The sequence below is a fragment of the Zea mays genome, chromosome 2, assembly GCF_902167145.1.
Source record: "Zea mays cultivar B73 chromosome 2, Zm-B73-REFERENCE-NAM-5.0, whole genome shotgun sequence".
Taxonomy (NCBI): domain Eukaryota; kingdom Viridiplantae; phylum Streptophyta; class Magnoliopsida; order Poales; family Poaceae; genus Zea; species Zea mays.
In genome coordinates this window covers 174,295,930-174,368,018 of record NC_050097.1, presented here as the reverse complement: position 1 = coordinate 174,368,018, position 72,089 = coordinate 174,295,930, and the positions used below count along the sequence as shown (strand labels likewise).

The 72,089-nt window shown below is 44.9% G+C and overlaps 1 protein-coding gene across 2 annotated transcripts; it reads left to right on the top strand.

Moving 5' to 3' along the window:
- Positions 1–15,015: 15,015 nt before the first annotated feature.
- On the top strand, positions 15,016–46,451 carry LOC103647311 (alpha-glucosidase 2). 2 transcript variants are annotated; one of them, XM_020548466.3, is made up of 23 exons: positions 15,016–15,386; positions 15,486–15,756; positions 18,749–18,817; positions 19,537–19,689; positions 19,785–19,902; positions 20,390–20,472; positions 26,024–26,119; positions 34,123–34,291; positions 34,373–34,515; positions 34,598–34,684; positions 34,790–34,975; positions 35,539–35,706; positions 41,452–41,572; positions 41,805–41,874; positions 42,135–42,222; positions 42,301–42,421; positions 43,703–43,896; positions 43,972–44,080; positions 44,235–44,390; positions 44,945–45,047; positions 45,137–45,310; positions 45,691–45,836; positions 45,911–46,451. In XM_020548466.3, the coding sequence occupies exons 1-23, from the start codon at positions 15,244–15,246 to the stop codon at positions 46,102–46,104; spliced, it is 3,162 nt and encodes a 1,053-aa protein (XP_020404055.1). In that variant the 5' UTR covers positions 15,016–15,243; the 3' UTR covers positions 46,105–46,451. The 2 variants fall into 2 exon arrangements, with proteins under 2 accessions (XP_020404055.1, XP_008670076.1); XM_008671854.3 differs by having other exon boundaries at positions 15,018–15,386; positions 19,552–19,689.
- Positions 46,452–72,089: the final 25,638 nt, after the last annotated feature.

The window sequence follows — 72,089 nt, the reverse complement described above, 5'->3', positions numbered from 1 at the left end:
AAAGGAAAACATTTGAAACAGGGGGAGAAAATTTCAAAATCTTGAAATTGCTTCTTGCAATCTTATTCATATACCTTTGACTATTTGCAAAAGACTTTGAAAAGATTTTCCAAAAGGATTTGGAAAAAAAACATGTGGTGCAAATATGGTCCAAAATGTTAATAAAAGAAAGCAATTCATTCATATCTAGTAAAATTATCAATTGGTTTAATTCTAAGTAACCTATGCACTTACCTTATGCAAACTAGTTCATTTCTGCACTTTATATATTTGCTTTGGTTTGTGTTGGCATCAATCGCCAAAAAGGGAGAGATTGAAAGGGAAATAGGGTTAACCTTTTCCACAATTAATTTTGGTGGTTGAATGCCCAACACAAATATATGGACTAACCAGTTTGCTCTAGAATATATGTTCTACAGGTGCATAAAGGTTCAACACAAACCAATAAATATTCAAGTTAGGGATCAAATACAAAGGAGCAAAAGAAACCAGAGTGTGCTGAGGAACGACGCACCGGATTGTCCGGTGTGCCAGGACAGTACAACTCAAACCAGCCACTCTTGGGTTTCTCCAGGCGCCCTCCGCTATAATTCACCGGACTGTCCGGTGCACCAGCGGAGCAACGGCTATCCAGCACAACGGTCGACTGCAACGGCACCCTGAGTCCCTGACAACGCTACAGTACGCGAACAATGTGCGTCAGAAGTCAGAGTAGAAGTCAGAGGCGCACCAGACAGTGAACAGGACCTGTCCGGTGTGGCACCGGACTGTCCGGTGCCGCATGAGGACAAAGCCTCCAACGATCAACTGCTCCAGAACCCTAACGGTTGGGTGACGTGGCGGCACACCGGACAGTGTCTGGTGGCGCACCGGACTGTCCGGTGCGCCCATCGACAGCAGTCATCCCCAACAACTTGTTGGTGGTTGTGGGCTATAAATACCCCCAACCACCACAACTCCAAGCATCCAAGATTTCTGAGTATCACATTCATTACAAGAGCTCTAGCATTCACTCCTAGACACAATTGAAAAGATCAAAGCCTCTCCAAGTCCCCAATTCATCTCAAACACTTAGTGACTTGGGAGAGAGAGATTTTGTGTTCTTTTGAGCTCTTGCCTCTTGGATTGCCTTCTTCCTTTCTCATTTCTTTTCTCAAGTGATATGTAATCGAAGCAAGAGACACCTAACTGTGTAGTGGTCCTTGCAGGGTCTAAGTGATCCGGGAGATTAAGGAAAAGGCTCACTCGGTCTAAGTGGTCGTTTGAGAGAGGGAAAGGGTTGAAAGAGACCCGGTATTTATGACCACCTCAACGGGGACTAGGTTCTTTAGAACCGAACCTCGGTAAAACAAATCATCGTGTTTTCATCCGCTTGATTCGCTCTTGATTTGTTTTCCCCTCTCTCCCGGACTCAATTTAAGTTCTAACGCTAACCCCGACTTGTAGTTTGTGTTTTAAGTTGTAAATTTCAGATTACGCCTATTCACCCCCCTTTAGGCGTCTTTCAGCCGGTAGAGGAAAACAAACTTGTTTTTACAGCAGGCAATAAGGTCTAGTTCAGTTGGGGTCTGACTCCAAAAAACCCAACCTGTTGAGCTTCCTAGTACGTTCCAAGCGTACTTATCTTTAAAGAGAATTACTTGCTTTCAGTTTGTCTTTGCGGCGGTGGCAAGGTGCCACCGGGAGTGGGGACAACGAACATGAAGTCTCAGAACGCCTCTCATCGACAACTCACTGGGAACAAGATACAAAGATGGCCCCACCTGCGGGTTCACCGCTGAAAGTTGCCTAGAGGGGGGTGAATAGGCAAAACCTGAAATTTATAACTTTAACAAGACCCTTGATCCCTCGATTAGTGGTTAGAACAAGATGAACAATTATCAGAGTATAAAACTATGCCCTTTGCTTGCAAAAAGTATAGCTTTCAAAGAATGCGGAATTAACACAAAGCAACACAACTAAAATATCTATGAAGAATAAAGCAAGAGAGCTTAGATAAGAAGAGGAATAACACAAGTTCTCTCTTGCAAGGAGTTGCTTCTATATATGAGAATTTAACTTGAAGCAACACAAAGTAATAGCAACAAAGAATAGTGCAAGAGAACTAAGAGAGGGAGAAGACAAACAAATCACAAGCAATAAACACAAGTGACACGAGTGATTTGTTTTACCGAGGTTCGGATCACCAAGAGCCTAATCCCCATTGAGGAGTCCACTAAGGACGGGTCTTTTTGGACCCTTTCCCTCTCTCCAACGGTCACCAAGACCGGCGAGTGTTCCTTCTTTGTCAACAAAAGACCGAAGTCTCTGCAAGGCCAACCACAAAGATAAGGGGATCTTGCTAGCTTTACAATGAATGTGAGTCAAAACTCCACGCTCAAATGATCACAAGAGGTAGCACACACTTTCTCTCAAGGATTCTTATAAGGCACTATCACTAAACGCACACGAGTAACTCTTTCTTGCTTGATCTCTCTTTTGTGGCACTTGTGAGCCTTTGATGTGTATAGAAGTGTTGCTCTAGTAGATAGGAGTGAATACCCAACTCTTGTGTATGATATATATCAATGAATGATGTGAATGGGCTAGTTGGGGTGAGTTTTATAGCCCTCAACCACCCATATAGCCGTTGGGGCGCATCTGCCAGAAACTGCATTGGCGGACGGTCCGCGGCTAGGACCCGGACGGTCCGCGACCCTCCAACGGTCGATTCTGACACCTTCAACGGATACACCTGATAGATCAACGACTATCTACCTCGGTGACACCACACAGACGGTCCGCCCTTGGTCCCGGATGGTCCGTGCCAGCTCTAAAATTCCTTTTACTCAACTTGTCACCTTCGGGCTGAACCAGGTCTTCACAGGCGGATGGTCTGCATTGTATAGCCGGACGGTCCGCGGTTTAGTCGGACTATCCACAATTTACAGTTCCTGGCCGAAGTCAAAGCGGTGTCGTAGACGGTCCGCTGGAAGGGGCCAGACGGTCCGCACTCGGCGGTTTCAGAACTTGAGTTTCTAACTTCCCGTTGATCTTTGAACAATCTTCACCAAGTTGCTTTGGCTAAACTTGAGAGAGATCCTATGACCTAGACAAACATCTCAAGTGGCTTTCCATCTAGTCTAAGTCATGGATCATGAACATTTTGATTATTTTCATTCGTATATCTTCTTTTGCTCAAACTAGCTCCAAAATAATGATATGTTGATTTCGAGCTTTCCAACCTTTCTAGAAGTGTTGAATAGGTTCCTCGGGGTATTTAGAACTTATCCAAAGAGTAGAACTATTGGTAGTTCATCTATTCCATGTTTTACCCCTATTTGGTTGGATCTGAGTTGATTGCGATTTAGAGACTAAACTGCTGAACTTATGAACCTATGAATCAAAGACTAGGCAAACTAGTTAGTCCGAATGGTTGTGATGGTCATCAAACACCAAAATATAAGAAAATGGTTTAAGGCCATTTCCCTTTCAGCTACCTCACCTGAGGTGTGCTCGGCAGTGAAAGGGAAATGTGCCCTTGGGCCATTTCTAAGTATTTTGGTGATTGAGTGTCAACACAAGTGCTTAAATGTGATTCAATGCCCATGGATGAACAAAGTGCAAATCTAGAGCAAAGGTATGTTTCTAAGTCTTAGTACATTGGTTTTGTGTACTAATATACTTGTCTAAGTATCAGAAACAGGAAGAAGAAGAAAAGAGGAGAGTTGGTTGTGTACAGCCAAAAGGCTGTTTCGGTCTGGGGCACCGGACTGTCCGGTGGTGCACCGGACAGTGTCCGGTGCGCCAGGCTGCCTCGGGCGAACTGGCCGCTCTCGGGAGTTGACTGGCGACGTACAGCTAAAATTCACTGGACTGTCCGGTGTGCACCGGACTGTCCGGTGAGCCAACGGTTGGCCGGGCCAACGGTCGGCCGCGCGATCTTCGCGGGACACGTGGCCAAGCCAACGGTCGGAAGGGGGCACCGGACTGTCCGGTGTGCACCGGACATGTCCGGTGCGCCAACGGCTCCCAGATCTCCAACGGTCGACTGCGCTGTTTAAGGAAGGAAATCGGGCACCGGACAGTGTCCAGTGTGCACCGGACTGTCCGGTGCGCCCGACGACAGAAGGCAAGGATGGCCTTCTGGATTTGTTCTCAACGGCTCCTAGCTGCCTTGGGGCTATAAAAGGGACCCCTAGGCGCATGGAGGAGTACACCAAGCATTCCTGCAACATCCCTAAGCACCAAGACATCGATTCCACGCATTTGGTTCATTGTGATAGCATCTAGAGCTCTTGTTGAGTTGTGAACTCATTGAGTTGTGTTGTGAGCTCTTGTTGCGACTTGTGTGCGTGCTGTTGCTCTGATTTTGAGTCTTGTGTGCGTTGCTAGTTCTCCCTTTCTCCGTATTTCTTTGTGAATCTTAAGTGTAAGGGCGAGAGGCTCCAAGTTGTGGAGATTCCTCGCAAACAGGATATTGAAAGGCAAAGCAAAACACCGTGGTATTCAAGTTGGTCTTTGGACCACTTGAGAGGGGTTGATTGCAACCCTCGTCCATTGGGATGCCACAACGTGGAGTAGGCAAGCGTTGGTCTTGGCCGAACCACGGGATAAACCACTGTGTCATCTCTGTGTTTGATCTCTTGTGGTATTGTGTTTTGTTGTGACTCCTCTCTAGCCACTTGGCAATTATTGCGCTAACACTTAACAAGTTTTTGTGGCTATAAGTTTAAGTTTTCACAGGATCACCTATTCACCCCCCCCCCCCCTCTAGGTGCTCTCAATTGGTATCAGAGCCGTTCTCTTCAAGAAAGGGACTAACCGCCCGAAGAGATGGATCCTAAGGGGAAGGGAATCGTGATCAACGACAAGGAAAAGGAGTCCTTCGTCAACGAGCCAAAAGATGACAAATCCAACGACTCTGGCTCGGGCCACAGACGTAAAGATGGGAAGAAGAAGAAGACAAGACGTATCAAGGAGATCGTCTACTACGACAGCGACGAGTCTACTTCTTCTCACAAGGACGACGACTACGACAAACAAAAGACGGTTAACTCAAACTTTTCTTTTGATTATTCGCGCATTCCGCACAGCTCAAATGCTCATTTGCTCCCCATTCCACTTGGCAAGCCTCCTCACTTTGATGGAGAGGACTACGGATTTTGGAGTCACAAAATGCGTACACACCTATTTTCTCTCCATCCAAGCATTTGGGAGATTGTGGAAAGTGGAATGAAATTTGATAGCTCGGATAGTCCTTCGTTTATTAATGAACAGATCCATAAAAATGCACAAGCTACTACTGTGTTGCTAGCCTCTTTGTGCAGGGACAAGTATCACAAGGTGAGCGGCTTGGACAATGCCAAGCAGATTTGGGACACCCTCAAGATCTCTCATGAGGGGAATGATGTCACATTACTCACCAAGATGGAGTTGGTGGAGGGCGAGCTCGGACGATTCGCGATGATAAGGGGTGAGGAGCCGACGCAAACATACAACCGGCTCAAGATCCTTATCAACAAAATAAGGAGCTACGGAAGCACGCGATGGACGGATCATGACGTCGTCCGCCTAATGCTAAGGTCATTTACCGTTCTTGATCCTCATCTCGTGAACAATATTCGTGAGAATCCCAGGTACACGAAGATGACGCCCGAGGAGGTACTCGGAAAATTCGTTAGCGGGCGAATGATGATCAAGGAGGCAAGATACGTGGACGACGCCTTGAATGGTCCGATCAACGAGCCGCAACCCCTTGCTCTCAAGGCAACGAGGAGCAAGGAGGCGCTACCGAGCAAGGTGGCGCAAGTTGAGGCGGCCGGGCTCAATAATGAGGAGATGGCCCTCATCATTAAGCGCTTCAAGACGGCGCTTAAAGGTCGCAAGGGACATCCAAGCAAGACCAAGACAAAGGAGAAGCGCTCGTGCTTCAAATGTGGTAAGATTGGTCATTTCATTGCTAACTGTCCCGATAATGAAAGTGACCAGGAAAAGGGGAACAAAAGGGAGAAGAAGAAGCATTACAAGAAGGCCAAGGGCGAGGCACATATAGGAAAGGAGTGGGATTCGGATTGCTCCTCCACTGACTCCGACAATGAAGGACTCGCCGCCACCGCCTTCAACAAGTCATCTCTCTTCCCCAACGAGCGTCACACATGCCTTATGGCAAGGGAGAAGAAGGTGAGTACTCGAGACTCCACTTATGCTTCCTCTAGTGATAATGAGTCTAGTGATGATGATGACATAGACTATTCATGCTTATTCAAAGGCTTAGATAGATCTAAGATAGATAAAATCAATGAATTGATTGATGCCTTGAATGAAAAGGATAGGCTTTTAGAAAAGCAAGAGGATTTGTTGTATGATGAACATGATAAGTTTGTAGAGGCACAAAAATCCTATGCTTTAGAAGTTAAAAGAAATGAAGTGCTTTCTAGTGAATTATCTTCTTGTCATAAAACCATTTCTACTTTAGAAGGTGTCAACAATGATTTAAATGCTAAACTAAAAGTAGCAAATAAATCTAATTCTTGTGTAGAACATGTTGTAATTTGTACTAGGTGTAAAGATTTTGACATTGATGCTTGTAGTGAACACCTAGTCTCAATTTCTAATTTGAATGATGAAGTGGCTAGTCTTAATGCCCAACTTAAGACTAGCAAAAGCGAATTTGATAAATTAAAATTTGCAAGGGATGCCTATACGATTGGTAGACATCCCTCAATTAAGGATGGACTTGGCTACAAAAGGGAAGCCAAGAACTTGACAAGCCATAAGGCTTCCATCTCCGCCAAGGAGAAAGGGAAGGCCCCTATGGCTACTAGTGCTAAAAAGAATCATGCCTTTTTGTATCATGATAGGAGACAAACTAGAAATGCTTATAGGAGTTATAATGCTTACGATGATTTTTCTCATGCTATGTTTGCTTCTAGTTCTTCATATGTGCATGTTGGTAGAAGGAATGTTGTTCATAATATGCCTAGGAGAAATGTTGTTAATATTCCTAGGAAAGTTAATGAGCCTTCTACAATATATCATGCTTTGAATGCTTCCTTTGCAATTTGTAGAAAGGATAGAAAGGTGATTGCTAGGAAGTTAGGGGCAAAATGCAAGGGTGATAAAACTTGCATTTGGGTCCCTAAGACAATTGTGACTAACCTTGTAGGACCCCAACAAGAGTTGGGTACCTAAGTCCCAAGCCTAAATTTGCCTTGCAGGTTTATGCATCCGGGGGTTCAAGCTGGATTATCGACAGCGGATGCACAAACCATATGACGAGGGAGAAGAAGATGTTCACCTCCTACGTCAAGAATAAGGATTCCCAAGATTCAATTATATTCGGTGACGGGAATCAAGGCAAGGTAAAAGGGCTAGGTAAAATTGCAATCTCCAATGAGCATTCTATCTCTAATGTGTTTCTAGTTGAGAGTCTTGGATATAACTTGCTATCTGTTAGTCAATTATGTCATATGGGGTATAACTGTCTATTTACAAATATAGATGTGTCTGTCTTTAGAAGATGTGATGGTTCACTAGCTTTTAAGGGTGTATTAGACGGCAAGCTTTACCTAGTTGATTTTGCAAAAGAAGAGGCCGGTCTAGATGCATGCTTAATGGCTAAGACTTGCATGGGCTGGCTGTGGCATCGCCGCTTAGCACATGTGGGGATGAAGAACCTCCACAAGCTTCTAAAGGGAGAACATGTGATAGGTCTAACCAATGTTCAATTCGAAAAAGATAGACCTTGTGCAGCTTGTCAAGCAGGTAAACAAGTGGGAGGAGCACATCACAGCAAGAATGTGATGACCACTTCAAGACCCCTGGAGCTGCTGCATATGGACCTCTTCGGACCCGTCGCCTATCTGAGCATAGGAGGAAGTAAGTATGGTTTAGTTATGGTTGATGACTTTTCCCGCTTCACTTGGGTGTTCTTTTTGCAGGATAAGTCTGAAACCCAAGGGACCCTCAAGCGCTTCCTCAGGAGAGCTCAAAATGAGTTTGAGCTCAAGGTGAAGAAGATAAGGAGCGACAACGGGTCCGAGTTCAAGAACCTTCAAGTGGAGGAGTTTCTTGAGGAGGAAGGGATCAAGCACGAGTTCTCCGCTCCCTACACACCACAGCAAAATGGTGTGGTAGAGAGGAAGAACATGACGCTAATCGATATGGCTAGAACAATGCTTGGAGAATTCAAGACCCCCGAGTGTTTCTGGTCGGAAGCCGTGAACACGGCTTGCCACGCCATCAACAGGGTCTACCTTCATCGCCTCCTCAAGAAGACTTCGTATGAGCTACTAACCGGTAACAAACCCAATGTATCGTACTTTCGTGTATTTGGGAGTAAATGCTACATCTTAGTGAAGAAGGGTAGGAACTCTAAATTTGCTCCCAAAGCTGTAGAAGGGTTTTTATTAGGTTATGACTCAAATACAAAGGCGTATAGAGTCTTCAACAAATCATCGGGTTTGGTTGAAGTCTCTAGCGACGTTGTATTTGATGAGACTAATGGCTCTCCAAGAGAGCAAATTGTTGATTGTGATGATGTAGATGAAGAAGATGTTCCGACGGCCGCTATACGAACCATGGCGATTGGTGAAGTGCGACCACAGGAACAATTGGAGCAAGATCAACCTTCTTCCTCAACAATGGTGCATCCCCCAACTCAAGGCGATGAACAGGTCCATCAAAAGGAGGCGTATGATCAAGGGGGAGCACAAGATAATCATGTGTTGGAGGAAGAGGCGCAACCGGCACCTCCAACCCAAGTTCGAGCGATGATTCAAAGGGATCATCATGTCGACCAAATTCTGGGTGACATTAGCAAGGGAGTAACTACTCGATCTCGATTAGTTAATTTTTGTGAGCATTACTCCTTTGTCTCTTCTATTGAGCCTTTCAGGGTAGAGGAGGCCTTGCTAGATCCGGACTGGGTGTTGGCCATGCAGGAGGAGCTCAACAACTTCAAGCGCAATGAAGTTTGGACACTGGTGCCTCGTCCCAGGCAAAATGTTGTGGGAACCAAGTGGGTGTTCCGCAACAAACAGGACGAGCACGGGATGGTGACGAGGAACAAGGCTCGACTTGTGGCAAAAGGTTATGCCCAAGTCGCAGGTTTGGACTTTGAGGAGACATTTGCTCCTGTGGCTAGGCTAGAATCAATTCGTATTCTGCTAGCATATGCCGCTCACCATTCTTTCAGGTTGTTCCAAATGGATGTGAAGAGCGCTTTCCTTAACGGGCCAATCAAGGAGGAGGTGTACGTGGAGCAACCCCCTGGCTTCGAGGATGAACGGTACCCCGACCACGTGTGTAAGCTCTCTAAGGCGCTCTATGGACCTAAGCAAGCCCCAAGAGCATGGTATGAATGCCTTAGAGACTTTTTACTTGCTAATGCTTTCAAGGTTGGGAAAGCCGATCCAACTCTTTTCACTAAGACATGTGATGGTGATTTGTTTGTGTGCCAAATTTATGTCGATGACATAATATTTGGTTCTACTAACCAAAAGTCTTGTGAAGAGTTTAGCAGGGTAATGACGCAGAAATTCGAGATGTCGATGATGGGCGAGTTGAACTACTTCCTTGGGTTCCAAGTGAAGCAACTCAAGGACGGCACCTTCATCTCTCAAACGAAGTACACGCAAGATCTGCTGAAGCGGTTTGGGATGAAGGACGCCAAGCCCGCAAAGACTCCGATGGGAACCGACGGACACACCGACCTCAACAAAGGAGGTAAGTCCGTTGATCAAAAAGCATACCGGTCAATGATAGGGTCATTACTTTACTTATGTGCTAGTAGACCGGATATTATGCTCAGCGTATGCATGTGTGCTAGATTTCAATCCGATCCTAGGGAGTGTCACTTAGTGGCGGTGAAGCGAATTCTTAGATATTTGGTTGCTACGCCTTGCTTCGGGCTCTGGTATCCAAAGGGGTCTACCTTTGACTTAGTTGGATACTCAGACTCCGACTATGCTGGATGTAAGGTCGATAGGAAGAGTACATCGGGGACGTGCCAATTCTTAGGAAGGTCCCTGGTGTCATGGAACTCTAAGAAACAAACCTCCGTTGCCCTATCCACCGCTGAGGCCGAGTACGTTGCCGCAGGACAGTGTTGCGCGCAACTACTTTGGATGAGGCAAACCCTCAGGGACTTTGGCTACAATCTGAGCAAAGTACCACTCCTATGTGATAATGAGAGTGCTATCCGCTTGGCGGAAAATCCTGTTGAACACAGCCGCACAAAGCACATTGACATCCGGCATCACTTTTTGAGAGACCACCAGCAAAAGGGAGATATCGAAGTGTTTCATGTTAGCACCGAGAACCAGCTAGCCGATATCTTTACCAAGCCTCTAGATGAGAAGACCTTTTGCAGGCTGCGAAGTGAGCTAAATGTCTTAGATTCGCGGAACTTGGATTGAATTGTAGCATACTTGTATTTATGCTTTTGATCATGTTCGTTTATGCATTTTGTTGCTTATTATGGTGCTCAAGTTGTACAAACACTCCCTGGACCTCACAAGTCCGTTGCAAAGTGATGCACATGTTTAGGGGGAGATGTGTTACAACTTGACCCTTTGAGACTAACCATGTGCTTGAGTTGATGATTTAGTCTCGAAGGAGGATTGAAAGGGAAAAGGTGGACTTGGACCATGAAAGACTTCCACTGCACTCCGATGAGAGGGTAACTTATTCCAAGTTCATCTTTAAACTCTTATTGCCTATTTGCTCTTAATTGAAGATTTTGGTGAGGCAATGGGGTTAAAGGGCCAAGATTGATCCCGTTTTGGTGCTTGATGCCAAAGGGGGAGAAAATAAAGGCCAAAGCAATAAATGGATCAGCTACCACTTGAGAAACTTTGAAAAAAAAAACAGTAGAATAGAGCTTTTGGTTTGTCAAAACTCTTGCATTGTCTCTTTTGTCAAAAGTTGGCCTCTTGTGGGGAGAAGTGTTGTTGATTATGGGAAAAAGGGGGAGTTTTTGGAATCTTGAATCAATTTTCCTTGGAAAACCTCTCTTTATGTCTCTACAAGTGGATTTGACTTAGAGATAGGATTTTGAGTTTGATTTGCAAAAACAAACCAAGTGGTGGCAAAGGATGATCCATATATGCCAAATTGAATCAAAATTAATTTGAGTTTTTAATTGAAGTGATATTGCACTTGTTCTAGTTGCTTTATGTTGTGTTGGCATAAATCACCAAAAAGGGGGAGATTGAAAGGGAAATGTGCCCTTGGGCCATTTCTAAGTATTTTGGTGATTGAGTGTCAACACAAGTGCTTAAATGTGATTCAATGCCCATGGATGAACAAAGTGCAAATCTAGAGCAAAGGTATGTTTCTAAGTCTTAGTACATTGGTTTTGTGTACTAATATACTTGTCTAAGTATCAGAAACAGGAAGAAGAAGAAAAGAGGAGAGTTGGCTGTGTACAGCCAAAAGGCTGTTTCGGTCTGGGGCACCGGACTGTCCGGTGGTGTACCGGACAGTGTCCGGTGATGCACCGGACAGTGTCCGGTGCGCCAGGCTGCCTCGGGCGAACTGGCCGCTCTCGGGAGTTGACTGGCGACGTACGGCTAAAATTCACCGGACTGTCCGGTGTGCACCGGACTGTCCGGTGAGCCAACGGTTGGCCGGGCCAACGGTCGGCCGCGTGATCTGCGCGGGACACGTGGCCAAGCCAACGGTCGGAAGGGGGCACCGGACTGTCCGGTGTGCACCGGACATGTCCGGTGCGCCAACGGCTCCCAGATCTCCAACGGTCGACTGCGCTGTTTAAGGAAGGAAATCGGGCACCGGACAGTGTCCAGTGTGCACCGGACTGTCCGGTGCGCCCGACGACAGAAGGCAAGGATGGCCTTCTGGATTTGTTCTCAACGGCTCCTAGCTGCCTTGGGGCTATAAAAGGGACCCCTAGGCGCATGGAGGAGTACACCAAGCATTCCTGCAACATCCCTAAGCACCAAGACATCGATTCCACGCATTTGGTTCATTGTGATAGCATCTAGAGCTCTTGTTGAGTTGTGAACTCATTGAGTTGTGTTGCGAGCTCTTGTTGCGACTTGTGTGCGTGCTGTTGCTCTGATTTTGAGTCTTGTGTGCGTTGCTAGTTCTCCCTTTCTCCGTATTTCTTTGTGAATCTTAAGTGTAAGGGCGAGAGGCTCCAAGTTGTGGAGATTCCTCGCAAACGGAATATTGAAAGGCAAAGCAAAACACCGTGGTATTCAAGTTGGTCTTTGGACCACTTGAGAGGGGTTGATTGCAACCCTCGTCCATTGGGACGCCACAACGTGGAGTAGGCAAGCGTTGGTCTTGGCCGAACCACGGGATAAACCACTGTGTCATCTCTGTGTTTGATCTCTTGTGGTATTGTGTTTTGTTGTGACTCCTCTCTAGCCACTTGGCAATTATTGCGCTAACACTTAACAAGTTTTTGTGGCTATAAGTTTAAGTTTTCACAGGATCACCTATTCACCCCCCCCCTCTAGGTGCTCTCAGGCAGCCACTATCGGTACTTCGAGACTGGGGTACCCACTCCTACTTGATCAAGGTGGGACCCCTGTGGCTATCCCTAGTCATATAGTCGCAAGTGGTCTGCCCTGGCTCAAAGTATAGGCCCGCCCGACGAGGCCGCTGGCCTTAGGAGGGGGCCAGCTTCCACGTATGTCTCTCCGGATCTCCAATAGTATGGCTTCGGAGCCGCCACGTGCCCCAAGCATGGGGACTCCCTACAGTTATGTCCTGGGGCCAAACCCTCTCTAGATGATCCCAAACACCTACGTATGCTACTTGGACCTCCGACTTTAAGAGGTCTGGTGCTACCATGTGTACAACCCTATGCCAAAGGGACCCAAACTCCTCTGAGTACTTTCCGAACCCCCAGCTAGGGGTGGTACGGATCTACCACGTCTACATACACTCCTGGCTGATTGCTCCCTGCTTGGGTGGAGACGTAGTGCTACCACGTGTCTTATGGCGCGTGACGTAAGTCATCGAGAAAAACCTGATGTAAGCCTCTAGTAGAAGGGGCCACCTGCGTTCAAGGCAGGCAGAGCGCGCGACTGTTCACACCAGTGATAAGTGGCGGGCACCCCGCATTGAATGCAGGTGGCGTGCGTAGCCCGCAACTCTGCAAGGCCTGTGTCGCGTCAGAAGCCCGCACATTACCAAGGCAAGACCATTTACTCAATGCGCGCCGCTTAGGCACCCCTCATTATGACTTTTAATGTTCCTCACGTGTTACCGAGGCGTGAACGGATAGGTGGAGGGGATGGGACGACATCATCCGTATTCTCCCTATGTTCACCTACACTGTGACCTATGTCGTAGCCTTTGCCCACACGCCAACAAGACCGAACAGAGGACAAGACCGGACATGGAAGGCATCGATCCACTAGCATTACCCTGTGATCTCTTCGTATCCCTAAGCCCACTTGTCGGGCTCAGGCACCATGTAAGCCCCTCCCTTAGGCTATAAAAGGGAGGGTGCACTCGGTAGAAAGCAGACCGGCCTGAAGCTGTTCAGGGCGAGACGACTACGGGGATTCAGACACAAACCTTCTCAAGTCACCAATAGAGCGACTCATAGTAGAGTAGGGTATTACGCTCCAGCGGCCCAAACCACTCGCAAACTTTGTGTGTTCTTGTATTCATCCATCTCTACAGGCTAACCTCAAGCCCCCTCCTCATCTTAGGATTAGGGCGAGTGTTATCTGTCACCCGGCTGGAGATTTCTCTCCAACAAATGTGCTTGGGAGCACATCTAGAAATTTTGTATCTTAAACCTAGGAATGTCATAATATTTTTGGGTCTAAAAACTTTAGTTTGGACAATTTTTTGCTGGCGCACCGGAAAACCATGGATTGATCAAAACCATGTAATCAAAATACTATGTCTCTAAATAGTTGTTGAATTAGACTGATGTAAAATATATTATAGTTGTTTCGCGACAGTCCATAATTGTGTTCTGAAACATGACCAAACTAAGGGGTGCTTGGTTCCACAAAACTAAAGTTTAGTCTCTACACATCAAATGTTTGAATGGTAATTATGGGCACATATAAAGACTAAAATACGAGATAAATTTATTAAACTTAATTAAAACTATATTTAATGCTCATAATTGATATTAAAACATTTGATGTGACAATAAGAGTTCGTTGGCACAGTTTTGCTTGTATAAAAACAGCTCTAACTCTAGAAACAACTTATTTTAAAGCCAAAGCCATTTCTCTGTATTAAAGTGTCAATGCCAGAGGCTGAACCAGTGAAACTACTATCTGTAACTTTTCTCTATAGTGTTGAGCACCAAATTGAGAGGGCGGACGGTCCGCGCCTGTGGGCCGGACGGTCCGCGCAAGCGCAGAACAGATTAGGGTTCCGAGTTTTGTGCTACGGTTGTTAGCTAGATTCACGGAATTCGCTCGGAAATTAGTTTGTAAAGGGTCCAGCCCCCTCCTCTATAAATAGAGAGGTATACGACCGATTTGTAATCATCAATCGAATCAATAATACTTCTATTTCACATTTATTTCCTGTACAATTAGGAGTACTTCTAGTCTAGTTCTAGTTTAGCCTCTCAATCCCCAAATTCTCCGCTTCTCTTCGACTCTATACTGATTAGAGAAGTCTAGGTCGGCCTGCCCGAGCCTAGACAACTCCTAGGATCTCTCCTCTCCGACGGGGTCCCTCCCGGGAGCGAGATCCAGGCGCCGCCGGCGATCTTCTGCCGCCCCTGCGCACGCGCGGACCGTCCGGCCATAGGGTGCGGACCGTCCGACCGTCAGGCAGGAACCCTAGCCTCGCGTTAGGTTGCGAACCGTCCGGCCCTGGCTGCGGACCGTCCGCGCCTGTACAGAAAGCACCGCCGCTGGTTCGTATTGAGTAATTGGCGCTCCAAAAGGGTGTCAACTTATAGTAAAAATGACTCTACCTTTTATATGCTTTTTACGGTAAACCGTTTAAAAAAATGTTTGATAGAGCTTGAGCTGTAGCTTTTTTTTTCCAGATAAAAGCGAGAGCCAAATTCCAGCCAAATCGGTGTAGAACCAAATACCCCCTAATCAACCATGGCCCTTCGCATTAAGAGCTAATTTGGTGATTAGGGATCCCTAGGGGATCCATGGGGAAGTAATTCCCTCGCAATTCAATTTTGAATAGCAAGAGGATTTCTTCCCCTCGGGATCCCCGGTCACCAAATCAGCCCTAAACAATCCCGAATCCACGCCCGCACGGCCGGCCGCGCTGTCCTTTGTACAAGAGGAGATGGGATGGTCGCCACGGCCCCCGCCCATCACCCGCAGCACCGCATCACTCCGCCTCGTCCCCCACTTCTCGCACTTCCGCTTCAGCTTCCACCGTGCCCAAGAGTCACGAGGCGGCGGCGGGTCACGCCGACGTACTCTCAGGTGTTCCTCCGCCCCCGATCCACTGGAGACCCGAGACGATGGGCCGAACGGTCGGGCTCACTGCCTCACTCATTGCTTGCTTGATGCCTCCAACTGCAGGTGCTGCGGTGGGACTGCCCCTGCTGCTGCCGCGGGGGCGGCGGAGGGGAGGATGGCCGCGGCGACGGCGGCGGACATGGTGTGGGTGAGGGTGCTTGAGGATGGCGTGTTCCGGTTCGACGCGTCGGAGGCGGCGCGCGCCGCCGCGGGGCCCAGCCTCTCGTTCGCGGACCCGCGGCGGCGGGAGGCGCCGCATGACGGGGCCGACATGCCCGCCGTTGTCCCGGTATGCGAGGTCGCGGCGGGGGGATCCCAGAAGGTCGTGATAAAGGTACGCCACGCCGACGCGCGCCGTGGGTTTGGGACACTGGGTGGTGGGGATGACGAGTGTTTAGTGCTCGTCTCGTTTTTTTGTTCTTATTTCTTAAGATTAGATCGCTTGTCTCATCTGCCGTATCGTCGTGTTGCTGGGTGTTGCCGTGTTGGTCGTTTGGATGGTTCCCTGTTGGCTGACGGGGAGAGCGCGCGAAATGTTGATCTATTGGTCCCAGTATCTGTTTGGCGTTGTTTGATGACGTAACATTGTTGGGATGATCCTCAATACATGGTATGGTGGGTAAAAATCTAATTCTAGCGGTGAGCTCTGAGGAGCTCATGACTACAGGAAAGCTAAAAGTTTTTGGTTGTAATAACTGTAAGATCATAATAGCGAGGCAACCTAGCAGGAGGGACGCCACTCTGGCGTCTCGAACAAGCCAATTCGATAGTGAGCCATTGCCGACGAGAAGGCGGTACACCGAGCCGCGGGGCCTTTGCCCGTGGCGCTAGACACAAGCGTTGTGGCTATAGTCATGCCCACTCGAGCGCGTGCATGGCGCCCTACTCGAGCAGCACGCACGACAGGAATAACAACTAAAGTGATAGCTGTTGTGTCTTTGTCTTCTATGGGGACAGAGCCTTGTCATCACCGAACATTGATATGAGGGTAGGGAAGATGTTGAAGGGGGGCAACATTAGATGGGGATGGACAACATGGATGTTGGGCGATAAGCAGCACTAAAGAGTCGATGAGGAAGAGGTGCGATGGTTTAGGGATGGCTAAGCCGTGTTGTCGACTACCGGAGTTGGACGTAGGGTGGTGGCAACCCTAGCCATCACTGTGAGGTGCCGTCGGGTGGGGGGGGGGCTTCGAGTAGAAAAGAAAATAATTCAATCCTATAAACGATTGCAGGTGGGTAATATTTTGGAAAAATTGGACGGTAGGAATCTAAAAGATCTAGGGTGGAGGAGATTCTGGATTGAACTAGAGCAGTTCATAAATTTTTAAGAATCTATTCATTTCATGTACCCCTTAGGTTGAGATTTCAGATTTTTAATAGTGAATGTAGCTTAGAAAGCTAAACCAAAGGAACCTGTATTGTTAGATAATTGCACATTTTAAGATTAAATTAATTCTCAATACAACTTCTACATTAACAATAGTTAAACTACACGTAGCATATGAAAGCATGTCCATATATCAGATGAAATCTATCTTAAATGCATCTAACAGAAACACAAGCGAGGAACTCATCATTACTTACAACCAGTGTTATTAAGGCGTCATCTAGGCGCCCGGGCAAAACTGGCCGCCTTGCTCGCCATACCCGCCTAGGCGTCGCCTAGGCGCTAAGGCGGTTGGCTGGTGCACTTGCTCGCCTAGGCGCCTTAAGAACACTGCTTACAACGACGATCGCGCCGGCCTAGTCAAAGATAAGTTCGCTATATCGTCTAAGTCAGTAAATGCCGTAGTGTAGATCAACTCGGCGAGCAATCAGGTGATCATTGCACAAAAACCTAATTCGCCCCAACCCATGTATGTTCTTTAGCAGAGCGAGGATTCAAAGACACTGCTCTACCTGCCGCCGCCATTACGTCGGTGTCAGGGACGGAGGAGCCTGATGGTCGCGCAACACTGGGAACTGCCTTGTCTAAAACCCTAACCCATAGTAGATTGGTTGTTTCTCATGCCTTTCAGGGAGAACACCTTCTATCATGTAGGGTATTAAGCTCAGGATAACCTCGGACAAAAAGAAGGAAACTGACCTAGTTATTTCTGATCAATTCAATTACAAATTGTCGCGTAAGACACTCAGATTATTGTATCAATAGATAAAAAATAGAAACGGATTGGCGTCAGTCGCCACATCGCAAGTCATAAGTCATGCGAATAATCACTTGAAAAAACACAAAACATGTGCGCATGTGGCTATAGCTTCCCCCTTTATGTTTTTAAGGAATGACAAGAGAAAGCTATTTAAGTTGACTTCATCATCCTTCCACTTCCCATATAGGACTAAAAACTCATCATTTTCACTCCCACCATACATGAGTGGACCTCTGAGGCTTATTCTGTTTTTTTTCTCGAACGCGCAAGAGCGCTGCACATCTTTATAGAAAAGAGAGTAGAAGAAACAACAGCCTTACAAGAAGGCGCCTTACAAGAAGGCCATGCAGAGCAAAAACAAAAATTTAAAATCAAGAAGAAGAATAAAAACTAATTCGACCCAGTGACCCACAAGGCTTCAGCTTATTGTAAAGTAAATGGGCCAAGCCCAATAAATTTCAACATGTATCTGATGCAGGACTTTCTCCTTCCTTTCCTTCTGAGGTTTCACGCTTAACAGATGCACACATTGGGGTAGAGTCCATGATAAGATACTGTACATGCTGCAGATCCACATAAACAGGGATTAATGTTTTATTACCATCATCCCTGAAAGAATATGATCACTTTTTGAGTTTTGTCGCGAGTCAAAACTCAAAAACTAACTTGAACTATTTGCATGTTTGGTCCTTTGGGCAATTAATCATATAAAAAGTAGGCCGTTGTCTTGTCATGCTCACCACAGCGATGCAACCATTTCAATTTGAAGAATTCAACTCCACTCAGCCCATTTGTTACCCTTTTCCATTTTCTAGACTGGAGTTGATACTGTTTTCATTTTAATAATTCACATACTGAATCTGGATCTCTTTGGTGGTTTATTTAACTTCGACCATTCTACAAACATGATTTCTGTGATGACTTTTTGAAACATTGCAGCATGCTGGTACAGTTTTTTTTTGGCTAAAGGGGATGCCTGAACTCCAGGACACCGTTGGATTTTTGTTCCAGTTTTTGCCTTCATCATTTTTTAATTATCCCTGATAATGCTAAACTATGAATTGTGTTTTGTTTTATTCTTGATGTATACATTTCCTGTAATATTATCTACTTGGAACTATAACATGTCACCAAAACAGAATTGTGGAGGCTCACTTGTTTTCTTTTAATCAAGCAGCTTCCTCCTGGGACATCTTTCTATGGTACTGGAGAAGCGAGTGGCCCACTTGAACGGACTGGGAAACGAGTATGACATCTGCTTTAAGAAACTATATATTATATATTTGAGTCGATTTCTCAAGACAGCAACCATTAACATCATAACAAAGGTCCAATTCTTGACCATTTCAAAAAAAAATGCAACAACTTTGGTCTTGTGAAACAGTCACCTGAGGTCATAGTGCCTTGTTACAACTTTACAAATCAGGGCAGAACAAGAAAACCCTTCAAGGGTGTGCTATCTAGTGAGCAGGTGCTAAACTAAATTGAAATGAGTAAAAATACTAGGGTTTTATACCAGATATTATATGATTCACCCTAAGACTAACAGGCTATAGGACTGGTGCTCCAGCACCCCGAGCACTGGCCCTGTCTCTGCCCTTGTTACAAATAGCTGTAGTTTTTTTTTTTCTCGAAAACGCAGGAGAACTGTGCTTCATTATATTAAGAAGAAAGAGATTAAGGTCCAAGTGGACCAATACAGAATTACAGACTTTAAGAGGCCTCCTTATGGTGGCCAAAAACAAGAGTACAAAAAAGGATCCATTGACTAAAGTCACTAAACTAAGGTAACGACCAAAAAAGAAAAGGAAACCTAGAACCCTGGAATAGGGACTGTAAGGAGAGACAAGCTTTTAGCTCCAGCCCTCTCCCACATCTCCCTTGGCTCGGCGCTTGTAGTTATGCTAAATTAGTTCTGCATGTTCTGCTTATGTAACAGACTTTAAAGAATTTCACGATTTATAGATGTATTTTTATCAGGTTTTCACATGGAATACAGATGCATGGGGTTTTGGGCCAGGAACCACTTCGTTGTACCAGTCACACCCTTGGGTTTTGGCTGTCCTCCCTGATGGAAAAGCATTGGGTGTCCTTGCTGATACCACTCGGCGTTGTGAGGTATGCAGGAGTAAATCATTGTAAAGTTTTTTTTTTGTTGTTCACATTAATATGTTAACTAATCTATATACTTAACTGTGTTTTTACTATGACAGATTGATTTGCGACAAGAATCAACTATAAAGTTCTCTGCCTTATCTGCCTACCCTGTCATCACTTTTGGGCCATTTAATACTCCAGCTGATGTCATGACATCTTTGTCGCATGCAATTGGTATTTCTACCATGATTTAATAAATATTTCTTCTGGCACTTATGAACAATGTTTCTATGTTAATGCTTTATTGAGTCAAAGTTTAATTTCTTTCATAAAGAATCAAGCTGTATATCTCTGGTCTAATACGAATGCGAGCAATATAGGAAGTACTTTATTCAATTTGATACATTTTGTAAAACTTGATAAAATCAAGGTGTTGATTAGTAGAATGTTGTTTGGTTGATCTATCTAATACAATTGGCACTGGTTTAGTGGTTTATCCATTTATACGTGCCCGTCACAGTAGAATTGAGGTTTATATCTATTTTCACTTATATTATCATTCCTTCTCCAGTTTATCTTTTACCGAACTAGGCATTAGCTACGTAAGATAGCATCATTGCCTCTATCGAATTAGTTATAGTAGAACACAAACATGCAACTTGTATGTTCTATTATTTTACTTGCTGTCTTGTTGAATAAGGTGAGATTTTTTCCATTATAGGTACTGTGTCCATGCCGCCAAAATGGTCACTTGGCTATCATCAATGTCGTTGGAGCTATGATTCTTCTGAGAAAGTACTCAAGGTATTTTCATGGCAGAGTACATTATCTTTAATTCTTTATTTATGTGTATTTCCTTTTTGGAAGGAGAAGGATGGACCTGGTGCATTGGTGAGAGCTGTTTCACTGAGTCACTAGGTCATAGGTTTGAAGTAGCCTCTCCGCATTTGCGGGGAAAGGCTCACCTCAGTTTATTCGTTCCATATATCCCATTTATGTGTGAGCCTTTGGCACTATGTCTGCCCCTTTTTTTCTTTTCTGAAGGAAATATTAATGTAATGTTTTAGTGCTAGCTACTTCTGGTCTTTAACTATGATGGATAAAGTGTGTGGGTGGCTCTTTTAGTGTTGGTCATAGAAAGAAGTTAACCATGACGCTTCCTTTCCCGCCCCTTGGCCTCTTCCCTCCTCCTGACGCCACTTCCCCTCCCTCCACTAGCCCCACGCCGGTGGTTACTCCAAGCTCGACGGCCACTCCCCTCCCCTCCTCGGCGTCAACAGGTTTCCCCCTTGCTTCTCTGTGTGGTGGACGTTCGAAGGCTCAACGTTGGTGCGAGGACGGTGAGGCTGGTTCTTCCCCTGTGGTTGCCTTGGTCCTAGGTGGGGATCGACAATCGTATAAGGAGGCTCTGGTGTCTTCTTGGTCCCTTGCTTCCCATGGTGTCTTCTTGGTCCCTTGATGGCGACTGGGTGAAGGTTGAAGGTCGCTGTGCTCGTCGTTTGGCCCGCCGCCCTTCCAATCCCACTCTCAGGCCTGCTTTTGTTGATTTGTGTGGGAGACGCTTCAATTGCTTCTCACTTGATCATCAGGTTGTAGAGTGTCGTAGTCGTGTGCGGTGCTTCCTCTGCGACTGCCTAGGCACCGTGTCTACATGTGCTCGCACCGACGGATGGTCTTGCCCATCCCGAAGTGCACTTTGGTGTGGCAGTCGGTCTCCAAGAAAATCTCAGTGGTGGCTGGTTCGAAGCGTGCCATGGAGGGCGACTCGGTGGTCGGTGGTTTTATCGCTGGTGAAGGTGCGAAGAGGTACACTCGCCGTGGGCAGCAGAGGCGGAGGGCTAAGGCTGGTGGTGGGCTAGATGATCATATACGACTGTCGGTGGATCGCCGCCGCTGTCGCCGGTGGTTTCTTCTTCTCCTGCGTTGGACTCTATTGGCCAGTGAGATTCATTGGGCGCTCTGGGAGGGTTGATCGGGCAGAGGTCGAGCTCTGTCGTGCGCTGATCATCAGAGTCGTCAGCCAGGAGGGCCATGGCTGCGCCATGGAGGCCTAGGATACACTCGCCTCGAGGTTTGGCCTTGAGAAGGATGCGCTCCACCTACGTCGTGCTGCGACAAATTCCTTCCTCGTCTTCTCCCCCTTCGAGGACTTGTCTGATTGCGTTTTCAATGGAGGATAGTCGCTTCACGCCCCTCCCCTCTGTATGCATGTCAAGTGAGGTTTGGCCTTGAGGAGGATGGGCTCCACCTACGTCGTGCTGCGCCAAATTCCTTCCTTGTCTTCTCCCCCTCCGAGGACTTGTCTGATCGCGTTTTCAATGGAGGACAGTCGCTTCACGTCCCTCCCCTCTGAATGCATGTCAAGTGGGGGTCTCGTCAAGCATTTGCTTCTGGTAGCGGTGTTCTGCCTCTACTCCTCGGCGTCGAGCTCTGGGGAGCTCATGCTCATCTCTGGGGAATTGAAACGGCGGAGGGCCGGAGGCTTTGCTTGGTGTGCATTGTCTGATTCAAGGTCTGCTACCAGATTTTGTCAATGGAGATGATGTGTCTGTTATCAAGTTGAGGGCTTGGTGCCGCTCGCCAGATCTTCTACCTGCGGTGTTGGATCTCCATGCCGAGGAGCCGACGATCATTGGCGATGACAGGAATTAGCTTCCTTGCACGTTGGTGTACCCTGTGTTAGTGAGGGTTCTTCGTTCGGGTGGCGTTCCGGGGGAGGGTCTACCTCCGCCATCTTCACCCGATTTCTCTGATGACGGCCGGGATCAGGATCGATGTGGGCGGCGGCCGCGACTTCTGGACCACCAGGCCTTGTATTCTTAGGCCTCGGTGCATTCACAGCTGGGCCCGCGCATTCAATCGGCACCGACGCGCGGTGGACCAATGGATGCCTATTCTCTCTCGTCTGTCTCGGAGATTGAGCTAGCGGCGCCTATGTTCCCTAGGCGCGTCTCTTTGGTTTTGTTAGCTATTGGACCAGTTGATGCCCCTGCTCTCCCGCATGTCTCGATTGAGGAGTTGGCGGCGCATGGGCTTCCAACCTTTTTGAATTCTGGCCCGAAGGTGAATTCCCTTGTGTTGACCTCCCCTGTGTGACCGTCCGTTGCCTACTATTATGTCTCTTGCTCGGGTGGAATCAGATGAACCGATTGGGGTGTCTCCTGCTCGTGTGGACTCAAGTGAACCAGTTGGGGTAGGTCAGGTGGTTGACTTGGATGCTACAATTCTGTCTGGCAACTTGTTTCTAGGAATTGCAATGTCAGGGATTCATCCTGTCCGATGGATGCTGTTACCCAGTTTGAGGTTTCTGAAGAATATGCCAGGGTATAGAGTCGATGATCATTCACTCTTTTGGGTCAGCCAGATGGAGATCTAAGCCACCATGTTTCAAATTTTACTCTAGGAGAAGGAAGATCTAGGCTCTGCCGACCGAAGATGACACCCTGGTATAGTCGTCTCTGGTTGAGTTTAGTGAGCTTTCTTCACCTTTGCAAGAGTTTAAAGGTAATGTGACAAAACCAATTGATGGCTTACTGCCGTCTCCTCGGAGTATCAAGAGAAGGAAGAGGACCCTCCCAAGTATTTTTTGGCCCAGGCGAAGCAAGAGGGTGGCCAAGTTCCCTCCAGAACTGGGATCCAATTCGACTGCTCAAGTCTGCAGGCATCTGGGTTTCTGTGATGAAAATGAAGTTGTCTTTCTCAAAGATGCCAGTAATTATGCAAAGCTATTTGATACTGGGCTCTCCAGTGACCACATTGCTGCTTTGGTGGCTCTATTTGGCTGGGTGTTGCCTCAAGTCTGGCAAGTTTAGGTGCTATAATGTGGAACAGTGCTGGTAGCCTTCATTTTTTGTTCTATTATGGAGTCTAGCTATTTTCTGATTTGGAATGTGAAGGGCCTTATTGACCGTGTTAAAAGAGACGGTTAAATCCCTGGTTGTCGATATTAGGCCTTCAATCGTTTGCCTTCAGGAAACCAAATTGTGTTTCATCTCGGATTTCGATATTCTTTCTATACTTGGGTCCTGGTTCAGTAATTTTGTTTATAGCGACGGTTCCACTTCGAGAGTTTTTGGCCTAAATTCCCTAGATTTCTGGAAGTGGTGGCTGCAACTTGGAACCAGCCAGTTCAACACTCTTGGGGGCATAAAGAAGTGGGCAATGTTAGGGTACAGTTGGGTCTTGCTCGAGAGGTGTTGCATAGGCTGGAGATGGCACAGGGCAACAGAATTTTATCCAGAGAGGAAGTTTGGCTAATGAGAAAGCTGAAACAACACTCAACACTGCCTTGTCCTTGCTTTTCTAGAAAGGATAATTGCTCGTTTAAGATCATGGATCCAATATCTAAGAGAGGGTGATGCCAACACTAAGTTCTTCCACATGCAGGCCTGTTATCGAAAGAAAAAGAATTATATTTCCAAACTAGAGGAGGAAGGAAGGGTGATTACCAATCATGATGACATGCAACATGTCTTAGATGGGTTCTTTTCTAATCTCTTGGGTGCTGATTTTCAGAGGCAATATACTATTGATTTGATGAACTGTCATAGGGATGCAATGGATCTTAAAGGATAAGCTAGAGGTTTCATTGATATGGGTGTCATAAATGAGATGGACTTAGATATTGATTAGGTTTTATGGGCTTATTGCAAGGTAGTATGCCATATTTATCTGTTATTCTGTGGACATATATAGTTGCTTGGTACTTGCTAGACCTATATTTTATTTGATAGTTTTTGTCTTTTTGATATATTATATGATATATGTTGCATATCTATTGCTGGACAAATGGATGCCTAGGCGGTCGCCTAGGCCTCTAGGCACCTGGCTGGCGACTCGCCTCACCGTGGCGCTGTGATAACCATGGTGTTGATGCAATGTTTATTTTAGTATCTTCATTTACTCTAGTTCCAAATAGAAACATCAAATCATGTGACTATATGAAGTAATAATTGATGAGCAGCGCACACTGCAAGAGAATTTGTGGGATCTGTATAATACCTTCCTATATGCTGCACCTTTAATTTTTGTCTGTACTTCAACGCTTCATGTTTTTGTTTTCCTTATTCATATGTTAGCACCACTGTTGCTAAATTATGTATCATCTGGAATCTTTGTTTCAAAGTTTTGAAACTCTGTACCACTTCTACCTATATTCTCCTACGAATGTAAAACTACATATATGCGATTTTATACAAATTACACAAGTAAATTTTTCATGGTATATGTGCTTATTATTTGTAATGTAATATTTTTTCATGCTATATATACTTATTGTTTTTTGAAGTAATATATAAACTATGGTCAAAGTTTTGCATTCAGGGCTTGGAAAAGTAAAAAGGTTTCAACATACATGTAGTGACAAAGGAAATACATGAAAGCATGTTTTGAGCTGCAACCTGAAATTGATGATAACCACATTTTCAGCATTGCACCAGATGGCAAATACTCGGCAAAATCTGTATATGATGGTCTTTTCTAGGATCAGTTTCTTTTGGACATTATAAAAGACTTGAGAACATGGGCCATGCCAAAGTGTTGTTTCTTCATCTGGCTTGTTGCTCAAAAGCATGCTGGACAGCTGATAGATTAGCAAAAATAGGTATGAATCACCCAGAGAAATGTCCCTTATGTGAGCAAGAGGCAGAAACATTGGACCATCTTGTGTCCTGTACCTTTTCAAGAGAATTCTTGTATCGTCTATTGAGAAAATTTGGGTTGCACTCTCTTGCCCCACAGCCAGCTGTTTTCTCCTTCCTGAGATGGTGGGAAGAGGTATCAGGGGCAGTCAATGGGTTTACTAAAAATGCCTCGACCCCCTTATCATTTTGGGTGCTTGGACAATATGGAATTATTGAAATAAATGTATTTGATGGGTGGAATCCAAGTTTAACCTTAATCCTAAGATCTACAGATGAGGAGAGAAGATGGTGGGAAATAGCTGGTGCAAAAGGCCTCTTTTATTTGGCTGCCACTTTAGCTGAATCTTAGGATGGTTGGTTGTTTTCAATTTTTTATGATGGATTTTGTTTATGCTTGCTACTGGCCTCCGTAAGGAGGTTTTTTTGTAACTAGTCTTCTATAGACCATTTTTCTATCTGCTTAGTATATAATGGGGCGCAATTCTCCTGTGTGTTCGAGAAAAAATGAAGTTTTTTTCTCAAGTTGGAAAACATGGAAAATAAACCATGTTATTGGAAAGAATTATGTTATCTTTCGTGGGACATCTGAAATTAATCAAACCATTTATCATGTGCTTTACATATTGGTCACATGGTTCATTTTGAGACATACAAATACTTCGATAATATTTTATATTGAATTAGTGTTGCTTGGTTTTTTTTTGCTTCCACAGGTTGTTAGGACATTTAGGGAGAAAGACATTCCTTGTGATGTTGTCTGGATGGATATTGACTATATGGATGGTTTTAGGTGCTTCACGTTTGATAGTGTAAGTACTAGATCTGTTGTGTTTGCTACATGGGAGCACTTTAACCACTGATTTGTGTTTCTCTTCTCATTTTTAGAACTTTATATTTGTATTTCTTCAGAATGTTTAGAGCAGCTCCAATAGTTATGTATAATTCCACTACCTAAATCCTAGATTTAGCAAGTCCTCAAATGATATAGGAAGCAAAAAAAAACTCATCTTCTCCAACAGTTCTCTATATATTACTTTCTAAATATGTTAAAACTTGCCATATCACTAGTTTTTGCAGGACAAGTCAATTTTTCCTTTTATTTTCATCTCCCTTCCGCAACTCGATCTCAATATTGTGACCTCGCCAGCCTTTCGATTTGTTGCTACAATTATTTATTCGTTTGTTCCTGACTTGTGCATGTGTAGTTGTTGCATTATCAATTGTTTAATCTCTAGCTTACTAGCTGTTGCAATTGTGCATCTTCGACGGCCGGCACATTGGCTTTGTTAATCTATACTACTACAGCATGAGAAAAGACGTTGAAATAAAAAAATTGCACTAGTTTTTATGTTTTGGGAGTTGGTAAATGGTTGCCAAATGTATGGAGGAAATGAGATTAGATGAGAAGTGACTAAATTTAGGAAGTTCATTTAGAGAGCCGTTGAATAGGAGTTTTTAAGTTAACTACCTAAATTAATGATTTAGGTAGTCTTTTAGAGAACTACTGGAGTTGCTCTTACTAAAGCCTTCACCTTTTTTCCTAGCATCATGCACTTCTTTAGCTAACCTTTATGGTATTCTTTTTGTTAGTGCGTTGTGTATATTGTAATGGGCCTTGGCCCACATTCCAGGATATATAATATATGCCCTACCCAATTAGTGTTAGGGTTTCAGTTGGAATGGGAAACCTTGACCCTAAGTAGGGTTGGGATTGGTATATATATCAATATATGTTGGACCTGGCCCATTACATAAGGGTGTGGCAGTAATTACAAGGGGCTAACCCCAAAACCCTAGACGGGTACTCTAACAGTTTCCAATCTAATATGGTATCAACTATCAAGCCTCTCTCTTCTTCTCTCCCTCCCACCTTCTCCCCCCCTAGATCTAGCTGTCAGGAACCCCACCCCAGCCGTCGGCCATGGTCGAGCCCCCTTCCTCCCCAAGATTGGCGCAGACGTGCTGCCTGCCCTCCTCCTCACCGCCAGCCATGGGCCTGCTCCCTTCCCCATGGACGCTCCGCCCGACCTACTCCCCCACGATGTCGGTCGAGGGGACACTCCCCTCCACGCACCCACATCGCTCGCTACTGGCCGCGGGCCTCCTTCTCCATGATGCTGGCCGCGGGCATGCTCCCCTCCACGCACCGTCCCCCTGCGCTACCACCTAGTCCACGCCGACCCTTTGCGACGCCTCTTGTGCAGCACTGACCCCTTGCGTCACCCCTGGCCCTCGCCGGGCCCTTTCCTGCTTTTGTGTAGGCAACATTGACTCTCCTCTCATCGCCTCGTGCGCCGCGTCAGGCCCCTCCAGCTCCGCGCAAGGAGTCTCCTCTGCTCACGTGCCCCCAGCACTGCGGCCGCGCTCGATCTGCTCCCTCCCAGCGTGGACGCCTTCCCCTCCCCGCGGCACACTTCCCCCACCACGTGGCTGCGCTCGTCGTTCTCCCTCCCGACACCACCCTCAGCCCGCGTCGGCCCCCTGCCTCATCTCGACGGTTGTGATGTTCTTCCCCATGCTTGTGCCGGCCTTCTGCTCCGCCTCGCCGGCCTCAGCGCCCACCGTGCCCTCGGGCTTCTTTTCTATCGCTGGTGGCCTCTCACAGCCTGCTGCTGGCCTCCCATGCTCCTTCACCATGGCCAGAGTGTTGCTCGCCGCCTCCATGGGTGCCACTACTCCTACCCCTGCCACCATGGACAACATCCCCGTTCTTTGCCATGTCGTGGTCCACGTGCCTCCCTACTGTGTGCGTGTCTCCCTTCATGACGGTCAGCTCCTCCGGGGCACATTTGTGGCCTTTGATCAGGTCATGAACCCTGTTCTTCGTGATTGCATCGAACTCCACCACCCTCCGGCCTCCATCCACCCTCAGGAGAGCCGCCATGCTACTGGGCCATTTGTGTTCCGCAATGCCAATATTGTATCCATGACGATTGAAGCCTTGTCTTCTCCCCCACTGATGATCGCCGTCACCCTGCTCAACACTGCTGGCCCTAGGACCCCTGCCAGTGGCTCTGTGGGTGCCTCCGATGGCTCTCTCCTTGCCCATGTCATCGCTGCCCACTCCTACTCCCACTAATTGGGTTATCGACTCGACGCCTCATACCATAACACTCCTAACCCTAGTATTGTCTCTTTACACCATCCCCATAGCCCCACCTTCCCTTCATCATTGTCGGTAATGGGTCGACTCTACCTGTCACCTCAGTAGGTGACACGGTTCTTCACGGTCCTTTGTACCTCAACAACATCCTTGTTATCCCCAACATCATCCAGAACTTCTCTTGGTTTGTCGCTTCACCACTGACAACCATTGTTCTATGGTGTTTGATCTCTAGGGGCTCACCATACGAGATATTACCACTCGAGCTATGGTCGCTCGATGCGACGGCTCTGGCCTCCTATATCCCATTCGCTTCCCCGCCCCACCTTTCTCTGCCCATGTTGCCACACCCTACGTCCTCGTCTCCACTGCCTCTGCCTCCACTTGGCACTGTCGTCTTGGCCACCCTAGCCACGACGTCCTCTCCAGCTCGGTCACCTTGGCCATCCCTTGCCCCCACGGCAACGCCACCTCGCTTTGCCATGCCTGTCAGCTTGGGCGTCACACTCGCTTGCCCTTCTCTTCTTCCATATCCTGAGCTACTCACCCCTTCGACCTCATCCACTGTGACCTTGGGCATCCTCTATCCAAGCATCTCCGGTTACCGGTACTATTTGGTCGCCCTGGGTGACTTCTCTCACTACTTGTGGGCCTTTCCTCTCCGCCATAAGTCTGACACCTTCACCAGTCTTTTTCACTTTTTGTTTGGGTGTCGACTTAGTTTGGTCATACCATCCGGGCTGTTTAGTGCGATAATAGATATTAATGAAATGATAATATAAATAAATAAATATTTTTCTTGAATAGTAAATTTTCATTAAGTGATTGACGCATTCATGTCGAAGCACATGTTTTGCTTGATTTGGTGTTTATATACAATTATTGGATTCATTTTGTGAGAAAGACCTCATTTAATAATAATAATAATAAGTTGTTTTTGGAATATACATTTTGATAATTTAATATTTTTTTTTTGTTTTAGGTATTTGTGAAAGTTTCATTTATTGGTTTTTGTTTTTGGAGTCCAACCTATTTAAATAATAGAATTTACCTCAAAATAATTTATTTTATGAAAAGATATTTTATTTATATTACTATTGTTTTTGGATTTATCATTATATATATATATATCCATTTACTTAATAAAAAAAAGAAAAAAAGAACATGCATGAGCCCTCGTCCTCCGTGTGTCCATTTTAGCCGAGCTGCAACTCATCCTACCTATCTCTCTCCTCTCTATCTCTATGGCAGGTAGGCCCTACTTTCTTTTTTTCCCTATGTGTTGTGGACCCATTTATCAGCCACTCTCCTTTCTTTCCCAGCCGATTGGCTCAGCTCAGCCCCTCCCCACTTATTCTCATCTCCCTCTTTTCATTGACATATGGGCCCCATCGCCAGCACTCTTCAACTTGGTCGTTCAGGCATTGTTCGGCTCTACTGAGCACGGACACACAGCCGCCTGGAATCGCCGCCGCCGTGCCCGATTCCGCGTTCGCCTGCTCATCTTCGATGCAGGCCACGAACGCCCGCTTCTTCCCCATTGCGATGACGTGTCCTCTCCCCTTCCTCTTCTTTAGTGAGTTGGCAGTTTCCTCTCTTCCCCAGCGCCATTAATGGCTACCGAGCTCTTACTCTCCCCTGTCGATCCGTCTCCCCGCCGTCTCCATTAATAGCGTATTCAAGCTTCCGTTTCTGTCAATTACATGCTGTAATAGCCTTAATTTCCTCCCCCGCCTATAAATGGAGCCCATGACGGAGCCTCCTCCTGCTCTCCCCTTCGCTGCCGTCGTGCCAAAAATTTCGCCACGCCGAATCTCCACTCGCCCTACTGCTCAAGGCCCCCACAGTTCTCTGCTAGTGCTGTTCGTCGTGCACCTCAGTGCTCGCCGCCGATTCCCTGTCTGCATCGAACTCGTCCCCTGCCGAGCCCCTGCTGCTGCGCCATCCTGTACGCCCACGCTCGCGTCGTGCTGCCACGCTCGACTGCGTTATTCGCCGTCGATCTGGTTGCTCGCCGATGTCCCACTAGAGCTCGCACCCTCGTCGTGTCGTGCCTCGCCGAGCCTCTACGCCCTCAGTCGTCCTCTGCTCGCGTCGTCAATCGTCACAGCGAAGCTGTCCAGTTTCCGACGCCCATATTGATTTTCTGAAGCCGCAATCCAGTTCCCTAGCGGCGAGGATTCTGCCCCTGCTCCTCTTCTCTACAAACGACAGTAAGGTAGAAGATCAATTTTAATATGCCTCCTAAAAGCTATGGTTAATAATGTATTAATTCTTGCGAAATTGATTTATTTATAAAAAAATATATTTGATATGCAAATAAAATAAATAATATTTTGTTAGCTTTGTATTAGTGCGCTAACCTATTTAAATTTATATATGTAACAATTTACATGTTTTGTGAATTAATTATGTTTGACATAATCTCTAGTTTTTAATTAAGAAAATAAAAATAATTAAAGCCTTTATGTTTTATAATAAAAAAAGAGATAGTTGTTTATAATGATTTATGTACACAAAAATATAAATTTACCGACTACTCCTCATAGTCTACCTTTAATTATGTTTTGGTCCTTGTTATAGTTTCTATTATAAAATGTATATTTTGGAACCCAAATAAAATAGAAATGGTTTTGTTAGTTTCATAATTATGTGACAAGCATTTTTAGTTAATGTTTGGCGCGGTTCACATATTTTTGTAGTTTAATTTGTACGGTTGTTATACAAGAAATATTAAAATGACCTTTTCAATAGATATCATGTTTTCTATGTTCATTTATGATAGCCTTCTTAAATAGAAATTTAAAAGAAACTATAGACCGTATGTTTCATAATAAAGTAAAAGATAAGTAATTATATTTATCCATAAAGTATAATTTAGTTTTGTATTCAAGTTTATGCATGTACATATATAAATTGCTTATTCATAGAAAGAATAGAGTTTTCTAAAAGATACTAAAATAATAGAATTGGAGTTCATTTCTTTAAAATGATGACCTACTGGTTTGAATGTAGTTTTCTCAACAAATATAGATTTAGTGTTTTCTTAATAGAATGATAATCATTTATTATCCCTTCACATAAAACTCGTTTAGTCTCATATTTAAGTATCCATAATTATATACTTTACAATAGTAATATGTCATATAACTTTTCTAATAATGATATAATGGCTTAATTAAGTGCTCACACCATCATAACTAAAATGATAGTTTATACATAATTTCCTTTCTAATGAATTAGATCATTTGTTCCTACAATAGAATTAAAGATAATTAATAGGTTAATTATCCTTTATCATAATGTATTAATCAAACCTATAGTCAATTTATTCTTAATTAGATTTATGGCGTGATTAATCCGTTCATCACATTGAATCCATATTATTTATATATATCATTTAGTGGTCCCTAAAGGATAAAATAAAGAAAATTAGTGTTCATGTCCTTTGTATAATTAAAATGTTAGTTTAGATATCTGTTTTGTATATAGCTTTCTTAACAAAGAATATAGGACATGTACTTACTAATAAAAATAAAATATAATTGTTTGTTCAATTTCTCCTACATAAAAGTTCATTTAAGTCTTATATCATAACTTTCCATAAATAGGTGTTTAATAATAATGACCTTTTCACATAAAATCTATTTAGACTTATATCTTAATTTATCATAAGTGATAGGTTTAACAATGAATTATATGTTCCATAATGCTTTATAAATTAATAATGTATTTCATACCGCATTAATCTTAGATATATAACATATGTCTTCTCTAAAAAGTTAAAAAGGTTTAATATTGTTATAACATGTTTTAACATCTTATAAACCCTTAATCTTAGACATATCACATATGACGTTTTATAAAAGATTAAATGGGTGAACTTAATATTTGTAGATTTCAGTTAAGATATTTTTAAGCTCATGTCTTGTTTTATAAAGTATAGATCACACATTTTTGAAAAGAATACCTTTTTATTATAACCCGTGCGAGTAATGTTTTTGAAAAGCGAACGCTCTTTTCGTTAGGCATTCTTTTTGCTTTACGTATGGTGAATGTTGTATGTTATTGAGTGGTGTTTGTTCTTCTTGTTTGTTTGTGTGATATTCAGTGATTGATCTAGTAGTTAAGAATCAAGATCTATTCCTATCCGTGGAAGAACCTCAAGTTTTCAATAAGCAAGGCAAGTGGACTTCTCCCTCTGCATACTCTGTTTGATCCCAAACAATACATTTAATAAGGTTTATTCTTTTGGATATATATGCATAATTTGACGGGTTACCTATTTAGATAACCTTTCCAACCTTATTCCTTGATCAAACCTGGAAATTATACTTTACCTTCGTAGCTATGCTATTGCTACAACTTAACTTTATGCAGTCACTCATGTATGATACTAATGTTCCAAATGGTAAGTTTACTCTATTGTTGTTAACCCGATGGTTAAACAAGATTATTGCATATTAATTGGAACATGGAGTGACCACCCGGGAAAACAGTGCTACCATGAGAACTATCATGGCTCTGGTCTTGGCTAAATAACTAGGGAAGTCTTATGTTGGGTGCTGGTCGTGGTCGACAGGAACGGGGGCATCTGGCAAGCTCTTATAGTTCCGGCTCAGGCAGATTGGATACGGGCATAGTTCCCAAAGCTTTACCCTGTAGTCTAGACTATAAGTTGGTTACGGTAGGTGTGCCTTATGCAGTTTGACCATTTCCAGCATTTGCGTAATGAGGACTCTAGGGAGAAGCCTCGTAGTGAGACCCTGGCCATTCACCTCGGAAGTGAATACGGGTCTAGCTAACCCGGGCTAGAAGGGAATCGCGACTCATGGGTAAAGATGTGCCACCTCTGCAGAGTGTAAAACTGATATATCAGCCGTGCTCACGGTTATGAGCAGCCTGGACTCCTCACATGATAATTGAACTTGAAGATGAAAATAAATCGAGATCCGACGATCTGCTAATGGTTTGCTTAAGTGGTTTCACTTAAGTGTTTTTGATATACTCTTATACCTTTGTTTAATGGGAATACTTGGGATTCACACTTATTAGTAAGACAGGTGTTGTTAATAAAATGTTGACCAACTAAAATGCTTACTGCTCAGCCTTAGCCTCACCTTGTTAAACTTGCATTAGTTTTTCCCCCACTTGCTGAGCCCCGACCATAAGTGAGCTCACCCTTGCTTAAATTTTGATCAGAAGTTTGAAGATGAAGATATCATGCTGAACTCCATGGATGCTAGTCTAGTGATACCCCCGGTCATCTTCCTGTGGATGGATGTCCATGTCTCGCTGTACTTTGATGAATAAAGGTTAAGACATTATGTCTGTTCGAAGTGTAATATGTTAATAAAATCGTTATTTACGCTTTTATGCATTGTTCTTTTGATATATTACACTTGTGACGTCAACATATGTGTGGAAATAGATCCTGGCACACATATGCTATGCACCCGGCTCTGCCCCTTGGAAACGGGTGTGACACTCTCCCACGACGTGCAACTGCGGATGTCGTTCCCTCACACCTTCCTTCAGAATGGCCGAGCCGAGCGCATGATTCACACCACCACCAAGGCACCAACATGCTGCGTTGCCTCCTTTTCTAGGCTTCGGTTTCCAATCTAACACTTTTGAATGCAAATAATTTACTATGATAATTGATTTTATTGAATTCTGTCTGAGCACTTTGATATCAATGTGCTACAGATCCGATTCCCTGATCCAATATCAATGGTAGATGATCTCCATTCCATTGGTTGCAAAGCAATCTGGATGCTTGACCCAGGGATCAAGAAGGAGGAGGGTTACTTTGTTTATGATAGTGGCTCAAAAAGCGATGTTTGGATTCAAAAGGCAGATGGCAGTCCATTCGTTGGTATGTATCACTGACTTAAATAAGATTCATCTTCATTTTCTTAAACGTTAGGAGAATATGCCTCACATAGTCTACATTCAGGGGAGGTGTGGCCTGGTGATTGTGTTTTCCCTGACTATACATCTGAAAAAACACGAGCTTGGTGGGCTAGTTTGGTAAAGGACTTCATCTCTATTGGTGTTGATGGAATATGGAATGATATGAATGAACCTGCTGTTTTCAAAGTACGTGATCTATCATGACACATAATTAATATGGATTGTTCAAATTTCCTTCGTAACTGAATGTGCTGGTCTAAACTTGTAGACTACCACGAAGACAATGCCTGAAAGCAATATTCATAGGGGAGATGCTGATATTGGTGGTGTTCAAAATCATTCATACTATCACAATGTATGTTTTTGTTCCCTTGCCATCAAAGTGGCTAATGACAGTGGCATTAGGGCACATATTTTTTGTACTTCTGTATTCATATATTTTAATGTCTATAATATTCAGGTCTACGGAATGCTAATGGCAAGATCTACTTATAAAGGAATGGAAATGGGCAATGCAGCTAAACGACCATTTGTTCTTACACGAGCTGGTTTTATTGGAAGTCAGCGTTATGCTGCAACATGGACTGGTGATAATCTTTCAAATTGGGAGCATCTGCACATGAGTCTACCAATGGTTCTTCAGTTGGTAATTGAAACATTTGTTCTAATATCCAAAGTTGTTCCTTGAAACTTCGAGGGTGTCTAGTTTTTCCTACTGAAAATATGTTCCATGTGGCCCCTAAAAGAAGATTGTTCTAGCTGTTGGGTTGATGGTGCAAATGCTTATTCATGACATTTTTTGTGACTAGTTATTTTAACATTTAATTTATTATTTGATATTCGGTTTCACTGTACGTGCTGTCCTGTCATCCTGTGATGTGAAGGCAACTAAGTTTGTCAGGACACAAAAATGCTAGGGGTAAGGACCAAGATCTTCTGTATTAGTTAAATTTGGTTTCTCAATTAGTTGTGCTAATTTGGTTCCTCATTTAGTTGTGCTAATTTGGTTCCTCAATTAGTTGTGCTCTGTCACATTTCTATCGTTCTTCCAGAAAGTTTTAAGGAGGTTGTTCTTGAGATATTCATGTTTATAAACTCAAATTGTTAGTGGCCAAATTTTATTCTCAGAGTGGTTCATCTGACAAGATGTGAGATTTAAGCATGCACTTTCACGTGTCTAATGATCTAACAATATGGTTATCTGATCAGGGTCTCAGTGGTCAACCATTGTCAGGTCCTGATATTGGTGGTTTTGCTGGAAATGCTACTCCAAAACTTTTTGGAAGATGGATGGGTGTGGGTGCATTGTTTCCATTTTCACGTGGCCATACAGAAACTGGAAGCATTGACCACGAACCATGGTCCTTTGGTAAAGAGGTACTACATCATGCTACCCAGACTGTCATCCAAACATGTGTACTCAAGAACACAGGATTTTTTTGCTACTCTCTAAGAAACTTGATTTATTGTGCATGTTTCTGCTTCACTGCACTTCATCTATGCATGCAATACATGGTTGATGGTTCAATTTCAGTTTCTTTATTATGCTCCTTTTGTGCAGTATACTTGCCACGTTTCTATAGGCTAGCTTATTTTTAAGGTTGCCATACATGTTTTAAGCATTTCCTCCATTTTTGTGCCGGTCGCTAACTCATTATGCTGTACATCATGGTTTAACCTTCACTCTTTCTGTTCTGGTAAAAGGGTTAAGGTTCCAAGGGGTTATTGCTGTGCTAGAAATTTCTGCTGCTGTGTAGGCTAGATACGTTCATAGGTAGCTTGTCCTTGTGGGCTTAGCCTTATTTCTAAAAAAACTCGGCCGGGGAGGGAAAGACCGCCCTCCCGGTATTATATTAAGAAGAGACCGAAACAATAGTCCCGGCCGAGAAAATCCCCGAACCCTGGCCCCCCATCACTAACGGGCCGACGTCAACTGTCCACTCTGCAACGGCCCAACCGGAGGGTGGCGCACAGGACATCGTAACCCGACAGCGGATGGGACACAGCGAGGGGATTTTTTTAACCAAGCCTGAAAATTCGCTCCCGAGGGGAATCGAACCCAGGACTTGGAGGTGCTACTCGGAAGTCCTTAACCACTAGGCTAGAGGCCCTTTCGCGCTTAGCCTTATTTCTTGTCATCTTGTGTTCTTCTAATGCTGTACAGTCAGATTTTACTTATGAGATACAATTTTGTAGTTAAGATGTACATGTACCCTGCCATGGCAGAAAATCTGATCTGTTCTTTTTACTTCTTACCATTTTCTTTACTTTCCATGGTTGAGTGTTCAAGTTTTTAGTAGTTCGATGAAATGGATCTTAGGATGTCAAAGTATAGCATATGTAAAATTGTTAATATAAACTTAGGTTATTAAAACATATAAGCTCTATTTTGCGTGTTAAATACTCTCTAACTATAGAGAATTAGGAAACACCTCACACCCAATTAATGGAGGGTGAATTTAATATATATAATAAAGTACAACTTGGAGTACAAGTAACATGTTATACATGTGTTAGACTATCCATATTTCTAATGCTCGTTCACAATCACAATAGGAGGGAACTAGACACAAAGACCAGACCTGAAGTCATTGAACATCTGTACACAGTCCCTTAGTCATAATATCAATGAACTGATGAGCTGAGGGGACATGCAGAACTTTGAACTGCCCTAAAGCCACCTTCTTGCGAACAAAGTGGATGTCAATATCAGTATGTTTTTTTAGGGAGTGGTGTGTTTTTTTTGTTTTGAGTGAGCCTGCTTAGGGCTTTGTACCTTGGTCCATTTTGGACCTTTTTCTTCTCTAATTAAAATGATGCGCAGTTCTCCTGCGCTTTCTAAAAAAAAAATATCAGTATGCTTCATGCGATGATGGTCATCGAAGGGACCGAGATATGAAGCTGTTGAAGTAACTGCCGCAGTCAGTAGCAGAGCTTGACAGCAGCCAGATAACTTATCCTCCTAATCCGGGTGCAAGGACCAGTCTGTAGTGAGGTCCCAAACTTTGAGAAAATAAGACAAAACACTTACAGAGATAGCTCCTCTGATGTCATTCACCCAGTTCCTTGATGTGAGAGCATCGTGGACACTCCTCTTTTTGGCCCTAGAAGTGTCAAGGGCGTCGGTGCCCAAGACAGCGGGGCCTCGACTACGAAGTTCGTAGCCTCGACCTGTAATGGCATCGGGGTTTTTGCCCCGCAGCCCGATGGTGAAGGAGGTGAGATTTGAGAGGCAAAGGAGAGGAATGAGACAAATAATTCTTGCTTGCCTTATTGAATCAACCGCCTGCCTTATATAGCCAGACCCCCTAACAAACTCCTCCTATTTATCCTCTAATACTTATCTCTCTAACAAACTCCTGCTACTTATCCTCTTATCTTAACAAATCTCCTACTTTCTACTCCTGCGCCGGCGTGATCAGTTGCTGGCCGCGTGGCCTACGCTGATCGTGGTGGCCCCACATTACAAGAAAAGACCAACTTGACCAGATGTGGGGCCAACTGACTTAGACTCTGTCCATCAATCCATTTATCTGTCCAAAACATGGTGTTCCTACTGTTGTCCACCATCGAAGAGACCGTTGCAGAGAAGAAGGCCTTAACAGAAGGATGAGCATTTATTTTAAAGGATGCCCATGGCCGGCCAGGTTCAATTTTTTGCAACCAGAGCTAGCGCAACCTAAGGGCCCAACTCATCTTCTGCAGGTTAGAGATGCCCAATCCTCCAAAATCTTTTGGTCTAGTAACCTTGTTCCAAGCCACCAAACAATGCCCTCCCATAGCTTCTTTTCTTCCTCTCCACATGAAACTTCTTCTGATTTTGTCAATTGCCTTGATAGTCCAAGGAGTAAGGTCCATGGCCATAACTAAGTAAATAATCATTGAAGTAAAAACAGCCCGGACAAGAGTCAATCTTCTAGCTCTGGTCAACTGATCGACTTTCCAACTGGGTAGACGATTTGCAATCTTATCAATGAACGGTTGAAGATGCTGTTTACCAAGCTTTTTCGAGGATAGAGGCACCCCCAAGTATTTGCAGGGGAAGTTGGCAACAACACGTGGCAGCACGTTGTGAATGGCATCTAAATTTTCATCAGCACAGTGGATGGGGAAAACGTTGCTATTGCCATATTTGTTTTAAGCCCAAATGCCTCACCAAAAATCCTGAGAATGTCCATGGTGATCTCAATATTAGATGCCACAGGGTGGAGATAGATCACCACATCATCAACATAAAGAGATATATGGTTGTGATCTGAAATTTCTGTTAGAGGCTCCAACAATCCATCATCAGCTGCCTTCTTTATTAAGTAGAACAATACATTCATAACCTAGATGAACAACATTGGGGAGAGAGGGTCCCCCTGCCGAAGACCCCTTCTATGGAGAATTTTATGGCCTACCATGGCAAAATTCCTTGAGGACAAGCTTCTTGCGTGCCATGTTGAAGTTGGGCAGGGACATGGTGTCGGCGATGTAGTTCGCCATGCTAGAGAAGCCCGGGTTGAGACACAGAGGATATTGAGGACCAATTGTGATGGCGAGACCGCACCGACATCTCTCAGGGCATCGATGACAGTTTTCTTGCGTGTGATAGTCGTTGATGGAGAGATCCCCTAACTCATAGAGAACTCATGCAATAAGATGACACGGGGCTCCTTGTTGGCTAGAAAGAGGCCCTCAATGGCAACTCAAAGTTGGTGTGCTGATTAATTGCCCTCCATGGCGAGGTCATAGACGCCAGGGGCGATGGACCCGGGAAGCCAACTATGGACGTAGGCATCGTCCATGATCCATTGGGTATCATTGCGATTGACTAGAGTAGTCTTGTTGATGTAGCCGCGAAGGCCAAATTTCCCTAGCAGGGGACTTGAACAAGGGCCCCCAATTGTGGAAGTTGGGGTGTTTTAGCTCGAGGATGGTAGGGACGTGAGACTGGACGACGATCGTGGCGTAGGGAGCGACAATCGTTCTAGTAGGAACACTACCCATTGTGAGTTCGTAGATGAGGTAAACATCATATCTAGTAAGGGGTTTGCGAGGCAGATTACACGAGGGGAAACAAGGTCGTCGAAGTAGCGGAACACACATGACTGGATTGCTAGGCATAGATGGTGCACGAGCGGGTAAAGGTGGAATATGTAGGAGAGGTCGTGTGCGGGAGAATGCGCACGCAAGCGGCGGGGGCGACGTGCGTGGGGGAGGGAGCCACATGAGGAGAAGGCACACACGACAGCATGAAGTGTGGTGCCGTGCGACTGTGTGGGGAGTAGAGGGTGCATGCATGCATGCGGAGAGGGAGTGGGATGGAGGACGAACGTGTGCAAGGGAGGATCCGTGTGAGGAGCATGCACGCGTGCAGGGCTGGAAAAAAGCTCGAAGCTCGTGAGTTGGCTCGAGCTCGGAACCTCGTGGGTAGGGCCCCTAGGCCGGAGATGAACGAAGCCTCGGCGATGGGCATGATGAAGCCCCCGATGCTCCAAAGGGGATGACGCGGCGGCGAACAGCCCTGCGCGCACGACTGATGCGTCAGTCGGGCCGGCCGGGGCGGCGAGGCTCACAGTGACGGCGGCCGTGGTCGGGGCAGCTCCAGCCACCGTGGGATGGGGGCAGAGCCTGCGGGGTCGGCCATCCGGGCACAGGACGACGATGGCCGGGCGCGAGATGGCGGCGGCCGGCGCTGGTGTGGCGGTCGGGGGCCTGGGCGCGGACGACAACGGCCGGGCGCGGATGGAGGGCCGGCAGCGGGCCTGGGCGCGGACGGCGGCGGCCTGGCGCGGAAGGAGGGACAACGGCGACTTGAGGGAGGGAAGGGGAGGAGAGGGAGCAGCAACCGAGCCTGGGAGGGTCGGCAGCGGCTGGAGGGGGGTGGCGGCGGCTGGGAGGGAGAGAGTGAGGAGGGGCTGGCGGCGACTGGGAGGGAGGGAGGGAGGAGAAAACTAACTTGGCTCTGGTACCATGTTGAATGTTGGAAACCCTAACCCTAGAATATGGTGTGGCTATATATTAATAGACATGGTGTTGGGCCTAGCCCATTACAGTGGGGCGAGAGTGTAAATGAACAGGGAGGACCCCCAAACCCTTATATAATTCTAACAGTTTCCAGCTCTACACGCGTGGTGACATTGGGTGTGGTGGACGGGTGGCTATGCAATTGGCGTGGGAGAGAGGCTAGGGTAGAGGAAAGAACTGGAAGAAAATCCGGGCCACTGATACCATGTAGAAAATTAAGAAACACCTCACGTCAATTAGGGTGGTGGTGATAAGTAACATGGTATGCATGCGTTAGACTATACATATCTCTAATACTACCTTGTTATTTTCATTACTTAATTTCCTCCACTTCATTCTTCTCAAATATTATATTTTCCCAAGTGAAGGGTAGGCCTGGTGCTATGGTGAGAGCTGTCTCCTCACGGAATCACCAGGTCATTGGTTTGAAGCAGCCTCTCTGCATTTGCCGGGGAAGGCTCGCCTTGGTTTATCCCTTCCCGAAACCTCACTCATGTGGGAGTCTCCGGCACTTGATCTGCCCACCTATGTTTTCCCAGGATGACACTTTTTATCTTGTAATTCTTAATGAACTGGTGCTTATAGCTCATTTATTTGGATGCAACTGCTTGTATATACTGACAAGCAGAACTGAAGTCTGAAGTATTGTGATTGCAGGTTTTTGTTTGGTAATTTGGTTGAGTTCTATGTAATATTCTTGGGAAATAATCCCATCTGGCCATGACATTTAGTATTTTTACCCCCTTCAATATGCAGGAGACTACATATTATTTCATTAAAAAGAAAAATAACCAAGTACAAAACCTACTCCTCACCACACCCTCAACCAATTAAAACGAGTTAGCCACCAACTACTTAAAACACAATGACTCAACGTTACCGAACTTGGAACCTAGACAAAGGCCGGGACCAACTCAAAGAGCCACTTTGCAGCAGCAGCACACACAATCCACATCACACCTACATCTACGACAGCCCTTACAACTCTATTTACATTGGGAAGAACCTACTTGAAGACGCAATTGTTATGATGCCTCCAAATGACTATTTAGTATTGATATTTTCTTGATTGAAAAAGCATTGGCTAATTCGAGAACTTTTATCTTTCAGTGTGAGGAAGTCTGTCGCCTTGCGCTACTAAGACGGTACCGGCTACTGCCACATATCTACACTCTTTTTTACCACTCACATACAAAGGGTATTCCAGTTGCTACTCCAGTTTTCTTTGCTGGTAATTAATTCCCTCACCTTGTATCACCCAATTGTAAGTTGGCTCAGATGCTGGTAGTTTGTAGGAAGAACACAGATGTATCGCAAGTTGCTGCCTCATTTTTTTTGTGATCCAAGTTTTGTATAAGATATTTACAGCCTTACAGAGACTGTCTGGTGAGGTTATATAATATATGATATTCCCCAGTTGCAGTTTGTTAACAATACTATCTTGCATTCCTCAATTCTTTTAGATACACAAGACCCTGAACTGAGGAAAGTTGAGACTTCCTTTCTCCTTGGACCACTCTTAGTTTGTGCAAGGTAATATCTTCAGAACAGTGATTTGTCATTAGTTCTTTCCTTTTACCTTTTCTCTTGAGACCCTGTTCATTTGATTTGATGTAGCTCTGTGGCAGTTCCTCTGTGGATGTTTTTGTGTTATAGACGATTTTGCATCATAAATTGTAAACTGTTCAATTATCTGGCGTGAATATATATAAATGAAAAGATGCCAAAATGCCAATTTTTCTTCATCTTTCTCTATCCTTTGGTATCTTTAACCTTTCCAATTGTTTTGGCAGCACTTTACCTAATAAAGGAGCTCATGAATATGCACATAAGTTACCGAAGGGCATATGGTTGTCTTTTGATTTTGCGGATTCACACCCTGTAAGTTGGTTTCTAAGCTCTTAGTTTACTGCCTTCAATTCTATTCAAAGAATTATTTCTGAATGGATAATTGTGTAGGATCTGCCGGTGCTGTATCTACAAGGTGGAGCAATTCTTCCTGTAGGTCTTCCTATTAAGCATGTTAGTGAAGCAAGTTTGGAGGATGACCTGTCACTAATTATCGCATTGAATGAAAATGGTATATACCTTGTCATTTTCTGAGGACCAGATGTTCGTATACTTCATCCAAGGTAGTTTTGGTTGGGATAAGGAAACACAAACATAAAGGGACTAGATAAACAATGGTGACATCAACATCATAAGCAATTAATTGATCTGTCTGGTTAGCGTTGGTAATAGTAACAGTAGCTTATGACAGAAAAACACAGTAGATCCGTGCATCTTGCCATCATGTTCTCCCTTCACACTGCCGCGCTTTGCTTTTTTTCTTCTCGAACATGCATGGGACTTGCCCATCATTATATAAAAAGAAAGGAGTATAGATGACTCTCTATAGGGGCAAAGAAGTTACAAAAATAATTCACTAACAAACCTTAACCACAACCAGCATCTGAGCAAAACAACTACGGCCATATGCTTTGGATCTCTTTGGCTCCCGCCATACACCATAACATTGCCTCATCTCCAATATCCTTCAAGATGGCAATAAGTTTAAGTGAAAACCTCTAAAAAATGCAGCCACTCCTGATTTCCATGTATACAAAACAACCAAGAAGTTGAAGCCCTTGTGAGGTAAATTGGAAACCATCTGTAAAGCATGACACCACTGTAAAATTGCAGTTCTCCAAACCTGGGGCTAAGTGCTGCAGTCCAACTATTGTTAGCACTGAAAACAACACACTCCTTGCGAACACACAAGTGAGCGAACCACACGCTTCTGCTACGATCTACATAACAAGGAGAGATGCCGAAGCACCACTCAGCATGGCTTCTGTCGCCACAACAAGCTGTGACCTGCTGGTAAGGACTGCACTGCGTCCTCTGCTCCACCTCACACCTTCTGTAGCCCAGCTGCGTCTGGCTGGTGATTTACACCCTTCTTGAGTTTGTGTCTGAACAAAATTAATGAGCCCACTTTTGTGAAGATGTCAACTAAGTATTGGATAGCGTCCTGGTATGAGCTTCATTACTTTAGGGGAGGCCCATATTCAATAACTCTGTGATCTGATTAGTGATCACAGGAGATCTAAAACAAACACCACACAATGCATCTATTACCTTCCGTAATCAAATAAAAATAATGTTACCATCATCTTAACCAAACATTACCTAAATGTTAATATGTCATATGTGGTTGAATGCATAAGAAAAAAATTGATCTGCTGCACAGTATTCTGTGTTTCCTTGTAAACTATTTTTTATGCTGTAGTTAGCTTTTATTTGTGTTCAAGAATAGATTTAAAATGTTGTCTCAAAGCTGTGTCAATAATATCTGCCAATGGCTTGGCTTGTTTTACAGGTAAAGCTGAAGGTGTTCTCTTTGAAGATGCAGGAGATGGATATGCATTCACACAGGGAGACTATCTTTTGACATATTATATTGCTGAACTCCACTCATCAGTGGTTACTGTCAAAATCTTAAAATCTGAAGGGTCATGGAAGAGACCAAAACGAAATCTGAAAATAAATATATTGCTTGGTGGAGGTGCTATGGTATGCCTATTGCCTTTCATTATTTTTTCACTCAAGAAACGAACTTATCTTTAACACAACTTTTTTTTAATCCAGATAAGTACAGATGGTGTTGATGGTGAAGTAATACACCTTACAATGCCTTCTGAATCTGTAGTGTCAAGCTTAGTTGCAACCAGCGAATTTGAGCACAAGAAACGAATGGGTATTTCTCAGACCACTTATTTATGATTATACTTTCTTAGATCTAGAAGAAAAGATTTGTCATTTCCATAAATTTTAACAAAGTATCAAAAAAGATACAATAGTTTTAATTGTCTCCGCTTGTCTTATACTGGCACATTGCGATGGTTGTACAGAGATGATTCAGCCTATACCTGATATAGAAGAGCCATCGGGGCAGGAAGGTGCTGAGCTATCAAAAATACCTGTTGATTTGAAAAGTGGAGACTGGTTCCTTAAGATTGTACCATGGATTGGAGGCCGTATTATATCGATGGCCCATATTCCTTCTGGTATGCTTCACAATCACATGTGCAATGTGTAATACATTGTAATAAATTTGTTTATCTTGGAAATAGAGATATCCTTGTTTATTTTCTGATGCGTACTTTTCCTCACATACTTTAAAATAAATATATGTTCTTTGTTATGGTTTTTTATTTGTATATCCTTTCATTATGCAAATGTATTATGAATAGATCATGTTAATTTATCATTATTTTTTAGTATCACTTGCTAACTACTCCCTCTTGTTAGACTGTGTGTGTGAGTGTGTGTGGACCGCCACCACTGTTGGGCTGCCGAGCCATTTGGGTTAGGGTTGAGTCTATATATTGTAACCCCTTCTCTATGCAATACAATCAGTCACTTTCACTATTTTACACCTCTATTCCAATTTATAAGTTATTTTGAGTTTTCTAGATACATAGCTTTTATTATGCACCTAGATATGTCTAGATATGTATCAAAAGCTATGTACATAGAAAAGCCAAAATGGCTTATAATTTGGAACAGATTGAGTATTATCTAGCATAGCTTGAGTATAATTTATAATTGATCTTTGCAGATTCCCAGTGGCTTCACAGCAGAATTGAGATAAATGGTTATGAAGAATACAGTGGGGCTGAATATAGGTCTGCTGGTTGCACAGAAGAGTACAAAGTCATCAGGTAACTGAAGTAATAATTTCAAAGTACTTGTCCATGTGGCTATTTGTTTCCTGTTACATATTTCTTGTCTAAGTTAAAAAAAACTGTAGGAGGCACCTTGAACAATCTGGAGAGGAGGAATCTATTTGTATGGAAGGAGACATTGGTGGTGGTCTGGTTCTCCAGCGCCAGATATCCATTTTGAAGGACAACCCAAAGATTGTTCAGATCGACTCCAGCATTCAGGCAAGAAGTGTAGGAGCTGGTTCTGGTGGGTTTTCAAGGTGAGGGCCCTTCTCCCATGAAATTACTTTGATAAATCGCTCTTTAAAAGTGTCGTTTTGTACATATATATGGTCACTAGTGCTCTACTTTGATTGCATATTACCATTGTGAAATGTATGCAAAATATAGCAAATTTGAATATTTTGGAAGTACATTTTAGCACAAGTCTAGTTAATCCATTTTCCAAAACTTCAACAAAAGTATTCAACAGGAATTGACTGTCAAAGTTTTAATGTGTTTGAGTGTTTGCAACTCAAAATGATACTCTTCTGTATTGCGTGGATTTGTTGTACGAAGGTATTTACAATATTTTTTAACTGTTCGATTGATTATTTCAAGAATATATTTGGAAATATTGAATTATGTTTTCACTGTGAAGGTTGGTCTGTTTACGAGTTCATCCTACATTCACCCTGCTGCACCCAACTGAGGTAGTAGTTGCTTTCACGGCCATCAATGGTTCAAAGCAAGAGATCTCCCCGGAGGCAGGAGAAATAACATTCGAGGGAGACCTCAAACCCAACGGTAAAGTTACCTGCGCTGCACAGTTTGAAGACCCTTCACCTCTGTGAACTAATTTACTTTTGGCAAATTCACAGGAGAATGGATGCTAGTGGACAAGTGTGTCGGGCTGAGCTTGGTGAACCGGTTTAATCCCAGGGAGGTTAGCAAATGCTTTGTGCACTGGGGAACTGGTGATGTGAACATGGAGCTCTGGTCAGAGGAAAGACCGGTGTCTAATGAGACGCCGTTGAGGATTTGCCACCAGTATGAGGTGCAGCAAACAACCTAAACACCTGCCCGAAGAGCAGAAATAAAAATACCAATTTGGAGGATACTTCAGTTGCTTGCACTTGTTTTACGGTCTCTGTATTGACGGTCGCGCACCATAACTTCCATGGTATTTTGGAGTCGTGTCGTTAGTCATTACCCTCTTGGAGGACTTTGGGTCTGCTGAAAACATGGTTACTCAGCAATATCTGCTACTGTTCACGACTGACATTCAAAGGGTTACTCAGCAATATATGGATAAAATTTGTGTTAAAGATAAGTTGTGTCGTGTGGGTTGAGTTATGTGTGTTGTGTTGTGCTGTACCTTCTTCTATCTATTAATGGAAAGATACGTAGATCTCCTGCGTATTCGAGAAAAAAAACTATATGGATAAAATTTTATGAAACATCGTAAGTGTGAAAGAAAAAATTAAGAATGACGTTAGTTGTTTTACTTATTTTTCTTTAAGGTGGTGGAATAATTTATGCGATTATGATGAAGGTCCACTTACCTAGAAAGATATGAAATACCGTGTGTGGAATGAATTTGTTTTTTATTCCTATTCTATGAAGTTAATTTGTAACTTACACCATCTAAAACAATACACTAAGACAATTAAGGAGTATTATGATGTATTAAACACTTTGTTGTTGTATTATGGTTTGGATGAATGTGAGAAAGCAAAGAAGAAAATATTCTTAAATAGTTTTAATGTTGATATTTAGGATATTCTTGTTGATATGAAATATAGCTCTCTCAATTATTTATTTAGTCTTGCTTGTGAAGTTGACAATAAAATTAAACATGAGAGACAAACTCGTAAAAAATTGAAGGTTTGCTGAAATTAGACATCTTGACACATATATTGTGAAGGTTTGGTTTGTTGCTAACTTTACAAAGGATGTTCTTAAAGAAACAACAAGTTGGAAGAGAATGAGCATAAGTTAGCTTCTTTTTCACACATACCACTATGCACTGAAAAGGTAAACAAAGGTAATGATATGTGTTCTATGATCTCTCATGGTGAGAAATTTTTGATGCACCAAATCTATCCACAATTCATGCTATTATAGAGCAACTATAGTGGAACATATTTCTGATTTACCTTTATCACATGATGATTGTCTTGTCATTCCTTGTGATAAAGAAGAGTTATGTGATGATAATGCTATTATCTTTATGCCACTGCTTAAAAATAAACTTGATATTGTTGCTTCTGATCCTATTAATTGTGTTGAAATTAGAACTTTCAATCCCATAGCTAGTGTGTATGATGAGCTAAAATTGTTGTCCCCTTTAAATATACTTTAGGTTATATTGAATTTTATGGTATATGTAATCTAAATAATTTAGAGGATAAACTTTTTTTGTACTGATTCGTCATGGTTATCTAAACATACATATCATGTTATTGGGCAAAATAATTGTGAATAAGAATATAGGGTACATCTAGTATATATTTGTTCGAATATAAAATCTTCTTTTGTCATTAAATAATGTGATCACTTAGATGTTTGTATTAAAGCTAACCACATTATCTCGAGTTTCTCTTGTTCTTCTTTGTATGTTTTGCAACAACAGCGTCAATTTTAAGAAGGGGAGCAAGATTGGACGATGTCAAGAACTACACCAACTACTTCCGTAAGCACCAACAACTTGAGGATAACTCAAAACCAAGAGGAGAATGATGAGGACATGACACCTACTTATACAACTATTGATTACAAGTTTAATTTTCAGTTCATCCACTACCCGACAATACCTCATTGAAAAGATCATAACTCCTTCATCCGGAGTGAGTTTGAGGTCCATGAGAACTTGATGGAAAGCTTATTTGATAATCTTTCAATATATAGCCCTTGTAGGATCTAGGACACCGGCTAGAGGGGGTGAATAGACGATTTTGACTAAAATCAAAAGACACTAGAGAAATTTAATCAATATGACAAGATGTATAAATTCTCTAGTGACAACAAGTAAGCAATCTATGAGAATCAACTATGGTAATTGTATACAAGAAGAACAATATGCGAAATACTAATTACTTGCACGGTAATAAGCAATGCAAAAAAAGAAAGACACCGGATTTTATCCCGTGGTATCGGTGATTTGTCGATCACCCCTAATCCACGTTGAGGTGGACTTCAAGCTCTCACTTGCTCCTCTATCAAGACGCGGCTTGATCTTTGAGCCAAGTGGACAAGAAATCACTCAATACCTCGTTTCCATGAATGTCACCTTTGCCACTCCGGCGAGGTAGGCGCGAACCCCTCACAATCGAGACCGTGGCTCCTCCACAATCTTCTTGGAGAGCTTGACGGAGACAACACCCGAGCCGTCTAGGAGGCGGCAACCTCCAAGAGTAACAAGTCGATGACGCTTGCCCGGTGTACCACCTAGTGCCTCAAGAATCACCAATGGATGCAAATGTACTAGGAACTCTCAATCTCTCACTAGAATGCAATCTCAAGCAAGGAGTGTGAGAGAATGAGTGGGAGGATCACAAATGAGCTCAATGTGTGCAAGGAATGGCCAAGAGAGCCCTCACACACGAGCTCCCATTCTATTTATAGCCCACCTCACAATTCCAACCGTTATGTGCAACTAGCACACTTTCTGCGCACACGCGGACGGTCCGCGCCCTGAGGTCGGACGGTCCGCCGTACAAGTAACGGCTAGTTTTCCCGTTTGAAATCTGTCAGAGCTGTCAGAAAAGCGAGGTCCGGACAGTCCGCCAACCTTGGCCGGACAGTCCGAGACCTGGCAACTTGGAGCACCAGAGCTCTGACCATGAAGAGTTAACACACACGGACTGTCCGCCCTACAAGGCTGGACGGTCCGCGACCTGGGAGTCAGTACTGTCCGGGCTTAGGCCCCGGACACTCCGTAGTACAAGTGCCCAAAAACACACAGTCCTTGCCCAAACAAATTTGTCACCTGCGGACGGTCCGCCGACCCTGGCCGGACAGTCCGCACAATAATATAGGGACTGTGCAGAGAGCAACCCTCTCTGGTCAGGATTGAGGAAGGTCCGACCCCAAGGCCCGGACGGTCTGCAGTACAAATGTACAGGACCAGTCCGGAGTGAACTACTTCGGTCCCCACTGGATGGATCACGGACGGTCCGCCCACTTGGCCCGGACGGTCCGCCAACCCCATGACTTAGCAATTTTTTAAACACACTTTCGAAAAGATTTTTAACTCTCGAAACTGGAAGCGTTGTTAGTCCTCATGCAAATGCAACCACTAGATGCTCTATGAGGCACTAAGTTTTACACAGACCAAAGTCATTGACCCCTCTTAATAGTACGGCCATCTAGCCTACTAATCCGGTCAAATATCTTCTCTAAACTCCTGGAGACCGGCAAAATCAAAAACCTATGTTATACCTTTGCCTTCACTTGATCCACAACCAATGCTTATAAGTATCCAAGATTTTATGTTCTATGTGGTCCAACCTGCATTCTTATTTCTCCAAGAACCGTTAGTCCACAAATAGTTGTCATTAATTACCAAAACATCACTAAGGGGCCTAGATGATTCACAATCTCCCCCTTTTTAGTAATTGATGACAACACTACACATTTTATCCAAGAGAAGTTTTGATTTTCAAATCTTCCTCATACCTTAGGTATAAGAAGGATTTTAGAGATGAGTTTCATAAGACTTATCTTGGTTTGAAGTTTCGTCCGAGAGATAGGTAAGTCTTAACAAAACTCAGAGTGTAGGAATAGCTCCCCCATATGTGTGTATGATATTTCTAGTTGAAGATATGATACACATAATCGATCGGAGTTTTGATGGAGATCTTCCTACAGACATGGTTATCGAGGCATACAAGAAGTAATATGTAAAAACAAGCGCAACAAATTTAATCACTCCTCGATCAACCATTCACTAAATAATTCGAACTAATAAAAACATAAGATTTAGCAAACATAGTTCAATCCACAAAATATTACAATCATTTGTCCACAAACATGAGACATAGTTCACCAAATGCATAAGACATAAAGTTCGAATAGTAAATATGCATATGCAAAGTCTCAATGTCCACATGAGCTCCCCCTGAAACATGCATCCCCATCTTCTCTTCTCGTCTCTCCCCCTTTGGCATCAATTGCCACAAAGGAGGGGTCTCGCTGATCACCAGGTGGAGGGTACATGCTGTAGTAATGGGTGCTGAAAGTGTCGAAGAGAGACAAGAACTGCCCCAAGTCATTCTGGAGCTGTTGTTGCCTCTGACGGATATCCTGGATGCTTTCATTGGTGGACAAGTTGTCAAACTGACTGGACAAGGCCCCCATATTATCCTAAAAGCTCTGCTGCATGTTGTTCATTCTAGTCATAAGTAGATCATGAATAGTGTCTTGGATATGAGAGCGAAATTCAGAAAGCTCAGAGTTCAGCGCATCAAGGTTATCATCAAAGCGAGTCTGCATGGCATCCATGCGCTGGTCCATATGGGTCATCATGCCCTGAAAGCGGCCATCCATGTGTGTCTGGAGCCCTTGCTGCATGTTCTGGAAGTACGGATCAAAATATCCTGGACCAGGCTGCCAAAACTGCTGAGGCTGAGGAGGAGGTGGAGGAGGACGCATCTGCTCAGCTGCATCAGCTTCAGGAGCAACTCCTGCATCATCGCCAGCTTCTTCCTCATCATCTGGGAAAGGAGTAAGAGGCCTGGTGAGGAAGCCAATCTCATTCTTGAAAGGACTAAATGGAGTGTGAGCTATCTCACAGTGCCCCTCAAATCTGGTCTTAGCCTTGATGAGAGCCATAATGTATGGAGCATATGCTAAGTTCTGGTTCTTGTCCATCTTGAGGTCATTCAATTGCCTCATCATAAATAGCACAACATTCATTACCTCACCATTCATGATATGGTGGATAATGTTCCAGAACTTGTCTCTGATTTTGATCTTATCTCCACTCTTGGGAAGAATTCTTACTATGGCAATCTTGTTAATCATAGCAGGATGATGCCTCAGTCCTGCAGTCTCACCAAACCTCCTAGGAATGCCCAGCCTCGCTGGCTCATAAAACTACACAAATTCTTCAAAGTTGTCCTCAGTATACAAATCAATCCCAGCTGAAATTGTATTATAGTCCAGACTATTTGCAGTAGCGAACTCAACAAAGGTTACAGAGTACCTCTTGAAGCCAATCATCCAAGTGATTGACGACTCATCAATGTCAATCTTAGCAGTTGCCAGAAACTGTTTCATAGCCATCTCACTGAAATCTGTCTTCTGGCCCATAAAGTCATAGAGACCACATGCCTCGAACTTTGGAATCAAGCCCTCCATAACTGACTGACCCAGCATAAAGTTCCAATCAATAACTTGATGCTTGTGAAAATTAGTGTCCATTAGGGTTCCCCAGAAGACGTCAAACTGAAGCTGAGTATGAAAAAAATTGAATGTTGGTGTCTGAGGGCAGATCATACTGATTAACTGTCCTCCTGGAGCAGTACTCAGTCATAGAGAATCTTCTCTTTGGATAAGTCCATCCTGTGATGTCGATTGGATAACCTGGATGAGTATGTGGAACATCCTCTGTGTCCATAGAGATGCTGCCCCCAGTTGAGGATTGAGCCTCAGAGTCTGTAGCTGGATTATAATCTGCATCATCTGCACGAGGGCGCTTCGACTTGAAACGACCGACAAGCTTCTTCCTAAGACCACTCAGACCACTGCAATATATATGAGAAATAGCCACTGGTGAATAGTTGATAACGCCACAACATAGAGAAAGAAAGTGAAACTTTCTGTCAGGGACCGGACTATCTGCGCCAGGGGGCCGGACTATCCACGCCATCTTGGTGGACGGTCCGCGACCGTCCAGGAGCAATTTTTAGAACCCTAGCCGCCCCATCCATTCAATCAACGATTCGACAGAAAATAACCATCCAAATCGGTTCAAATTTTTGCACAATATTCACAATGAGTAACACTAGCAATTCCACCAATCAAATTTGTAATTCCATTGCCCAATTCTAGATCAGAGAGAAAACCCTAAGAATTCCCAAAGTTGAATAAATCACACAAATCCATGAGATTTTGAAATACCAAGATGAAGACATAGTTGATGAACTTCCAACGATCTCCCAGACAGTCCGTGCGCAAGTTCGCTTCACCGCCCGCTCACAATCGACAAGAGTCACCTTTTGGCGTGTGGAGTGTGAGAGAGAGGGAGACAAGCGTTGAAAGTGACACTCTGACTGCCTCTGCCCGACTTATCAGCCTGTCGCGGACAGTCCGCGAGGGGTCTGCGGACGGTCCGCGCCCTGTCAATTCAGACGGTTTGCTCTGCTGACTCAGACTGTCCAGATCCTGATGCCGCGGACGGTCCGCGGCCTGATACTCAAATATTCCAACTTTGTCCACTTTCTGATTTTGAATTTCAAATTTGATTTGTCGCTCATATATGGACATTTTGACCAATCCAAGGCTTAGTATGCATGCATATACACATTATGTATTTGAGGAATACAAATTTTCACATAAAACTATTTAGATCAAACAAGAATAAAAAATTCATCAAAAAAATACCCAATAAATAGCCTAGAGAGCATATTTAGAGTTGAAATGCAACACTACACATGTGTATTCAACCTCAAGCCACGTTTGATAGATCTATCACATTCATTTCACTTCTTAATGTGCAAAACCTCGTTTCATCTAATGGCTTTGTAAATATATCGGCCAATTGATCATCTGTGCCAATCGAGTATATAGTGATATCTCCCTTTCCAACATGACCTCTCAAGAAGTGATGTCGTATATCAATATGCTTCGTTCTTGAGTGTTGGACCGGATTTGTAGCCAATTTTACCGCACTCTCATTATCACACATGAGAGGCACATTCTAAAAAATGATCCCATAATCCAATAGAGTTTGTTTCATCCATATAAATTGAGCACAACAATTACCGGCCGATATATATTCCGCCTCGGCGGTAGAGAGAGCAACGAAATTTTGCTGTTTAGAAGACCATGAAACAAGAGACCTCCCAAGAAATTGACAACAACCGGAGGTTCTCTTCCTATCAACTTTGCAACCCGCATAATCTGAATCCGAATATCCAATTAATTCAAATTGAGCACCTTTGGGGTACCATAGACCAATATTGGGGGTATACTTCAAATATCTTAGAATTGTTTTTGCGGTCTTCAAGTGAATCTCTCTAGGTGAAGCTTGAAATCGAGCACACATGCAAACACTAAACATAACATCGGGCCTAGATGCGGTAATGTAAAGCAAACTACCAATTATTGAGCGAAAAAGTTTTTGATCAACCATAGTACCTCCCTCATCTAAGTCTAGATGACCATTTGTTGCCATAGGAGTCTTGATAGGCTTTGCATTCTCTAAGCCAAACTTCTTGAGCATATCCTTCAAATATTTTGATTGACTTATAAAGATTCCATCTTTCAATTGTTTGATTTGAAGACCGAGAAAGAAGCTCAATTCTCCTATCATAGACATTTCAAATTCTTTTGACATCATTTTTCCAAATTCCTCACAAAACAATTCATTAGTAGATCCAAAAATAATATCATCAACATAAATTTGACAAACAAACAAATCTTTGCCAATTCTTTTAGTGAATAGGGTAGTGTCAACCTTCCCAATTTTAAAGTCTTTGGAAAGCAAGAAATCCCTAAGCCTTTCGTACCAAGCGCGTGGGGCTTGCTTAAGCCCATAGAGAGCTTTAGAAAGCTTGTACAAGTGGTTAGGTCTTTTGGGGTCCTCAAAACCGGGAGGTTGTTCAACATACACTAGTTCACTAATCTTACCATTTAGAAAGGCACTCTTTACATCCATTTGGTAGAGCTTGATATTATGAGCACAAGCATAAGCAAGAAGGATCCATATTGCTTCCAATCTTGCCACGGGAGCAAATGTCTCACCAAAATCCAATCCCTCTATTTGAGTATACCCTTGTGCAACTAATCTTACCTTGTTTCTTACAACTAATCCATCTTCATTGTGCTTGTTGCGAAACACCCATTTGGTACCAATAACATTGTGGTTCTTTGGTCTCTCAACAAGCTCCCAAACTTCATTTCGAGTGAAGTTATTTAATTCTTCATGCATTGCATTCACCCAATCAACATCAAGTACAACTTCATCTACACGGTTAGGTTCCATACAAGATACAAAAGAAAAATGTTCACAAAATGAAGCTATACGAGAGCGAGTTTGAACACCCTTACTAATATCACCCACAATTTGATAAACTGGTGATCCTTCACAATAGAATGATGGATTCTTGATACCATTTGAGAATTGCTAGTTGAAGCATGAGGAGGAACCGAATGACTTGAAGTATCTTGATCATGAGCATCCATAATTTCATTATTTTGTTGGCTTTGGTGATTTTCTTCATTTAGGGTTGAAGAGGATGGAATGACAACCACACTATTATCATCATCATCTTCCTTTGGCTTTATTTCACCAATAGCCATTGTTTTCATAGCATTTCTCAATTGAGTTCCACCAACATCATCAAGATTGTCGCTTTCATCTTGAGACCCATTAGTTTCATCAAACTCAACATCATATGCTTCTTCAATAATATCATGAGTCTTGTTGAAAACTCTATAAGCCTTGCTATTTGATGAATATCCAAGTAGAAAACCCTCATCATATTTCTTCTCAAATTTAGAGAGCTCGCTTCCCTTTCTCAAAATATAGCATTTGCAACCGAATACTCTAAAATATGAGATATTTGGCTTTCTACCAATGAGCAATTCATAGAGAGTTTTCTTCAAGAGCTTGTGACAATATAGTCTATTTGATGAGTGACATGTGGTGTTTATTGCTTCGGCCCAATAAGAATCCGACACATTATATTCCGCTAACATAGACCTAGCCATATCAGTGAGAGTCTTATTCTTCCTTTCAACAATACCATTTTGTTCCGGAGTATATTTGGAAGAAAATTCATGTTTAATACCCTTGTCATCACAATATTCATCAATTATAGCATTTTTGAATTCTGACTCATTATCACTTCTAACTTTCCTGATATCAAAATCAAATTGGTTTTGAGCCAATATAGCAAATGACTTGAATGTTTCAAACACATTAGATTTATCCCGAAGAAAGTAAACCCAAGTGAATCTAGAATAATCATCCACAATCACAAGGTAATAGAAATTACCGCCAATACTCACAAAAGATGTTGGTCCAAATAAATCCATGTGAAGTAATTCCAAAGGCCGATGCGTAGACATTTGACTCTTATTTGGATGAGTATTTTCCACTTGCTTGCCGACTTGACAAGAGCTACACAATTTGTTCTTCTCAAATTTCACATCTTTCAAGCATGTTTGGTTAAACGATTGAGTTGCTTCATTCCAACATGACCAAGTCTTCTATGCCATAACCAACCTAGTGAAGCCTTTGAAAATAAGCAAGTTGTGAGCTTTGCCTCACTAGATAAGAAATCAACAAGATAAAGATTTTCATATCTAAAACCTTTAAACTTAAGATTGCTACCATCAACACTAGAGATAATAACATCATGAAACTAAATCCTAAATCACATAATTGAGCTACGGATAGTAAATTAAAATTCAAAGACTCAACCAAGAGCACATTTGATATGGAATGATCATTCAAAATATCAATTTTACCCAAACCTTTAACCTTTCTGTTGATACCCTGAAACAGGGGTACCCCTTACTACAGTATGAAGACGCGGTGCCCGCGTGGCTATCTCTAGTCGCGTGGTGAACAGCACCCGACCCCACCACGTGGACGGCTCCAGGGCCGCCACGTGGCCAGAGAAGACAATATCCTCCAAGGTATCAATGGTGGGTCCGAACCCCCGTGGGAAAATGCCGGACCCCTGCCTATACGGATCAGACCTCTGGGCAGGGTCCAGGACCTCCGCGAGTACAAACCAGACCCCCGGGACGGGTTCCAGACCCCTCTGAGTGGGGTCCGGGCCACTCACAGCAGGGTCCCGGGATTCCGAGACAAAGAATACCCAGCCCTTAATCAAGGCCAGTCAGGGGTCCGGAGCTGACACGTGTCCGGTCCATACCACGTACGCCTCTGCTCCCCGCTCAGGCGGAGCCCCGATGCTGCCACGTGGCCTACTGCCCGTGACGTAAGCCAGCGGACGGAGCCTAACGTAAGGCCTCTGGGCCGAGCGGTCTCTGCATTTATTGCGGATAAGGCGCACCGTCTGTCCATTCCACTGGTAGGTGATGTGCCGCCTCGACATTTAATGAGCCATATTCACTCCACTGACAGGTGATGTGCTGCCTCAGCATTTAATGTGCCCCGTCCACTCCGCTGACGGACGGCGACCAGGCCACCTTACAGGCGGCCTTGCAAGCGGCGTGTCTGTCCATTCCGTTGGCAGGCGGTACGCCCGTGCTGCGGTGTACACTATGCTCATCATGACTCACGCGTTACCGAGGAGGCAGTCGCGACACATCAATACTATATAGACTACGGACATTATGGCGCCGGAAGATGGCCCAGCCGTTGCTGGCATGAGATACTTCTATAGTGTATTCCCTCCGTTTTGCCCCTGGGCCCACATGTCGGGGCTCAGCACCCTTGTACGTGCCCCCCTTGAGCTATAAAAGGGAGGGCACACGACGTTACAAGGCAGACCAAACTTAGGCTCAAGCTGACTTAGACTCTCAGATTCACAAGTTCATACAAGCTCTCAAGCTCAATACAACACACAGTGGAGTAGGGTATTACGCTCTGGCGGTCCGAACTACTCTAAACCCTTGTGTGTTCTTGTGTTCTTCCCGATTCCATCTAACAAGCAAAACGCCTAGGCCCCTCCTCATCTTAGGATTTAGGGCGGGTGCGTTCCACCACCCGGCCGGAGAATTTCCTCTCCGACAATTGGCGCGCCAGGTAGGGGCTTAGGCTTTAGGTTTTTGCTTGTTTTCCTGCTCGACACCATGGTCCACATCGTCGAGCACCATGATTTCATGCACGAGGACATCATGATAGAAGAGGCGGCTTCCTCTTCCACACCGCGGGCCACTAACCTCCCTGCGCCTGGTGCAGCTGCTGTTGTGCACTCTGCGCGGCAGCACACTCCCGCGCATACGTCCAGGGCGTCAAGGGCTGCGCCTAGGGTGCTGTCTGCAGCCAGGGAGTTGCTACGCCACCCTCCTAGCTCCACGGCCTCGCTAGGGGCCATGAAGCAGTGGTGCGACGACGTCGACCGCCTACTCGGCATGGCGCACTCTGGCTCAACCAAGCCCAGGTCTCGGTCATCCCGGCGTCAACATGAGGTGTCGGCATCAGTGCGCTCCCCCTCGGTGAGGGCCGCACCGACTGAGGACCTGCGGGCGGAGCTCAACCGCCAGCGTACGGGAGAGGATGCTCCGGTCACTCTGGAGAGGTCTAATGACCTACGGGCAGAGCTCAACCGCAGGCGTGCGAGCGAGGATGCCCGTGTCTCTCTAGAGAGGGCGCGTGAGCACCGTCAGAACGTCGAGGGTCGCAACCTCGACTACGACTTTGCTGCGGTAGCACCGCAGACTCCAATGGGCGCCAGGATCCAAGCGGGTGTCCCATTGGCTGGAGTGGGCTACGCCGCGCTGGCGGATCATCTCCGCGCGGCAACTTGGCCGTCCAAGTTCCGACCACACCTACTGGAGAAGTACGATGGTACGTCGAATCCGTCAAAATTCTTGCAGGTTTACGTCACCGCCATTACGACAGCCGGTGGAGACACCGCCGTAATGGCAACATACTTCCATGTTGCCTTGTCTGGGCCGACCCAGACTTGCCTCATGAACCTTGCCCCAGGATCGATCTACTCCTGGGAAGAGCTCTGCGTGCAGTTCACAGCGAACTTCGCCAGTGCTTATCAGTAGCATGGCGTGGAGGCCCACCTCCACGCAGTGAGGCAGGAGCCCAGGGAAACTCTTCGGGCGTTTATCTCCCGCTTCACCAAGGTACAAGGCACCATACCTCGTATTTTCGATGCTTCCATCATCACTGCTTTCCGCCAGGAAGTACGTGATGAAAAAATGTTGGAGAAGTTAGCCACACATGACGTGGAGACTGTCACCACACTCTTCGCTCTAGCCGACAAGTGCGCCAGAGCCACCGAGGGCCGTGCATGGCACTCGGCGCCACAGACCGGGGCTGCCCAGACGGGTGGTTCGGGTGCCGTCGCTCAGGACGGCAAAAAGAAGAAGAAAAAGAACCACGGCCACGAGAAGTCGTCATTTGCTTCTCTGGTCGTCGCAGTTGCGACTAGGGGCCGGAACGATAGCAGCAAGCGCCCATGGCCACAGAGGGGTAACCGCGGCTCATGCTCTATACACCCCAACAGTCGCCATAGCGTCGCGGAGTGTCGCGAGATCATCGAACTCGTGAAGCGCATCAGCGAGCGGCGCGAGCAAACCTCCAGGGATGGCTCTCCACCTCGTCGCCGGCCTAGCAAGGAAAGGGTCGACAGCGGCGAGGTGGCCGCGGGAGAACCAGACCTCGGGTATCAGTCACTCGAGGGGGTCCTGAAGGATTTTTTCACTGGAGACTCCGACTCCGGCGACGACAACTAGCCGGGCCACCGAGGAGACCCCGTCCTTCCTGGTCTACGGGGCCGAAGCCTACCTTCCCCTGGAAACCCTTATGGGCTCCCCACGGGTCTAGTATTTTGATGAGCCTATGCAGGAACAGCTGCGGCGTGAGGACATGGACTTCATCGACGAGCGCAGGTGGCGAGCAACGATCCAAAATGCACGATACAACCAGGCGCTCAGGCACTACCACCAACTGTTCGTGCATAGTAGGGAGCTCGGGGTCAGGGACCTAGCCCTACGCCGAGTACTGAACCGAGAAGGGCTCCAAAACTCTCCCCCAGTTGGGAAGGACCCTTCAAGGTGACGGAAGCATGCTGACCCTGGGGTGTCCGCCTCGCCACAACTGAAGGAGTGTCGCTTCCCAATCCCTGGAACATAAGAGCATTTATGTAAGTTTTACCCACAGGAGCGAGTCTGAGGGGTAAAGGTTTCTTCTTGTAACTAGGTTGTGCATACGTGTATGCCAGCCCGGTGAGGTCCGGCCTCACAAGCCCAACATGTTGGTTTTCACCCATGCATGTCAAGTCATAAAGAAAGGATTTACCCCCTCAAATGTGCTCCTGTGATGGTTTTATTCTGCTATAGATTCTAGATATTAATTTTTATCTAACCCACCCATACGGTTTCCCACCCTTGCTGGTATGATGACATCCGAATTGAGTAGCCAGGCTTGCAGTTTAGGACCCCTCTACGAAAGCAGGGGGTCCGGCAGCCTGGGGGCTAGTTCTAGAGAATGGGTACCCGTCTCTTGCGGTGGTCCGGAGTTGTGTAGCCGCTTAGCTTGGTTTCGTACCCTAAGCCTACACGCTCCACCACTCTGCGACAAGTATCCTAGTATTTGGAACTATAGCCCTATGGGCCCGGGAACCTGGGGTCCGGTTCTAGAGAATGAACGCACGTCCCCTGGGGTGGTCCGGAGCCGTGTAGACGCTTAGCCTGGTCCTGTACCCTAAGCCTGCACACTCCACCACTCTGCGATGGGTGTCCTAGTATCTGGAACTGTGATTCAGGGAGGCCCAGGCACACGACTTGGCTTCCTAGGCTAAATCCTGCAGGTCCTGTTGCATAAATCAAAGGATGGCTGATACCAGACGATGGGTCCTATGGATGTGCTACTAACACTTCCTAGCTGAAGCTGTGTATAGGTCTAGGTCCCAGTCGAGGCTACCTCCTAGGGGCCGGGACACCAACTCTTTCTTAGGTATGCTGGTATCTAGCCTCGACACGTCGAGCCTACATGGGGGCCAAGTACCAGGAGAGGAGTTGGTAAAGCCACACACAACAAGAACAAACACCATACAGATAAGAGCTGTTTAATTGATAGTTCCCAAAAGTATCTTACAAAAACAAAAAGTTATTACATCCGCCTTCAAGCGGAGCTGAAAGGGAAATAGGCTTACACCTTTTCCTAAATTGATTTTGGTGGTTGAATTGCCCAACACAAATAATTGGACTAACTAGTTTGCTCTAGTCTATAAGTTTTACAGGTGCCAAAGATTCACAACAAGCCAATAAAAAGACCAAAGATGGGTTCAAATAAAGAGAGCTAAAGACATCCCAAAGGCACCTTGGTCTGGCGCACCGGACTGTCTGGTGCACCACCGGACAGTGTCCGGTGCACCAAGGAACTTGACGCTGAACTCGCTACCTTCGGGAAAATGGGAGGCCGCTCCGCTATAATTCACCGGAGTATCCGGTGAAGCACCGGATAGTGTCCGGTGTCACACCGGACTGTCCGGTGTGCCAGCGGAGCAACGGCTACTTCGCGCCAACGGTCGACTGCAACCACATTGAATGCGCTACAGTGCGCGCCAGAGTCAGAGCACGCGGAGAAGGGGCACCAGACAGTCTACAGGACCTGTCCGGTGCACCACCGGACAGCCCAGAGGCCCCACCAGTCAGAGCTCCAACGGTCAGAACCCAACGGCCGGGTGACGTGGCTGGCGCACCCGACAGTGTCCGGTGGCGCATCGGACTGTCCAGTGCGCCATGCGACAGACAGCCTCCCAACGGCCACTTTTGGTGGTTGGAGCTATAAATACCCCAACCACCCCACCATTCATTGTATCCAAGTTTTCCAACTTCCTACACCTTACAAGAGCTATAGCATTCAATACAAGACAAACCAACAAGATCAAGTCCTCTCCCAAGTCCATAGTTCATTCCAAATTAAATAGTGACTAGTGAGAGAGTGACTTGTGTTCATTTGAGCTCTTGCGCTTGGATTGCTTCTTTTTCTCATTCTTTCTTGTGATCAACTCAATTGTAACCGAGGCAAGAGACACCAATTGTGTGGTGGTCCTTGCGGGGACTTTGTGTCCCGTTTGATTGAGAAGAGAAGCTCACTCGGTCTAAGTGACCGTTTGAGAGAGGGAAAGGGTTGAAAGAGACCCGGTCTTTGTGACCACCTCAACGGGGAGTAGGTTTGCAAGAACCGAACCTCGGTAAAACAAATCCTTGTGTCTCACGATTTGTTTTTCGCCCTCTCTCTCGGACTCGTTTATATTTCTAACGCTAACCCGGCTTGTAGTTGTGCTTAAGTTTATAAATTTCAGATTCGCCCTATTCACCCCCCTCTAGGCGACTTTCAATTGGTATCAGAGCCGGTGCTTCATTAGAGATTAACCGCTCGAAGTGATGTCGGGAGATCACGCCAAGAAGATAGTGATAGGCGGTGAGAAGTCCGCTACAAGACACGGGAAGGCTCCATCAAGGGAGTCCGCCAACAAGAAGAAGGATGGATCCCCTTCACGCATTCGATCGCACAAGAGTGGCGAGAAGAAGAAGAAGAAAATGAAGAAGGTGGTCTACTACGAGACCGACTCTTCCTCGCCCTCTACATCCGGATCCGACGCCACGTCCGTCACTTCTAAGCGCCAAGAGCGAAGAAGTATAGTAAGATCCCCCTACGCTATCCTCGCATTCATAAGCATACTCCATTACTTTCCGTCCCATTGGGCAAACCACCGACGTTTGACGATGAAGATTATTCTAGGTGGAGTGATATGATGAGATATCACCTAACCTCACTCCACAAAAGCATATGGGATATTGTTGAGTTTGGTGTACAGGTACCATCCGTAGGGGATGAAGATTATGATGAGGACGAGGTGGCCCAAATCGTGCACTTCAACTCCCAAGCCACCACTATACTCCTCACCTCTCTAAGTCGAGAGGAGTATAACAAGGTGCAAGGGTTGAAGAGTGCCAAGGAGATTTTGGACGTGCTCAAAACCGTGCACGAAGGAGATGAGGTGACCAAGATCACCAAGCGGGAAACGATCGAGGGGGAGCTCGGTTGCTTCCGTCTTCGTCAAGGGGAGGAGCCACAAGAAATGTACAACCGGCTCAAGACCCTGGTAAACCAAGTGCGCAACCTCGGGAGCAAGAAATGGGATGACCATGAAATGGTCAAGGTTATTCTTAGATCACTCATTTTTCTTAACCCTACGCAAGTTCAATTAATATGTGGTGATCCTAGATACACACTAATGTCTCCCAAGGAAGTAATAGGCAAATTTGTGAGCTTTGAGTTGATGATCAAAGGCTCAAAGAAAATTATCGAGCAAGATGGCCCCTCCACGCCCGAAGCACAACCGGTCGCATTCAAGGCGACAGAGGAGAAGAAGGAGGAGTCTACATCAAGTAGACTACCCATCGACGCCTCCAAGCTCGACAACGAGGAAATGGCGCTCATCATCAAGAGCTTTCGCCAAATCCTCAAGCAAAGGAGGGGGAAGGATTACAAGCCTCGCTCCAAGAAAGTTTGCTACAAGTGTGGTAAGCCCGGTCATTTTATTGCAAAATGTCCACTATCTAGTGACAGTGACAGGGGCGACAACAAGAAGGGAAAGAGGAGAGAAAAGAAGAGGTATTACAAGAAGAGGGGCGGCGATGCCCATGTGTGCCGCGAATGGGACTCCGACGAGAGCTCCACCGACTCCTCCTCCGACGAGGACGCGACCAACATCGCCGTCACCAAGGGACTCCTCTTCCCCAACGTCGGCCACAAATGCCTCATGGCAAAGGACGGCAAAAGGAAGAAGGTAAAATCAAGATCCTCCACTAAATATGCATCCTCTAGTGATGAAGATAATTCTAGTGATGAGGAGGATAACTTGCGGACCCTTTTTGCCAACCTAAACATGCAACAAAAAGAAAAGTTGAATGAATTAATTAGTGCTATTCATGAGAAGGATGAACTCTTGGACTCTCAAGAGGACTTCCTAATTAAAGAAAACAAGAAGCATGTTAAGGTTAAAAATGCTTACGCTCTAGAAGTAGAGAAATGTGATAAACTATCTAGTGAGCTAAGCACTTGCCATGATATTATTTCCAACCTTAGAAATGAAAATGCTAAAATAATTGCTAAGGTTGATTCAAATGTTTGTAATGTCTCAATTCCCAATCTTAGAGATGATAATGTTAGTTTACTTGCTAAGATTGAAGAATTGAATGTCTCTCTTGCTAGCCTTAAGATTAAAAATGAAAAATTAATTGCTAAGGCTAAAGACTTAGATGTTTGCAATGTTACCATTTCTAATCTTAGAAGTGAAAATGACATATTACATGCTAAGATTGTTGAATTAAATCTTGCAAACCCTCTACATCTACCGTTGAGCATGTTTCCATTTGTACTAGATGTAGAGACATTAATATTGATGCTATTCATGATCACCTAGCTTTAATTAAGAAACAAAATGATCACATAGCTCAACTTAATGCCAAAATTAATGAGCATGACTTAGAAAATGAAAATTTTAAATTTGCTAGAAGCATGCTCTATAGTGGGAGACGCCCTGGCATCAAGGATGGCATTGGCTTCCAAAAGGGAGACAATGTCAAACTTAATGCCCCTTCTAAAAGATTGTCTAACTTTGTTAAGGGCAAGGCTCCCATGCCTCAGGATAACGAGGATTATATTTTGTACCCTGCCGGTTATCCCAAGCATAAAATTAGGAGAATTCACTATAGGAAGTCTCACTCTGGCCCTAATCATGCTTTTATGTATAATGGTGAGACATCTAGCTCTAGGCAATCAACCCGTGCAAAATTGCCTAAGAAGAAAACTCCTATTGCATCAAATGATTCCAACATTTCATTTAAGACTTTTGATGCATCTTATGTTTTAACTAACAAATCCGGCAAGGTAGTTGCCAAGTATGTTGGGGGCAAGCACAAGGGGTGAAAGACTTGTGTTTGGGTACCCAAAGTTCTTGTATCTAATGTCAAAGGACCCAAAACCGTTTGGGTACCTAAAATCAAGAACTAAATTTGTTTTGTAGGTTTATGCATCCGGGAGCTCAAGTTGGATCATCGATAGCGGGTGCACAAACCACATGACAGGGGAGAAGAAGATGTTCTCCTCCTACGAGAAAAACCAAGATCCTCAATGAGCTATCACATTCGGGGATGGAAATCAAGGTTTGGTCAAAGGATTGGGTAAAATTGCTATATCTCCTGACCATTCCATTTCCAATATTTTGCTTGTAGATTCTTTAGATTATAACTTGCTTTCAGTTTTGCAATTATGTAAAATGGGCTACAACTATCTTTTTACGGATATAGGTGTTACTGTCTTTAGAAGAAGTGATGATTCAATAGCATTTAAAGGAGTGTTAGAGGGTCAGCTATATTTAGTAGATTTTGATAGAGCTGAACTCGACACTTGCTTAATTGCTAAGACTAACATGGGCTGGCTCTGGCATCGCCGACTAGCACATGTTGGAATAAAGAATCTTCACAAGCTTCTAAAGGGAGAACACATTTTGGGACTAATAAATGTTCATTTTGAGAAAGACAGGGTTTGTAGTGCATGTCAGGCAGGGAAGCAAGTTGGTGTTCATCATCTACACAAGAACATCATGACGACTGACAGGCCACTCGAGCTCCTACACATGGATCTATTCGGCCCGATTGCATACATAAGCATCGACGGGAGTAAGTACTGTCTAGTTATTGTGGATGATTATTCTCGCTTCACTTGGGTGTTCTTTTTGTAGGAAAAATCTCATACCCAAGAGACCTTAAAGGGATTCTTGAGACAGGCTCAAAATGAGTTCGGCTTAAGGATCAAGAAAATTAGAAGCGACAACGAGACAGAGTTCAAGAACTCACAAATCGAAGGCTTCCTTGAGGAGGAGGGCATCAAGCATGAGTTCTCCTCTCCCTACACGCCACAACAAAATGGTGTAGTGGAGAGGAAGAATAGAACTCTATTGGACATGGCAAGGACCATGCTTGATGAGTACAAGACTTCGGATCGGTTTTGGGTGGAGGCGGTCAACACCGCTTGCTACGCCATCAACCGGTTGTATCTACACCGAATCCTCAAGAAGACATCATATGAACTCCTAACTGGTAAAAAGCCCAATGTTTCATATTTTAGAGTCTTTGGTAGCAAATGCTTTATTCTTGTTAAAAGAGGTAGAAAATCCAAATTTGCTCCTAAGGCTATAGAAGGCTTTTTACTAGGATATGATTCAAACACAAGGGCATATAGAGTCTTTAACAAGTCCTCTGGACTAGCTGAAGTTTCTTGTGACATTGTGTTTGATGAGACTAATGGCTCTCAAGTAGAGCAAGTTGATCTTGATGAACTAGATGATGAAGAGGCTTCGTGTGTCGCGCTAAGGAACATGTCCATTGGGGATGTGTGTCCTAAGGAATCCGAAGAGTCTCCAAATGCACAAGATCAACCATTCTCCTCCATGCAAGCATCTCCACCAACTCAAGATGAGGATGAGGCTCAAAATGATGAAGGAGAAGATCAAGAAGTTGAGCCACCTCAAGAGGAGAGCAATGATCAAGGGGGAGATGCCCATGATCAAGATGAGGAAGATGAACAAGTTGCAAGACCGCCACACCCAAGAGTCCACCAAGCAATTCAACGAGATCACCCCGTGAACACCATCGTCGGCGATATTCAAAAGGGGGTAACTACTGGATCTCGTGTTGCTCATTTTTGTGAACATTACTCTTTTGTTTCCTCTATTGAGCCACACAGGGTAGAGGAAGCACTACAAGTTTCGGATTGGGTGGTGGCGATGCAAGAGGAGCTCAACAACTTCACTAGGAACGAGGTATGGCATTTAGTTCCACGTCCTAACCAAAATGTTGTAGGAACCAAGTGGGTTTTCCGCAACAAGCAAGATGAGCATGGTGTGGTCACAAGGAACAAAGCCCGACTTGTGGCCAAGGGATATTCACAAGTCGAAGGTTTGAATTTTGTTGAAACCTATGCACCCGTAGCTAGGCTAGAATCAATTCGCATTTTACTTGCCTATGCTACTTACCATGGCTTCAAGTTTTACCAAATGGACGTGAAGAGTGCTTTCCTCAACGGACCAATCAAGGAGGAGGTCTATGTTGAGCAACCTCCCGACTTTGAAGATAGTGAGTATCCTAATCACGTATATAAACTCTCTAAGGCGCTTTATGGGCTCAAGCAAGCCCCAAGAGCATGGTATGAATGCCTAAGAGATTTTCTTATCACTAATGGCTTCAAAGTCGGAAAGGCTGATCCTACTTTATTTACTAAAACTCTTGAAAATGATTTGTTTGTATGCCAAATTTATGTTGATGATATTATATTTGGGTCTACTAACGAATCTACATGTGAGGAATTTAGTAGGATCATGACACAGAAATTCGAGATGTCTATGATGGGGGAGTTGAAGTACTTCTTGGGATTCCAAGTGAAGCAACTGTAACACCCTGAATTGGGGGTATAAAATTTCTTTCCTAATATCCATCAAATTCAGGTGTTACCCTCTCTTTTCCTTGCTTTTCTTTTCTTTTTCCTAAATAGTGAAGAGTTATTTTGTATTTATATCTATGCATAAGCCTAGTAAAATAGGATCTTAGAGGAACTTTGATTGTTGCATTCATGTCGATGCATAGTGTTTATGAGTACAAAATGTTATCGTAATAGATTAAAATATCTCGAGAATGTTCCCAAGAGTTTTCGGAATCTTTGGAACATTTCTTCGAGTATGAAATATGAATTTCAATTTTTATAATATTAATTAAATACTTAAAATTTAGTATTTGCAAAAACTATAGAATTTTGGAAACTCAATTATAAATATATATATATATATAATTTTATATTTCCTCTCATCGAGCCTATTCCGGATCTCGTGTTCTTTTTCACGGAATCACCGAACCGCTTCTTCTCGCGAACGGCATGCTGCTCGTGTCGGCTATCCTTGTCCATCCCTGTATACCCTCGATGTCTACTCCAGCATTTCCCTAAGCTCCGCAAAACATCTTATTCGCTTAACACAATTACCTCGTCCACCCCAGTGTCACTTGCAGTTTTCCTATTCCCTCACAAAATTCCCTCGCCCTCTACGCAGATATGTAATTCCCTATATCTATATCCGAATCAAGCGAGCGGGATCCCCTTCAGTTACCAGCCTCCCCCTTTCTCAATCGCAGCCAATCTTCCTTTCCTCTCTCCCTCCGCTATACCCGGCAACCAGATCGACCAAAACCGCCGTCGGCAATCACCGTCCCTGAAGCACATAGTGACGTCCTCCGAAGCCCCCTGGTGCCCGTTCCTGAAGCGATGCGCGCGATCGACGATTGCTCAGGTACAATCCTCCACGTGCAGGCCCTGCTTGCGTGTTTACACAGCTCACAGGCTCGTTGGCCGGTGCTGCCCACGACAGGCATGGTGACTGGGCCTCTCCCACGCGTCCCTAGTCCCGTCTCCGGCGGAGCCCACACCGGTGGCCAGCGCCCGCGCAGGCGAGTCCATGGCCAAGCTCCTGGCCGGCGCGGCAGCGCGGCCTGGAGCCGCTGAGCGCCTCGGCTTGCAGACCCCCCCCCCCCCCCGCGCGCCCTCGTCCAGCCATGCTCTTCCCTGCTCGGTCCGGCATGGAGGTTGGGAGCAGCCGCTGCGCTCGGGGCCGCACTGTAGAGCTGCTCCTTGCACGTCCGCCCTCAGCTTTCCAGCCACGCTCGCTCGTCCGGCCTCCTCTGCTCTTCCCCGGTGAGCCCCTGCAGATCTCGCCCGCCAACGAGCTTCCTCAACGCGCGCAACCCCACCTTCGCACGACTCCCTTGGCTCGGTCGAGCAGGGCCATGGCCATGGCCATCCTCTCCTACCCTTCCTCCATTCTCTCTGTTCTATCCCGAGGTGGAAGAAAGCCGAAATAGAACCGTCGTGCGGTTAACAGGCTCACGGTAGAGTAGGAAACCAATTGCTTTCCCCCAAATTCACTTGGCCACGTGTTAGCATGCCATTGGCATTTCTAATTTGCGTGACCTTCTGTGGCCACAACCGTGCGACCCTATTTGAGGCTCATTTTTTCGGCTAATAGAAATGTGTCGTATCACAGTAATCTGTGAGATACTAATTATTCAATATATTTTGTGTCCCAAATCCGTTTTAATCCGTTCCAGTTACATTTGCTTTGTAATAATATCGTCTATATGTTAGAAACATTATTTTGTCGCAACACATGTCTTCGTTAATTTATTAATTGTTTATTTATTTGATGGTAATTAAAATAGCAATTTAATTAAAACTAATATGTAGTTTTAATTTGTGCAATTATAAATACATGTTAACATAAATAATGCTAACTCAAATACATGATCAAATAGTCATCTAGTGTAAACACAACATCTATTTAGTAGTTTTTGCGTGTCATTCACGCGCTGTTTCTACGTTGTTGTCGTTCGCTCGCACGCAGCCGCCCCCACCCCCGCGCTCTCGTGGTCGAGCTGCCCATGGTGCCCGGTGACCAGGCCGCCTCTCTCCTGTGTCCACCTCGGCCACCGGCGAGAGCCCGTGAGCAGCAGGGCACTCGCGCGCAGCCGCGCTCCCCAAGTCAGCGAGCCGCCGCGGCCGAGTCGCTGCGCGCTCGGCACGCCCAGCCCCGTCCCCATGCCCCTGGTCACCAGCGCGCTGCTAGCACGTAGCTATGGTGGCCGAACAGCCGAGCCGACCCCGCCGATGTCCCTGCAGCCCGCTCCGGTCGTTCGTCTACCCTCGCCGTGCCTCAGGCTCGCTGTTAGCCGGGTTGTGCACGTCAAATCGCGCGTGCGCAGCGCCTCGCCGTGCTATCGCAGCCACGTCGCGCAACTAGTGCGCGCACTCGCGTTCGCTTGCGCGCAGTGCGTCTGTAAGGAAAATGGACCCCGGGCGATTTGGCTAAGTAAGTTTTGGTGTTTGATGATTAACACAATCTGTGGACTAACAAGTTTCCTAGTGTTTATATTTATAGTTCACAAGATGCAAGAAGTACTTGGACCAAAGAATTGAGGAAAGCAACACCTCAAAAGAAGACATTAAGAAGATATAGAAGAAGTCCAAGAAAGGAGACGTGTGCTGCCTGCGGACTGTCTGTGCGTGGAGCACCGGACTGTCCGGTGGCACACCGGACTGTCCGGTGCCCACACGCCGGACTGTCCGGTGCATCTGGGAACTGCAGCCCAACGGCTAGTTCCAGGTGGCACCCGGAGAGAAGCACACCGGACTGTCCGGTGTGAAAAGCCTGCGGCGCCAACGGTCACCTGCTCTGACAGGAGTCAGACGGGGCAACGGCTAGACGCACCGGACAGGCTACAGTGCGCTATCCGGTGCACCACCGGACTGTCCGGTGCACCACCGGACTGTCCGGTGTGCCGCAGAGAGCAGCAGCTTTTCTCCAACGGCTACAATTGTGTTGGGGGCTATAAATACACCCCCAACCGGCCATTCTCAGGTGTGGGATCCCAAGCAACATACCAAGCAATATTGTAGACATTCCCAAGTGCTCTTACACCCAAGTGCTTAATAGAATCACTCGGTGATTAGCGTAGGTGCTTTGCGAAGTGCTTAAGTTAGTTAGACCGCTCTAGCGCTTGCTCTAGGTGAACCCTAGTTAGTTGAGTGAGTTTAGACAAACCACACAACCCCTGGGCTCTTGCGTGAGTCATTGCAATTGTACCGAGTGGGGCGAGAGTCTTGCGAGACCGTGACAACCGTGTTTGTATCACGGCCGCCACCGTGTACGGAGGGAACGAGGTCCGCGGCGTTTCGGCCGGAAGCTCGATAGTGGAGACGGCGGGGAGCGTCCGAGAGGAGCCAAAAGCGGAGCACCACTTGCGTGTGGAGAAGGCCCGCGGCTCTCTACGGAGTTACTCGACCGAAGGTGCTTGGCCCTTGCGTGGGCTTCCCTTTGCGTAGGGGCACCAACGAGGATTAGTCGGAACCTTGCGTGGTTCCGGATACCTCGGTAAAAATACCGGCGTCATCCTCGAGAGTTTGCATCTCTACTTTGCTCTTTAATATTCCGCATTTATATTAAGCATTTAAGTTTCAATCTTGTATTTATACTTATATAGTGTAGATTGAAACTTAGCCTTTGCGGTAGAGATAGCAACACTTAGACAAAACCTAGTTTGCACATTCCAGTTTGATTATTTGCATAGGTTTTGCTCTAGGGATTTAATTGTGGCCTAGTTTAAAGAGAGTTTTAGAAGTCCTAAATCACCCCCCCCCCGTCTTAGGCGTCACCCGTTTCCTACAAGTGGTATCAGAGCCTGGTTTGGCTCATTTGAAACGTTTTAGCTTCACCGCTAAAAGTGCCGACGCTTTTTAGAGGAAGGGATGGATACCCATAGGCCACCACACTTCGACGACACTAACTTCCCATATTATAGTGCTAGAATGGCTTGCTACCTAGAGGCCGTTGATCTAGGTGTTTGGAGAGTCACTCGTGACGGGATGAAGCCCCTCAAGAATCCCGAGAAACCAACCACGAGTGAGGAAAAAGAAATTCACTTAAATGCTAGAGCCAAAAATTGCTTGTATGAATCTCTTAGCATGGATATTTTTAATCAAGTATTTACCTTGAAAACTGCTAATGAGATTTGGCTAAAATTGCATGAGCTCCATGACGACACATCCAATGTCCGTGAGCAAAAACATTGTCTAGTCTTAAATGAGTATAATTCTTTTGCTATGAAAGATGATGAGCTTGTTAGAGCCATGTATTCTCGTTTGAATCTAATTATCAATGAGCTCAATTCTGTTGGCATTAATAAGCTAGGTGATGCGGACATTGTGAGGAAGATTATCTCCCTACTACCACAACGAAGATATGGGAGCATCATCACCATCCTTCACAACATGGAGGACCTGAGCAACATGACCCCGACCATTGTGATTGGGAAAATCGTGGCTTTTGAAATGTCGCGAAAAATGTGTCGGGGAGAGGAGCCAACTTCCTCAAGACCATATGCCTTTGCATGTGATGAGAGGAAGGGTAAAAAGAAGGCTTCCACTCCAAGTTCCTCAAGTGAAGAAGAGGAAGAAGAAGAAAGTGAAGATGATGAAGATAATCAACCATGCACATCATCCTCCGAGGACGAAGAAACAATCCGACGCGTCAGAAAGGTAATGGGGATGATCCGCAAGATTAATCTAATGGGTGTGCCCCTGCAGGTCGAAGATATTCTCTTTAACATTGACAGGAAAAAGCAAAGAAAGAGAGGATGCTTCGCATGTGGGGAGAAGGGCCACTTCAGGGACAGCTGTCCAACTATGGCCAAACCCAAAAAGGAGAGGAGCAAAGGTAAGGCGCTAACAAGTGTTAGAACTTGGGAAGACTCTTCAAGTGAAGATGAACCTCCAAGGACGCGGAGCCACCGGTCCTCATCACGCTCATCACGGTCATCACACAAATGCCTTATGACAAGAGGTAACAAAAGCATTCCATCCTCTAGTGATGAAAGTAATAGTGATGATGAAGGTGAGGGAAAGCCCTCCGTAGATGAGCTTGCGGAAGCCGTTGAATTTTTCCAGGATGTTTGCACTAAGCAAAAAGCTCAACTTAAAACTTAGAAAAATAAGTTGATTAGCTCCCAAAATGATTACAAAGGTTTGCTAGAAAAGTTTGAAACTTTTGCAAACTTAAATAGTGAGCTGTCAACCAAAATTGAGCTATTAGAGTCTAGTGCTCCATCCACTGCTACCGATGATGGCCTTATTAAAAAGAATGAAAAACTTAAGGCTAAGTTAGCTAGCTCCCAAAATACTATTGAAAATTTGCTAGAGAAAATGGAAATTCTTAGCATACACAATGATGAGCTAACTACTAAGCTAGAAAACATTGGTAGCACCTCAGTAGCATCTTTGGTTAAAATTCCTGAAATTATTAAAAAAGATGCTTCTACTTCTTGCTTTGATTTAATAAATGATACTAACCCCTGCAATCAAGTTCTTGTTGAGAATATTGTTATGAAACATGTTCGGATGAGGTTGCAAAGGAAAATGAGCAATTAAGGCAAGAAGTGGCTCGTCTTGGCAAGACTTTGTATGAAAAGAAAGGCAAAGCCAAACAAATCCAACCTCCACAGGATAACACCACTGCGGGAGTGAACAAGCCTATGGAGGGAGAAACTGTGATTTGTAGGTTATGCCAC

Coding starts and splice junctions, on each gene's coding strand:
- LOC103647311 (XM_020548466.3), top strand. CDS start 15,244: ATGGGATGGTCGCCACGGCCCCCGCCCATCACCCGCAGCACCGCATCA. Junction 42,422..43,702: donor TATCGCATTGAATGAAAATG/GTATATACCTTG, acceptor CTTGTTTTACAG/GTAAAGCTGAAGGTGTTCTC. Junction 45,048..45,136: donor GAAGAGTACAAAGTCATCAG/GTAACTGAAGTA, acceptor AAAAAACTGTAG/GAGGCACCTTGAACAATCTG.